The sequence below is a fragment of the Halichoeres trimaculatus genome, unplaced genomic scaffold (genome assembly GCF_033239565.1).
Source record: "Halichoeres trimaculatus isolate MK-OKI-2021-1 unplaced genomic scaffold, fHalTri1.1 fHalTri1_scaffold_6, whole genome shotgun sequence".
NCBI classification, from domain to species: Eukaryota; Metazoa; Chordata; class Actinopteri; order Labriformes; family Labridae; genus Halichoeres; species Halichoeres trimaculatus.
In genome coordinates this window covers 26851275-26922671 of record NW_027437184.1, presented here as the reverse complement: position 1 = coordinate 26922671, position 71397 = coordinate 26851275, and the positions used below count along the sequence as shown (strand labels likewise).

The following is a 71397-nucleotide window of genomic DNA, read 5'->3' as shown; positions in this document are numbered from 1 at the left end:
AGATAGCAGTTTTGAAATAAAGAACACTAAGGCCTCTGTTTTCTACACCATTTTTACTCATACTGTTGCAGGGTAACAGAGTACTCTCCACTTTTGAGTCAGAGTGATGTTGATGCAACCTTTGCCAAGGCCCTGCAGGTCTACAGCGATGTCGTCCCCCTGGACTTTAAACAAATCCACAGTGGCACCGCTGACATCATGATCAAGTTCAAGGGTCGAGGTATTTATCTGCTTTCAGTGTCTTTGAGAAAATATGTGAACTCTATTTAAACTGAATTTCTCTTCCTGTAACCAGAGCATGGTGATTTCGCTCCATTTGATGGACAGGGTGGAGTCTTGGCTCATGCATTCTCTCCTGGAGAGGGCATAGGAGGTGATGCCCATTTTGATGCAGATGAACAATGGTCTCTGACCTCATCAGGTACTCAGGTTTATGAGTGTGTTCAGGATGGGTGGCTGGGATTGGGATGGGGCCCCCTTTGCAATTGGAAATCTGATTGAAAACTGCTGGTTTAACCCTAAACTATCAACAGACACTGACACTTAAATTTGGAAGTTAAAGCAGATTAGTGGGAACAGAGATGTAGTTAAATGCTTGGCACAAGTTGATGCCCCTGGTTTTGACACCCCAGTTTCAAAGTTTAAACAGGCCCCTGCTGAGATCAAAAGGGAATTATGGCACTCATATTTTGGGGTCAAATGACTCAACAGTACAAAAGGATTTGAAATTGCTTTAACCCTCTGATGCATGAGTTATAAAAGCTTGTGTCAAAATCTTTTCCTTAAGTGCATTTATTGTTCTTGCATGAAAAAAAAAACCCTTGTCCAGTCATCGGTCATTTGATTCCCAACAGTCAGAAGAGGGGGCTGAGTGAAAAAAAAAAAGGATTCCTTGAAGAAATTTTTATATTTGAGTTGATATCGTGCAACAGCTGGTAAGGCTCTTTAGTGACTGCATCGTTGTTTGTCTGCAGGTAAGAATCTGCTCTTGGTGGCAGCACATGAGTTTGGTCATGCAATGGGATTATCCCACTCTAAAAAACAGAGTGCCCTGATGTATCCCAATTACCAGTATGTGAACACTGAGGACTACAGGCTGCCAGATGATGACAAAGAGGGAGTCCAGGCTCTCTACGGTGAGGGAAAAAAAACAAGTCGCAGATTTATGAAAAACAACTGCAACAACCTATTGATGCATTTTGTTTTTCTCTGTCTCCAAGGTGTCAGAGAGCAACCGACGGCCAAACCAGACCAACCAAATCCACAGCCCACCCCAAAACCTAAGCCAAAACCACAACCTGAACCTGAGCCTGAACCTGATCCTGAACCCACCCCAGAATCTGTACCAGACCGGTGCAGCAGGTACCTGCACTTTGATGCTGCGACCTCCATGGATGGATGGCTTTACTTCTTCCAAGACAAGTGAGACTACCATGCACTGTTTGCTTTTTAATTAACAACAGCACAGTAACAGTTCAACCAGAAAAGTTTGACCAAAAGATGAAAACTTTTTAAAAGACAACACACAGATTTTTTGTTTTGCTTATTTTTTTTTGTCAGATATTTTTGGAGGAGAAGCAGCTCTTGGGATGGCATTCATATGGAGAAGATTGAGTCTGTCTGGTCTGGAATAAAAAAGGTTGATGCTGCATATGAGTTTGGGGCAAGAGATGCTGTTTTTTTCTTTGAAGGTACTAAAACATTAAAAGTGATGACTTGCCATTACAGTTTTTTTTAGATTATGTTTAAGAAAAATCTAAAAAAAAAAACTAAAAAAAAACAATTATTAGATAAATGCTGAGAAGAGCAAAGGACGAAATGTAAATATAATACAGTACTGTACAGGGGGTTGTTGCCCTCTTGGGAGCCAAAACACAATGCTATAGGGCCCTCCTGGTTGGGCGTGCCAAAGCGCCCTCAAAAACATGCAGAACTTAGTGCCATTAGTGCTTTTTCTTCTTTTTGGCCCTATCCTTCAAAAAGTCTGTGCACACCACTGTTAAGATACACCTGTAAAACCAAATCAGAAAAATGCTTTGGATGTTTGGTAAATGGTGCCATCAGGTGCTATACCATCTCCATCTCTCAGTACCGTCTGCCAAAGATACAGTACAACAAATACGCAGATCATTACTGCAGATTGAATTTGATGACTCCTTGAAAGGAGTTTTGTTGAATGCAGATATTATTCTCAAGAGTCCTATTTTGTTAAATAGTTACCCTTATTATTCACCTACCCTTTTAGGTGATCATTACTGGGGGATCAACGGAAACCATGTCCTCCCAGGTTATCCCAAACCCATCAGTGACTTTGGCTTCCCTCAATATGTCAACAAGGTGGACGCTGCTGTCCACGTGCCATTCATCAGCAGAACTCTCTTCTTTGTGAGGGGCAAATACTGGAGGTGAGACATCCTAAGAGAGCTCTTATAAACCTGAGACCAGGAAAAGACAGACACCATGCACTGATTTATAACTCTCCATGTTGCACATTTAGCTACAATGAGAGGACAGGCAGTATGGATGGTGGGTACCCAAAATACATCTCCACAGAGTTTCCCGGCATTGGCGCCAGTGTGGATGCTGCTTTTATCAACAAAGGTGAGTAATACACACTTTAATCTCACAGCTGTAGGCCTTTGTGTTTCCTGCTCATTCACACACGTCTGTATTATTATTATTATTTATTTTTTGAGTAATTACATTAATGATTCTGTCATTACAGGTTACATTTACTTTTCATCTGGATTCACACAGACTGAGTACCAGTACAACCGCAGACGAGTGATCCGCACTCTGTTTAACAATGGATGGATGGACTGCGAATGAATACACAATGATCAAATACACATACATGAAAATAAACCCTCACACACAATATATATAATTTAACACAGCTAACATATTCAAATAGGCTAATCCTGAGTAGTTTTAGAGGGTCAGAAAAACTAATACTCTGCTGTAACTCGTCTGGTAATGAATAGTTTTCCCTGGGCATACATCAGTCCTTTGCAGTGAATCTTTTAGGTATTTTTCAAAAATGAACCTGTATGCTTTACCTTCAAAGACTGAGTGTGCAAAGACCACAGATTAAATAGAAGACGTCAAAGCAGGCACTGTGAGGTCAGGCAAGCTCTGACAGTTGTTTTTCCTTTTTTTTTTTTTTTTTTTTGGCATATATATTTTTCTTATCATTTTGAACAAAAGCTGGTTACTTTTTAATGTGCTTGTTGGCAGGTCACCTTGGTAGCTGTACTCTAAAGCAAACATTGATCTAGTCAAATATTAAACTGTAAATTGAAACACGGTTTACAAATAGACTCAATGTGCTCAAAAAGTCTTGAAACACATGGTTAAAACCAGTAAAAACTGTTATGAAAAAATTGTTGTACTTACATACAGTAAGACTCTCAGACTCTTCTGGAGTCAGAAGAAAGTGAGAAGCAAGCGACTGGTGGAAGAGGCTGAATTTTTCTTTTCCTTTTCTTTTCTTTTTTAAGTTGGACAATTGTTTTAATTAAATGCACAGCAGGTTTGTGAGTTGCTTTTCAAACATTTAGCTGAATGTATAATGCTGTAATAAATATAAACTATCTTTTAGAGTTGTCATTTTTATAGTATCTGATTTGTTGCCCTGTTATGAGTTCACTGTATAGCTGTGTGCTTTTAATGCCTGTCTTCTGAGAGAGAATATGTTCTTACTAACTTGGCAGGGGGTGACAATATAAAGGTGACACCTGGTAGACTCTTAACTTCATAAATAAATGTAAATTCACAATTTATTGTCATGTATCACTCTTTAAAATCCATAAAAATAAAAGATTGGTAATAAAACTTCAACAACCATAATGCCTAGCGGTCGCTGACGTCAGGGCGCACACCTCTTACTGTGATTGGCTGAAGTATTTATTTCTCCGCTGCACGAGTGAAGGTGAAGCGGCTGTAACAGTGTGAGTCACGGGCCTTTCTGCTGTCCAAAATGTCATCCAGTGGACTTTTAAACATGCAAGCTCAAATCTGTAAACGCCTGGTAAGTCAGGGAGTTTCAAAAGTCAATTGCAGTGATGTATTTTATTGTTATATTGCACGAGATGGCTCGTTTTAGCAACATTTCTGCTAGCTATCAACACAAGGCCCTGGTTATGTCAGATATCATTGTGTCTGTGAAGTCCTTGGTGTAAAGAGTCTGAGAACACCTGAGAACACCCACAGGTGTTCAAGATATAACACGAAGGACGCTCATATTACTGTGTTTTTCTGAACGGCGAAAAACAATGCATCCTTCTTCTTAGGTGGAGAGAACAATGACAACAACAGCTAGCTTGACACGCTTTATTTAGAGCCAAAATAAGGGACTCTCTTCATTTGTTGACATACTCGGATGTTCAGAATAAACTGACAGGTCAGCTGGCATGACAAGCTATATTAGACCAGGTCTGTGACTACCTGTCAGCAAAACTTTGGCTAGTTTCTGATGTGGCCTGTTCACTTACTGGAGTATTCACTGAATATTGACCCAGATTTTTGTTACAGGTTATAGACTTCATTCCCTTAAACTCAAATTGTGTTTTAAATTGTATCATAATGCATGTGTTTTGACATTCATGCAAATTCTTTGTTTCTTTGCACATTTTGTGGAAAAAAAAAAAAAAAAAAGTTATATAAACATATTGCTTAGAGCTTGGACGATATGTTTTTCCCGGTTCGATTCTTTTACAATTTTTGGGGTGCCTATTTCATTTAAATTGTGATTCTTAATTTGTTCTGATTTTTGCGATTTTTCATTTGCTTTTTAACATCAGACCATGTAAAAAAAGTTGAACATTGATGATGATGATGATGTCTTAGGACTTCCACAGACAATATCAGAAGCCATTTTTTCCCCAAAAAATGTACATCACATGTGAGTCAGTTTTTAAAATTTATTTAAAAAAGACTAAAATAAAGTACTTAAATTTGAAAAACTGTGAAAAATACATTTCTTCAAAGAAAAAAAAGTAAAACAAAAAGTCCTGATACTTTGATATATCACCCTAATACCCAGAAAAGAAATAAACTCCAACTGTTGACTGTAATGTTTGCATACATAGTGTTATATTTTACTAAGAGGAAGTTGTTGGAGAATTTTGGTTATACAGACTTAAACGCTCTACTTTGTGGGTTTGCTTTAAGAAGTATTGAACTTTCTCCTGGCGTACCCACAGGAAAAATATAAATGCCATAGCATTCTAATTTAAATCCTAGTATACAAATATTCTGCTTTAAAGGTAAAAGTCCAAGATTATCAGAGACTGAAGGCCAAATGTTCAAACTCTGTTTATTTATGTTAAGAAATCTGTAAACATAAATCAGGAGACATGTACACAGAGTTTTGGATTTACAAAGAAAACAACCTCTAGAGGCTTGTCAGGGGCAGAGGTTTGAGCAGACCTTGGTGTTTATGGCCCTCCCTTTCTTATGTAGTGACCGCATTGTTTCAGGTCTTGCCACACAGTGCAGTAAATTGCAAAGTTAACCCATACTGGAATTAAAAAGGACGTTTCCTTTCATAGAAACCCCTGAATAAATCCCAAATAGTCTATAATTACAGTTAAAACACTTTTTTAAAGGTAAGATAAATAGGTATACATTTTATTCACACCACAACTCACCACAGCATTTCTGATTTGAATTCTTCTGCTTTTCTAGACTCACAAATACCTCTCAAGAACGTACTCCTCTCGCCCTTCACTCAATGTAAGTTCAAAAGCTGATTTCTAACAAATGGATACCAGATAAATGACCCAAAAACCTGTATGATGCAGACTTGTGCTGCTTGCTTTTCAGGAAGTCGTTATCGTCAGTGCAGTCCGCACTCCAATGGGCTCTTTCAAAGGCAGCCTGGCAGCAGTTCCAGCCACTAAACTGGGCTCCATCGCCATCAAAGGAGCCATAGATAAAGCTGGTGTGTTCAGATGGTGCATTTAATTTTGAAGAGAGTTGAGCAATGTTGAGTTAATACCACTTGAAGTTCTCATTCTGTTTTGTTTTGCTGATCACTGTGTACACTGAGTGAGTTGACTGGTTGTCCCTGTGTCCAGGAATCGCTCCAGAGGAAGTCAAGGAAGTCTACATGGGGAATGTTCTTCAGGCAGGAGAAGGACAGGCACCCACCAGACAAGCCTTGCTAGGAGCAGGTAGGAAGGGGGGGGTTTCATTTTTGCTCATATCCTCAGTAATGAGGAGGTGAAACATAAAATGTTTAACAAATTGAAAATAAAGAAAGCACAAAACCAGGGATTTTAACTTTACACAAAAACTGAAAGTAGAAGTCATTTTATTTTTACTAAACTGAAGGAAAAAAGTATGGAAACAATTCTAGATCATCAGAGATTTTAGCATTTATGGGTCATGATTGTGTAATGCATTTGTCACACCAGTTGTAATGCAGAACAACAGCCAGAAAAAAATGTGTGATGCACCTTGTAGCTGTTTCATCCTTAAATTAAAAAAAAAAGGTTATTGCCAGTGGCTTTTAAAACTGTGAGTTTTGACCACAAACTGATGTCAGGAGGTAGAGTTGAGGTGGGCTTTGAGGCAGTTTCCTGCTGCAAGACTGAATTGAACAGATTGTGTTTGTTCATGCCTCCACAGTGATGTGATGCTTGTGTTTGTCCAGGGACCTTACCGTTTTTCTAGTCAACAAATTAACTAAAACTTGTTTCCTTCTGTTTTTTCATTCGACTTTGTCAAGCTAGCATTTTTGAAAAAATAATAAATAAAATCAAAATCCTACACTGAGAGTTAAAAACTCAAAGACGTTTAGTGTAGGGATGGGTACCTTTCACATTTGAAATGATACGGTACCAATTCCTGGTACTTGGCAGTCGGTACCTGTACTCAACGGTACCAATTTTCGGTACTTATGTATGTTTATGTGGCAAAAATATCAATTTGTTAAATAATAAAATATAAACTCTTTTTAATTTAACATATTTATTCTTCAGTATGTAACCTTGTAATGCCGTGTTCATGTCCAGCATGGAAAATCACTCTTTCTTCCACTCTCTCTCACAGTCACAAGGATGCATTTTGGTACCTTTATATAGTACCTTATGATTTTACATGAATTGGTACCCGGTACTTTTGAAAGAATTCAGTTGGTACCTATAAAAGTACCTAATTCGGTACCCATCCCTAGTTTAGTGTGTCACATTTTGAAACCTACAGCTCTGTTTTTTGTCCCTGGTTTTACTTTCAGGTTTGACACTCGGCACTCCGGCAACAACCATCAACAAAGTCTGTGCTTCAGGGATGAAGTCCATCATGATGGCAGCTCAGAGTCTGATGTGTGGTCACCAGGTAGCGTAAGCCTGCACTGCTGCCCCTCCGTTTGTCGTAGGATAAGGTTCGACTGTACTTAGTGCACGTTTTATAACAGGAATGTGAGTCCAAGAAAAGAAAGATAAAACTGTGTTATGACCACAAGCAGTCTTTGTTTGCAATAAGTATAATACACCCTTTAGATCTTGTAGAGTTTATCAGGGCTTTGGGTTCAGCAGACTGGGGTTGTCATTGTGGGTAAGTGTTTGGCTGTGTGTGTGTGTGTTTTCAGGATGTGATGGTAGCAGGAGGAATGGAGAGCATGTCCAATGTGCCCTATGTGATGACCAGAGATACACCGTCCTACGGAGGGGTGAAGATGGAGGACCTCATCGTGAAGGACGGACTCACTGACGTCTACAACAAATTCCACATGGTAACTTTCAAACACCTGATCATCATTTTCTTCTTTTACAGCTTTAGACATCATTTCTTGTACATCATACACGTCCCGGGGAAACCATCTTGTATTTGAAGCTGAATGACCAAAACTTGACACATAAATGTTAAAGCGTGGTATCAGCATACAGCCTCTAAATATTCTTGTAATTTTATTGGTTTCGTGTTTAACCTCTTCTGCTGCTGTCTCTAACAGGGAAACTGTGCAGAAAACACAGCAAAGAACTCCAGCATCACCCGAGAGGAGCAGGACGCGTACGCCATCAGCTCGTACACCCGCAGTAAAGCAGCGTACGACGCTGGTATTCTGGCAAAAGAGATCGTACCAGTGAGCATTCCTCAGAGAGGTACAGATCACTATTTTTAGCTCAGTGACAAAGCTTATGTCCTTTATTTTATGTACTCAGAGCAGAGTATCTGATGATAAGTTTCTTTTCAGGCAAACCTGATGTGGTCGTGTCCGAGGATGAGGAGTGGAGGAGAGTTGACTTCAGCAAAGTTCCCAAACTGAGGGCGGTGTTCCAGAAAGAAAATGGTAATCATCAAGTTGATTTAACTTTCTTTCTTTTTTTAATTCAGCTTTTTAAGTCAAACATTAAAGGAAGGGTCTGCAGGAGTTTTCATTACTCTTTAGTAAACACAAGTTCAAACTGGGCTCCTACTCCTTGGCTCAGTGCCAGCGGCAGCACACACCCACAGCCCTCAACTGTGACTACATGAACACACTCACTAGTCCAGCAGCCCCCTGCAGCATCGCATTTCTACATGGGAGAAACTCGAGAGCTGTGCACCTGACTTGGCGTGTTAGCACAGGCTAATCACACATTGACACATAGCTGGTTAGCAGAAAGCTAACTGTCGTTGCTCTCCGTCCTCTTTGTGCTGCTCTCCATGTTCCACATAGTGGGTGAAAGTCAAGCCAAGCTTCACCCTCGTTTAGAAAAAAGCTTTAACTGTTTGGTGTTTCACTTTTGTTGTGTTTTTCTTACTCCGTGCTACGTCCACTATTGAAGCTGTTTTAGCTTCCTTCACTCTCGAATCAACACAAAGTCACTTGCGCACTGGGCGTGCTGTGATTGGCTAATGTAACCCCGCATACTCTCTGCCCAGAAACATCCCAGTACAACCAAAGGGTTGAGGTAGGCATAGACACTGACACGCATGTATAGAGACTCATTGAATGCCCAAAATGTAGCAACAACCCATAGTGTAACTGCTGAGCCCCAAAATGAAATTTGACCTACTTATACTGCTTGAATTCTTCAGTTGCTATATAACTTGTTGTGATCACTCGTTAACTTTTCAGCTCTGGCACCCTCTGTGTTCTGTAAAAGTTAATCTGTAAATCAAGGGAGAAATAGTATATTAAATCTTGTTTGAATTTTCTTGCATACTGATTCCTGATTTGTGTCCAGGTACGGTTACAGCAGCTAACGCCAGCACCCTGAATGATGGAGCAGCAGCTCTTGTTCTGATGACAGCTGACGCTGCAAAGAGACTCAACGTCACTCCACTGGCCCGAGTTGTGTGTAAGCTTCGCACACATGCATGCATGCACACACATAAATTTAATTTATTGCAGGTCTTAAAGATGAAACCTCAACATTATTTAGCTACGTTCTTTTACGACGTAATTGTCAGAGTGGTTGGTATGGCAGTTTAGGAATGCCAGATTTAAGTTTAAAAGAAAAAAAGTCAGAAGTTGTTTAACCTCTTTAACCTATCATCAAGGTTAGAATATGTTTGATAATGTGAAATTGATCTTTATTCTATTAATCTTGCTCTTTATGTCTAGAGATACAAAGAAGTTAAATTCACAATGACAGAAGGCGTGTATAAAATGATGCTAAAATATGAAGTGTCGGTTTGTGAAAGGAATGATGTAATGTTTTTTTATGAAATTTCAGAATAAATATTATGTGGTCTTTTTGTTTTGTAGCTTTCGCTGATGCTGCAGTTGCTCCCATCGATTTCCCCATCGCTCCTGCGTTTGCTGTCCCAAAGGTCAGTTTGAGGATTTAACCTGGGGCAAAATCAGAGTTAAAGTTTAAGATCAGAATTCTTCCATTTTTGATCTGATCCATTATATCAGAAAAATAATGGATCTGGAGGGTTAGGGTTTCAAACAATGCAAACAGCGACATCTAGTGGCATGTCTGACTTATAACAGACTTGGGGAAAAAAAACAAAGCTTAGTTGAGGCAAGACAGTTGGTTTCTCAGAAAGACCACATGATTGCAACCAATGAGGCATTATCACAGCCTGTTCACATGACTTTTTGTTGTAGTTTAGTGTCACTGCACACACGTGGTCGTTCATTGAAAGTAAGCACACAAACACCAACGATTAGGGCCCGAGACTGGGACCAAAATGGTCGCATATGCGACCTTTTTTCAGCGTGTGCAAGTAAAAATTTCATCCGGTTGCACTTGTGCAAGTGCAAATGTTTTGATACTCTATCAATCACGGGCACTGTATGAGACATTGAGGATTGAATTCTCCCTCCCTTTCACTGGCTCAGTCTGTCTTGTCCACCTGAACTCTGAATGTTTGTTGTTAGTATTTGCTTTTATTCAAGAGGCATTTTTATTGTCTTCTTTTAAAAATACATAAAAGAAATAACCTGTTTTGTCAGCCAGAGCTTGTTGTAGACAAAAAAAAACAACTGCGTATGTGTGTGTCTGTTAGGTCCTGGATGCAGCAGGCCTGAAGAAAGAGGACATCGACATGTGGGAGATCAATGAGGCCTTTAGCGTGGTGGTCCTTGCAAACATCAAGATGCTGGGCATTGACCCTGCCAAAGTCAACATGAACGGAGGAGCTGTGTCTCTGGGACATCCCATCGGGTAAGATGAGAGGCAGAGTGGGACTAAAACATCATTGTTTTTTTTCTCTAGGGGTCTATGATGGGATCTGAAATAAAGGGGGGAGGCAAAAAGGGACACAGAACAATAAGGTTTTTTTTCTGTTGTGTGTGTACTTTAGTTATCTCTAGGATTATATGTTTATGGGGTTAATTTATTTAACCAGTAGACATGATAGGATATACAGATTTATAAAGCATTTGTAGATCATAAAGAAACACACTTTTCTTCAAAACTAAGAACACTGTTCATAGTTTCTACAGAGGGCATGTACGAAATGTCACTGTGGTGGAATGAATGGGTATCCGTGTTTATCTAGCGATTACTCTCATCTTCTGACCACTCAAGGCACTTCAACTTAACATTACATAACACGTCATATTAACCACTCAGGACATTCACCCATTCACCCTCTGATAGTAAAAGCAGCTTTGTAAAGCACCCACCAATATTAGGTAATTCCTGTCACACGCCCCCGGCACTCAGCTAGGGCAGTGTCTGGTAAGGTGTCTCGAAGCAGCGCAGGACAATCTCAACATCTCAAGACAGAGATTATGTTTTAAGCTCTTAATTTAATGCCCAAATACCCTTCAGAGTCTGCTTAGATCTGGTTTGTTGGTAAAAGAAATAAAAGTCTCTTGATATTTTTTAGTGCAGTTAAGTTAACAGACCTCAATTTCTGCCTGCACTGCTGAAAGCACGTGTATCATACTTACAGTTTTAACAGTTTTACTCTACTTTACAAATTAGACACAAATCAGACATAAACAGTGAACAGCAGTTTATCAGATGTGAAATCAAAACATCTATGTCTGAAATGAACATTTTCTTATAAGCTTTTGCTTAATGTATTCCTCTGCTTTGTAAATCAGGTCCATGTAGATATTAAGAAATCTGGTCTGTATCCACTGATCCCTGACTCTTTGGCAAACTGCAGAGACCTGTGTTGAGTCCATTTTTCCCCCATTTAAACTGATTTTTATCTTTTTTTTAGTCCTGTTTCTCATATTGCAGCCATTCTGTGTCATTACATTTAAATTTAAAGGTAAAACTCATTAAATTATCATCACCAATTATTAACAATTGAACACACTTCCATTGCTTTCTATCTGAGATTTAACAGATTATAGTTTCTGTATTTTTGTTTCGAGGAATATTTTTGGACATGTTCGCCTTTCAATGAGAAAAGCAGCTGAAGAGACACAGGAAGTGTGGGGAGTGGTGAGCAAGGGAAGACATGCAGCAGATGGGGCAGGAGTTAAACCTGTGCCACAAAACCTCAACCCTCTCTGAATGTTGCGTGTTCTCAAGCCACTACGCTGAAAGTGCTGGAGTAGATTATAGCTTCAAGAAGTATCTAAAATTAACACAAATTAAAAGTGAAGCCGATTGAGTATTACAGCGAGGAAAACAAGTATTTTCTACCAGACATTGGTTTTAACTCAATTAATTCACACATGAAAAGAAATCACAACGTTCAGGTACATAAATAATGATAATGTGGAAGTACTATAACACAGGAAAAAAGTATTCAACACACCATGGAAAGGCTGTATACTTTGGAAAGGAAATGCACCATACCACCTGAAATCTGTCGGTTATTATTACTTGAACTTCCAATTAGTGCAAACCAACATCAGCTGGGCTAGAGCTAATTGGTGGTCCTATAAAAAAGGTTGTTTTTTCACCAAGCAGTTACATATGACACACCTCACAATGAGTAAAGGCAAAGAGCTCTCTAAAGACATTCACAACCTGATTGTTGCTCAGCAACAGAATGGAACTGGTTACAGACTTATATCAAAGCACCTGAATATTCCAGTCAGCAGCATTGCGGCCATTATTCGCAAGTGGAAGAAGCACCACCTTACCATCAACATGCCATGCACAGGAGATCCTTGGAAGATTTCTAAACACGGAGTCGGAAAGATAGTCAGAAGAAGACTCAACGAGCCAAGGACCACCCTGAAAGTGCTCCAGAAAGACTATGAGGCAGCAGGTACGATTGTTACAGAGAAAACGATAGACAATGCACTCCACTGCCATGGCCTCTATGGACGCTCAGCCCGCAAGACTCCATTCTTCAAGAAAAGGCATGTTGAAGCTGGTTTAAAGTTTGCTAAACAGCATCTTGACAAGCCTGTAGAATACTGGGGGAATATTGTCTGGTCAGATGAGACCAAAATTGAACTTTTGGGCTGTCATACTACATACCATGTTTGGAGGAGAAATGGCACTGCACATCACCCAAAAAAAACACTACACCAACCGTGAAGTTTGGAGGTGGAAGCATCATGGCATGGGGTTGTTTCTCATCTCATGGTGTTGGCAAACTTCATATTATTAACGGAGCAATGAATGGAGCCATGTATGGGGAAATCGATAGCAAGTTCATCTTCTCTAAAATAGGACAAAGTATTCTACAATCTATTAAGTTGTGAAATTGATCTGATATGCAGAGTTAGATTATTCCAGTCCAACAGGGCCCTACATATGCTGTGGATTTTAGCTAAGACTAACTGAAACCCCATCTCTCTCCCCTCTCCTCAGGATGTCTGGAGCGAGGATTGTGGGTCACATGGTGCACAACCTGAAGTCGGGACAGTATGGTCTGGCAGGCATCTGTAACGGAGGAGGCGGAGCATCATCCATCCTCATCCAGAAACTGTAGAGAATGTGAACGTTTCTCCTCCTGATACACTCTCTGATCGTCTGTTAGCTGTTGGCTCTGAATGATTAAGACCTCTGCCCTCTTTTTACTGTAAAGAACATATCTGTTACATCTTTAATGCCAGTGGCCTTATACAAACAGCAGAGCAAGACTCAACGTCATCACACCAGTGTCTAAAACACTCCTTTGTTTGAAACATGTAAAGGTAAAATTAATATTTAACTCTGATTTGAAGTGGTTAAATAAATAGTTTTTATCAAAGCACTCTTTGTGAGGTGTGACTTTTTCTTAGTGAGTCTGACCTGAGACCTGACTTAATATTTACTCAATCATATCATACTCTGTGTACTCAATATTTTTATTTGATGGAGTAAAAAGGATCAAACTTTACAATTAAAATTTAGTGTCTTACCAAATGAATGCAGAGTTTAGCGGCTGGTTTAACTATTTCTATTTTCTGTCGAGGTCAAAAACAACAACAAAAATAAAATCAACTTATACAGTTGATGAAAATAAATGTTTTTATCATGACATGAAAGTGTGACAGTTAAAAAACACATACATAGATAAAAGACCAGATTAAAGTTAAGAAACAGCCCTGACATTTAGAGTGCTTGTTTTCATTCTGAGACAGTCCAAGACAAAGACCATCAGGAAATACTGGTGGAAAATCCTCACTCTATCAGAATGACGGATCTGAAGTGTTAATTTTTCACGCAACAAGCATTTACTGAACTGACCATTGATTCCGGGTACTGTACACTGTGAAAGATCTGTAACAGGCCATAAAAGAAAAACCTGTCATATTTATTTTTACACCGCAGTTTTTATCATGTTCATTAATTTCCTGGCATCACATTTTAACATAAAACATTATGTAGGGGAAGAGTTTAGATTTGATTTAAACAAATTTTAAACTTTTGTTCCTTCAGGTAAATGGTTTGGACAGACCACATGTAAAGCTTGTAGTCTTTCAGACCGTTCAAAGCGCTTTTACACCACAAGTCAAATGCACACGTTCATACACATTATTATGACGATGGCATAAGCTACCAGGAGGTGAATAAAGCTTTTAATATGTGTGCACAAAACAGAAAACAATATGTATAAAATGTGATATACCTTGCCATAATATATGATGTTTTAGTGTCAAATATACAATATATACAAACCAAGAAACACAAGAAAAAATTTGGAGAAAAGTTTCAAGACAAAAAAAATACAAAGATATCGACACAAACAGACACTAGGATTGAGATGACTAAGTTTCTTCTTTTTCTAGATCAATGGATCCCAACCTTTTCCGACACAGGGCCCACTTTTAAGTCTCAAAAATGACCCCAGAGGCCATATAAACTGTTCTCAGAGCCCTTTTTTATTGAAAATCAAAAGAGATGAAAGAATATTTGAACATTTTCAATATAGAACAGAATAGAATAGAACTTTATTTTCACTGTAACAAGTACAGCAGAATTGAAATCACAGCAGCAATCAAGAAAACAAAAGTAAGAAAGTGTATAGAAAGTGTAAAAAGCTCCATAAGAAAATAGATGCTGACAGCTTGTTCATCATTGTCCAGTTCAGCCAGTCTCCACCTCCACAGGGTCCAGGACTGAGCTTCTTCAGCAGTCTGTTCAGTCTCTGTCTCCTGGATCCTGTCTGCTCACAGCAGGTGAAGCTCTTCCAACATGGCCTTGGTGTCTGATGTCAGCTCTGTTAGCCATGTCTGTGAATAGCATGATGCTACTCTGCCCTCTGGTATTCCCTCTGTTGTTGGGTTAGCACAGTTAGCTCGTCCATCTTATTGGAGATAGATCTTACGTTCCCAATAACAATGGATGGAAGGACAGGTCCATGTTGTCACTTCTTAGCTCACACCTGAGAACCAGCACATCGTCCTCCCCTCCTTGTCCTCACCTTGTGGGAAGACATCAGTCCTTGCACCAGTTAATAGCTGAGTTCACATGTAAACAATGCAGCCATGGTTACATGTATGATCTCCAGACAAACACAGGAGAAAAAGTAGTAAAAATATCGCTGAAGACAAAACCAGTTTGGTGTCCATGACCAACAAATGAGCCATACAAAGTAATGATCCACTCCAAATACAAAGATTACGAAAAAGAGACGAAAAAAATTACAAGAAATTGACAAAGAAGAGAGAGATGCTGCAAAAGGCAGCCATAGCCAACAGGGCGGCGTCTAGCAATTGTTTTTTTTTGTAAATTTTCAATATTTTTTTCTCAATATAGTGGTAAAAATCACTAAGTTTTAACTCTTAAACATTATTTCATATGTTTTTATCTGACCCCCCTCCCCCCCCACCCCACACACACACACACAGACACACACACACACACACACACACACACACACACACACACACACACACACATATACACTAACGGGAAAAGAAAGAAAAAGAAGAAGAAGAAGAAACATTTTATTTTGATTTATCATTTTAATGATCGTGCGGCCCACTTGCACACCTTTGTGGCCTATCAAGGGGCAGGAGACCACAGTCTGGGAATCACTTTTTTAAGATCTAGCAAAACCTTCACTTTGGGGTTGAAAACATTTAATTATGTATTCTACATTAGTTTTTTTTGTTTGTTTGTTTGTTTGTTTGTTTTTTGTTTGTTTGTTTTTTTTGTACTGTATACATATACATCAGCCATAACATTAAAACCACCTCCCTGATACAGTTGAGATCTGAGGCTATGCAGGCCTGCACACCTGACACCTATGTTTCAGAGCCACCATTAAGTTTTTCAGCAGTCTAAGCTCCAGCAGCTCTTTCATTGGAGCACACCGTACAGGCCAGGCTTTACTCCTCATGGCATCAACATATCAGTGAGCTTTGGCTGTCCATGATCCTGTTACTTTTTTTTTTTTTTTTCCATTTTTGGTTTGTACAGACCTCTGCAGGCCAGGAACACCTTACAAGAGCTGCAGCTCATCCTTGTCAAATCACACCCTCACTCTCACCTGCTTTTTCCTGCTTCAACACACCAACTTTAAGAAGAAAATGCTCACTTGATGCCCAACACAACCTTTCCTCTGACAGGTGGCACCATAAAGATTTACCTGTTAATGGTCTCAGTGGTCTTTGGGTTGATCAGTCCATCTGTCTGAGGGAGCAGCTGAGTCTGCTGATATTTGCAAGATTTATTCTGGATTGTCTTGCTCCCTGTCTGTGTTTCTTTTATTAACCATTGGATCAATACAATGATGCAAACCTTTGTTCAAGTCATAAAAGTTATGCATAAAAATGTGAACTCAGTGTGTTAGATAATGCATTCAGTTAAACTTTCTTTTAGTGGGACATGCTGTCCTCTGCTCTCTGTCAGGACACTTTTCATTCTTTCCTCCCCCCTGCCAGTTGACCCTCTCAAACAGAGAGTTAAAATTTAACTCGGTCCTTTGGTCATGATATTTTGAAGCCCACTTGCTCATTTGTGTAGATGTTACTGATTAAACTCAGCAGACTCTGGGGACAACAACAAGATGTACAAAGTCTAGTCTCATATACTTTCCACTCCAGATCTTTTTCACGCTCTCAGGCTGAGTGACAGAGAGTGGTATGTCAAACAAGCAGGGAGCACACGTCACCTAATTTTTATTCTCCCTCTACATCACACAGGGGGAGCAGCAGGTCATGTTTATGAGCTCCAAGGAGTTAGCTTTTATCGTAAGGAAAAGTTTGTTTCCTTGTTTCTGTAGAAAACATTTATGGGATGTTGAAAAAGGAAGGAGGAACATCCTGCATGAGTTTTATTAGTGAAGTTTACCTGCAAGTTTGTACGCAGTGTACTGAAGTTAACATCTCACTCGTGCAGGAGTTTGCTCTTCAACTTTTTCACCAATGTTCTGCACAAATTTTGTGTGAAATCAGAGTGAAGACAAGTTTTTATTCATGGAATAAACACCAAAAATCATGTACATGTAACCTCAAACATGTGTGTTCATTTTTATAGTTTTATTTTTCACAAGTGCTTTTCATGAAACACACAATGCACATAAATCACACTATTTAAGCACATAGGTGAGGTGGTTATATAACACAAAATCTCAAATCAAAAGGTATTAGTGAGCCAGTTCACCTTTCTGTTAGCCAGAAAATAATGATGTTGGGTTTGGCCTCCATCGATACTGCTATTTGCTTGTGTCAAGTGCTGTGTAAACATAATGGCTCTCAACAGGCCAGCTTGTACGCATGACGGAGAAGGTGTGGTCATGGCTGATGATTACATGGAGGAATGAGGAGAACAGGATACGGACACACAGACAGAGAGAGGAGAGCAGAAGAGGGAGCAGAGTGGACTACGGAGCGCTGAAGGATTTTATTCACACCTGATTGGGAAAATAACAGAGACAGCGCCTGACTTGGTGAGCTCTTTTGGTTATAAAACACTGCTTTATTTTATTTATTCTGTGCTTTATCCAAGAGGTGTCAACCATGTTACCCCACATTTATGTTTCTTTCTAAGATTAAAACAACACTGCTTCCTTTTTCAGGTGTAAAATTCTCCCTCCTCGGCCAGTGTAACCTCTTTCATTATGAATACTAACCAGGTAAATTAAGTTTCACACACAAAAATTACTTCTGTCATTTTTTTGTTTTCTTTTGATGATTCTGCAGTTTCTGTACAGGATTTTCATACTTCAGTATCTGTCTCGTACCTACAGGCACCTGACCACGTCTATGACAACATGGGGTTTCAGTCTGATGGACTGAGACCCCCTCCATACAACCAAAAGCATGGTGTGTACCCGCACATCCCTCAGGACACCCCCAGCTATGTCTCCGTCACTCCTAAACCCGTCATCAACACACACCAGACTGTAACACCTGTAACACCTGCAACACCGCAGAGGATGGGACAAAAGAAAGGTACAGTAATGTTTGATTTGCTTTTTGTGGAGAAAAATGTGGGTAAATATTGACTCTGAGACAATCAAAAGAGAAACACCTGAATACAGAACAATGTTCCATAAAATACTTCCTTGTCAGATCTAAGACTGTTTCTCTTTTTTACAGTTAGATATATATTGGGTACTTGCTTTGCAAAAGAGGCATTTATGTTAGTAAACAGTTAAAGGAAGTTATCCTGTTCTTCTATTATGACCCCTAACTTCTCATTTTGTTATTTCACATCTTTTCCTAATCCGTCTTTCAATCTTTTCACATGGGACCCCTGTTCAGAAACACATCTCAAGAGGGATAGAAGTAACTCAAGTTTGGTCCATCAATCAGTTAAAATGCTTGAAGAATTCAGAACGCCATCCTGTCACTCAACAAAGTTCCTCTGTCCCTGATATTTGCATGTGTCACAGATGTAAATCCTCATGGGCCTGTCATTTGAATTCTATTTTTCAAACTTGACATAACTTGGATAAGTTCAATCAATGACTCTTTTTTTGTCTGGTCCTGCAGGTGGAAAGAAGTGTCCCTGGAAAACTATGATGTGTGCAACTCTGTGTGTGCTGGCTATCCTGGGAGTGGTCGCTCTTTTGCTCTGGTACTTCTGTAAGTTCATGTGTGGAACTAAAAGCTCCTGTGATGATTTTTTTTCTGGCAGGTTGTGAAACAGATTAAAGTTGATGGTGAGGCCTTTATATACGAGCTACAAAAGCAAATACAAAAACCATTCACAACAATATTGCTGGTCACTGTTTTCCGTTTTATTTTTTTATTTTTCTGAAGTGTTAACTGTGTAATAACTTTTTTCATGGGTTGGTGTGATTCTCAGTGTATTACCAGTGTTTGCTGGGGAGGTCGTGCAGTAATGGAGGGAAGTGCCTGAGCCTGTCTCAGTGGTGTGATGGTGTTCAGGACTGTCCTAAGGGAGAGGATGAGTCTCGATGCTGTAAGACATTAGAATAAAACTCTAAATGTTTCACACAAATGAACAGTGATCTGCAGCTGGCTTAATGCTTTCTACCTCTCATACAGTCCGCCTTAATGGAAGAAACTCCATGCTGGAAAGTTTCTCCCGAGACAGCCATAAGTGGATGCCTGTGTGTGCTGAAAACTGGGATGACAGCCATGGGCGATCTGTGTGTGAGCAGATGGGATACAGAAGGTGATTCATTTTTTTTCTTTGGCCGATTATTATTTTACCAGGGAGATGGAGCAGTCTTGGTTAAAGTAGAAAGATGATAACAAAAAAAAAAAAAAAAAAAAAAACAGTTGACAGGAAAACATCAAATTCAGACCTTGGGAGTTTCAGATGACATGATGAAATGGTAAAAAATACTTAAGGGATTTTTTAATCTAAACTATACAGAAAAAGTTAAAAAATATTAGCAAAATTACCCTTATGTATATATAAATATATGAAAGAAATAAAGGAAAATAATTCTTTATTAAAATAAAAATTTACAACATTCAAACTTTCAAAATGTATTGTCACATACTGTAACTGTAAACATAAATTAGATAATTTTTCAACAAGTAAAAAGTACAAACAAATGTACACAGGCAGAACAAAGGTGAACACATTTATACAATTTTTTGTCTCACTTTTTTTTTTAGGCTAAATTATTTTCCTTTTGAGCCAAAGCAAAAGTTAAGAACTAAGACTTTTTCTTCTGGTCTTCCCCACAGGCAGGATTATGTGTCCTTCACAGAGACCAGTGCAGGATCTTTGGCCTCTGGGGGATACGTGAAGCTGAAGTCTGAAAGTGAACAGAGCTCACGTATTCAGTCCAAGCTCACCTACAGGTAACGCCAGCAGACCTGGAACGACCAGGATGTGATTAAAATCTGTGATGTGCAGTTTCACTGTGTTACTTTTTAAAAGGATATGATGTTTGATAGATAACCAAATAACGTAGTTTGCATAAGACAACATGTTTTCTATTTCAGCCAACTCAGTGTTTACACTGTACCTGTGCTTGTAACATGTCCTCTCTTGATCAAAAATCAACTACAGAAAAAGGAAGTGCTCTTCTTTTTCAAAACAGTCCACTTTGTCCTCGCTTTTCAGACCTTTTTCAGCAGCTTTTCAAATACTTTTTCTGGACATTGACAATTTGGAAAGATGGATGGTGTGTCTTCACTTCAGTGAAAGTGAAGTCAATATAACCTATCTCACATTCTCTAACATCTAGGGCTCATGATGTCTAAGTTTTTGCAATAAAAATCAGCTGGTGGAGCCAATGAATGTGGAACAGCATTCATTCTGACAAAAAAACCTCAATTTAATCAATTAAAACATAACAGATCCATCGGTTCATAGTATTTGCCAGAAGAACAATTGTTTGTGTCAGTTGGAAGTATAACTGCAGCACACAAAACAATTACTACACAAATACTAAATGGTAAAGATTTATTTTAAACTTAGAGCTCAGCTTTATAGCTAGTGTCAACTTTAAAAGCTGTTAAAAATCTATTTTGTCATATGGAAATATTAAATATTTCATTGCCTTTTTCCATTTGCAGCAAAAGCTGCTCAACCAGAGTCGTCAGTCTTCAATGTATTGGTAAGTCACTGCACAAAAATCCTCTGGAGACTTGTCCTCAGATAAATCTGTTGCTTTATTATCTTACGCTTCTTTCATGAAGGAATGAAAATGAAAAGTGAAGGATGTTTCATTATTTCCCCTCATCCCCAGAGTGTGGTAAATCCTTAAAAGGCCCCAGCTCTCGCGTGGTTGGTGGTACTGAGGCAGTGGTTGGGGCGTGGCCATGGCAGGTCAGTCTCCAGGTTTATCCTCATCAACACATCTGTGGAGGCTCCATCATCAGTCCTGACTGGATCCTCTCTGCTGCTCACTGCTTCCAGGGGTGAGTCTGGACACCTTCATGCTAGTCATCACTATGAATATTGTTATTCTGATGCTCATTCAGGACAGAACCTGAAACTTTTGTTCTCTGTGTTATTTTCCCTTTGTAGGCATAACTCCGTTGCCTTACGGTGGCGTGTGCTCTATGGTGATGTTAGCCTGAAGAGACTGAGCTATACCGCCTCCAGTGCAGTCAGTAAAATCATCAGCCATGAAAAATTTGATCCTACAACTAATGACAATGACATCGCTCTACTAAAGCTCACCAGGCCTTTGAAGTTTTCAAGTAAGTTCTTTTTAGTGAAGTTTTTTTTTTCATTAGTTACGTTCAGCACCGCTTTAATGATACTGTAAACAAACACTGTATGTGCTTGTGTGTGTGTGTGTGTGTGTGTGTGTGTGTGTGTGTGTGTGTGTGTGTGTGTGTAGGTAGAGTAAAGCCAGTGTGTCTGCCAAATGTTGGTGTAGACCTCTCTGCAGAACGTCAGGCCTGGATAACAGGATGGGGAGCTTTACGATCATCTGGTGAGCTTAATCCGTTTCATCTTTATTCAAATAATGAACAGGGCCCATATGCGCTTTCATTCATTGAACAAATGGGACCATTATGCCTGAAATACACCAGATACGTCTGCAGCGCGACTCTGCTGTGTTTGTCAACTTACACCAGCTGCTTGTTCAGTCCGACAAGCAGCACGACTGACAGACAGCTGGAGTCACGAGAACAAAGAGTTCCCACGCTTCCCTCTCCATTGATAAGCCTCTCTTCAGTCATGTTGGGCTGTAAAACCTCAAACCTGTTCACTCCTGGTCTGACGCCACACATTATGTCTGTTTCATCTTAGTCAAGCTAAATACGAACTGATTTTGACATGGTCTATTTTATTTTGAAAGTCAGTGGGTGTTTTTAGGTAGTTTCCGATCACAACTTCCTGTCTCGCTCGATCTTCCCTACGCTAAATTATGTGTTACAGTGCTGCATCTGTCAAAACTAGGATAGCTGAATATTACCTGCAACATGACAGAGCAGCCACACAGACATACTGCAAAAAAAACAGATCCTGTGTAAGTTCACACATTGGTTTGAATGAAACCAATTTGATCTGTTTGCCATAATGGAACGGAGACGCAGATATATCCAGTGTAGTTTAGCCGTTAGTCCTAACGTCTTAAGGAACGGCTTGTTTGGCTGCAGCATTCACTGCAAGCGCGACTCCAAAAAATCAGCCAGTTAATTACACCATGAAAGTAAGGCAGGTGCAGATTATGTCATACTTCAGGGGAACTTCCTGGCAAACCTCATCAAACAAATTCAAACTATCATGCCTACCACTTATAAACAACAATAAACCTGGCAAGTGGTAACAGTGTGACTGAGAGAAGATCAAGAAAGACATTTTTCAGAAAAAATTGACATTTTATTTCAAGAATATACAAATCACTATTATTGAGTCAATCAGACAAAAAACAAAGAGATAGGGAAAGTTTTGCAATCCTGAATAGAGTGAATCCTTATGGTGTTCCTGAATACATAGTAGAAAACACCCAAAACCTTTTTGACTCCTTCAAATCAATAATTCAAGATCAAAACTGGTAAAACTGATGGCAGCAAGCCTTGTCAGTTTGAGACTTCAAGTGCCTCCCTCATCTCATCTGTTAACAGAAAAATGTCTCCTAAATCTAAATTTCCTGTATGGGTCCACGTCGCCACCTTTTCAAGGGATTGTCCACTGTCTTTGCATATTTTGTCTTGCGGTAACGCATTGCATGATGTCTGACTTTAAACAGACAAACAGGCTCTGTAATCCTGCTGTTAGCACTTGTGGGGTCTACCTCAATTAAATATAATACTGCTTATGGAGTTTTATTTTATTTTATTTTTTTCCTCAAACAATCTATTTCCCTTGCTCATGGCTGGACATGCATACAGGCCCAGGCCTTTAATTTGAAGGTGTGTTACAATTTTTAGAATAATATAAAGCAGACACAGGGTCTACTTATCAGATCAATGTCCACTTATCAGACATTTTCCAACTATACCCTGACCATATTGTAAAGTAAAAAGTACTTTTCAGCAAAAAACAGATTTTTAGTTATGTTTTATTTGAAGAAGGAACTTTAAAGAGGGGGTATTAAACAAGGATATGAAGCAACAATGCTGTGTGTTTAAACTTAACATGCAGATTTTTTTAAACAGCTGCAATGAGGTCATTGCATAAGGACCCCCTAACTGGTTCATGACACATTGGAGAACTGGACCTAAAACACCAAGGACAACCAATAGCCCTCCCTCCAACAGGCAGGCTGGCCAATCAAAAGAAAGGGGGTTTGTGGTGTAGGAAGTTTCAAAGAGGCAGCAGCTAAAATGAAGCATTTCAGTACAGAGGCTGAAATAGGGAAATGATTTTCTTTTTAGCTGTAAATCATTTAAAGATACTTCAGTGATACCTTAAGGACAGTAAAAAAAAAAAAGCCAGTAAAAAAGAACAATACCCCCTCTTTAATAACTCAACCTCACACCCAAATGCCAAAAACACCTGTAAAAGACACACTCAAATTGAATTACATGCTATTCTTCAACCTTCTGATGCACATTAAAAAGCTTGGTCACTCTGACATTGTAACCTCAGCGGTCAAACTTATTGTAACTGTTTATCACTGTTTAGTCACAAATAGCAGCTTGGTGTGTATAGCATTTTTAAGCGTGTCCAGTGATACACAGAAAAAAGTCAAAGTCAAAGAAAGTCAAACTTCCTTAGTGTGGTAAATTAAGGGGCCAAAACAAAGTTCAGAACCTCTCTTTTCACTCCTGCCTGTAGATGATTTATGTGAAACTTCAAGGTCACCTGTTATACAAAGTACCACAAAGAAAATGGCAGCTTTCTATGCTTCACTGAGCAACCCTGGCTTAACAATCATTGTTTTTTTGTTTTTTCAGGACCGGGCCCTGACATACTCAATCAGGCCCAGGTGACCATTTACAGCAGAGAGACCTGCAACCAACCACGAGTGTTAGACGGAGAGGTCACAGAAACCATGATCTGTGCTGGGAAACTGGAGGGAGGAGTTGATACGTGTCAGGTTAGTCTGAGATCATCCTGGGTCACAGTCACTCTCACACCGAAGTCTGATATTAATGATCTGTTTGCTGCAGGGTGACAGCGGAGGACCCCTGGTGGTGAAGGAGGGAGATGTATGGTGGCTGGCAGGGGACACCAGCTGGGGGATTGGATGCGCTCTGAGGAACAAGCCAGGGGTCTACGGCAATGTTACCTACTTTCTAGACTGGGTGTACACACATATGAAGGTATAGTCTGTCAGTGTGGTAGACATGCTCTAGATACATGCTTTATTTTCTTTACAAGCCACTGATTGTTTACCGGAAGTGAACTTAGTCATTTGTTTCCAAAATATGGGAGCGTCTGAGACCTGTGATAAGAGACTAAGAGCAGGAAAGTCCCACTGCCAGAAAATCTAAACACAAGGACGATACTTCCTCATTTGATTTATTGCCTCTGTAAACATTTGCCTGATTAATTTATGATCTTTATCACCAATTTTAAAACTTCTTTATTACTGTGTGTTATTCATTTTGACCACAAAGTAGAGTATAATTCATGATGAGGCTTTCTTCTAAGTCACTCTAACAGCAACCTGTCAACCAGCCTCTAGTCTACTTTGAAAAAAGAGTCCTCCCCCCTCTTTCCTTTAGTCCTTTAGTTGTGAGCCTGGTTCTCCCTTTGTAAACTGTTCTCCTTGTCTCTTTCTAAGACTGCAGTCAAGCTGATAGAGCTTTGCAGGGGACTGAACATCACACAGACATCAGGATTTGAGTCTAGATTTTAAATGAGTTAAATTATGTTTAAATTATGTTGATTGTGTAAGTGGCTGTTAAGAGCCAAGCTTTTGTGACAGTTCTCCTTGCAGTTTCCCAACAAAGAGACCAAGCTGTACCTCACACTACCACACTTTCAAAGAAAAACAGGCTTCCTCTTTGAGATGAAAAGACTTTGGGAATAGGTGCTTTAAAAAGTAAGACATGAAGAGCTCTGAGGTCTTACATATATGTGCAGGAAAAAAAAGCTAATTATGCAACTTTTAATCGTCGTCAGTCCCCTTGTAAATGTAATAGCAGGTATATAGGTAAATATATATATAGATAAACACAGATACACACATTCCTACTTTCATATTTACCCCAAAAATGAAAGTTCAGAGTGGAGGAAAGGGCGCAGGGTTAGGGGAACCAACAACATGCAGTTGTGTTTCCTAAAAGGTGTCAGTGGAAGTTTTTTTTTTTTTTTTTTTTTTTAAATTCATAATGGCTCAATCCAAGATATTTAAAAATAAAATTTTTCGTACCCTATTGGTATATTGTTTTTATACTTTCCAAGCAACTCAGTTGTCATTTTTATCTTCAAATATTTTGAAAAAATATGTTTTTCTGGGCTTGCCAATTCAATGTGGCTCACATCAGGTCTGATACAATATTGTTTTACCAAAGATGAAAGTCAAACACCCTGTTTGGATTGCTTGGACACTATCATGGACTTTCTGGACATTCAAACAGAAGCATATGATGAAGAACAGACAAATAAAGAAAAAAAAACTTTCATCCCTGATAATGACAGATCTATGACAGCTACACATTTAATATGAAAGCAAACAAGTGATAAAGAGCTGTGACAGTTTATGACGCTAATATCCGGCTATCATTAGAGGGATAATCTGAGATTTCAAAAGCAAAGTTGTAAAATAAAATCCTCATTCTTATTTTACGTAATGTTACTCTTCTACCCTTGTGGCTTTAAGTTCGTTCTCATGAATTTGTGACTTGGTTCTTGTATTTCTCCAGCTTTAAACTTCCAATCTCAATGTTCTTCACATCATTGATTTGGCCTAATCTGCCATAACATTTTATAGAATAGAATAGAATAGAATAGAATAGAATAGAATAGAATAGAATAGAATAGAATTACTTTATTGATCCTAAACTGAGAAATTGTTTGGTTTCATGTACACAATCTGCGTGTCCTGGTTCAGAGTTTAAAGAGTGCATTTCTTTTCTTTTTCTGTCTCCACAGAATGATTGACAGATCGTCCAGGACACCTGAAGACAATCTTTTTTTCTAATAATCAGCCATTTTTACTGTATAACAGACTTTGCACTTTAAATCTGAAGCTCTGAAGTAATTGATCAAACTGATTTTAGGCAATACAAAAGCAGAAAATATGCACAAAAATACGAGTTGTATCCTACAGTTTTTATATGTCTCTGTATGGTTAAACTTTTTTTAATATAACCCTAGTTATTTATTTGTTGGATTTTAAAACATTTTGCACAAAGAGATTATTTTTGGACCCTTTTGTCTACCTTTCTCTGATGTGATACCGGATGAAGAAGAAAGCATTTTAACACAGTGCAGACTCCTGCAGATTTTCTCTTTGCAAGGTACAACATCACTTTACTTCCTACATCCACCCGTTTCCGCAATATTGACTGATCAAACTCCACCTGCTCAGGAAGAATGTAAAATGTTATTTAAAGCTCAGGAGATGATAAGTGAGGTTGTAAACTTCCAGAGTAAAAAGCTGTCACGTTCAGTCATGACCTGATGCTGTTTATCTCACGTGAGGGCACATTTACAGCTTAATGACACCAACATGCCTCTTTTGATGATTACAACCAAAACACTGGTTTGTAGGTTACTGTGTTTTTGATAATAAACAGTACAACATGTGAAAGTCTGAGCTATCTGTGTCTGTGAGTGGTGTGTGATCTAAGGAGGAAGGAGTTTGCTAATTTCAAAGGTGAGTCTTTTATAATGTCCTCAATATGTTGTGACACAGAGTCAATTTATGATGTGCTCTGTGTGTGCTGTTGAGATGGAAGGAAATTCATGTCTTGCATGTAAAAAGAAAACCTGACTGGTACTCTGTGGAGCTCTCTGTAGTGAGGCTTCCTCTTCCTTATGCATCATTCTATCACCCTGGTTTGTTTGTCCTGGTTGTTCAAAGGAAAAAGAGCAAACGTCATCAAGATACAGACTTCTGGAGAATTGTTTTGTTGACAAAATCCATAAACCTTTTATAACCCTGACGTCAGCCTCATTTACTGTAACACAATGCTGTGCAGTAGTTTTATTTCTTACAAGCGGCAGTAAAAAGAAAAAGAACACACTCTGTTCCTTGTTCCCTCTGTTTGGAACCCTGTTTAATGTCTTGTATCATTTCCAGAGAAGTGTTTTTGAGTGTGGTTAACTTTTAACGATTGAAATTATTCTCGGAGATGTTTATGATCGACTCGAGAGAGTCTCGGATCAAACACGGAAATTAAGATTACGAGTATGTACAGGCGGAAATGATGATGCAGAAATGAGAACTAAAGAAAGAAATCATGACAAATGTAAGTATGTTAAACACAAAAATTATTTTAGATTATTATTTACAATTGTATTAGACTGCTTGAGGGTTATTTGTTCTCTTACTGCGTCATATATATTTTGTCTTACCTTTCAAAGACTGGATTTACTGAATGAATGGAGCTAAACGCTGCTTCTGCAGTCAAGATGCGTGCACATCTTTGTGATGACGTAGACGATAATACCTCTACATAACATAATGCAGCAAAAACATTTTGACATACTGCATTTAAGAATTTTATGACAAAATGTGTCAGATTATCACAAACACTAGCGTCATAATATAATGATTTATAAATTTATTACATTATTACATTTGGGGCATTATTATATTATTATAGGACGTGCTGGTTCTCAGGTGTGAGCTAAGAAGTGACGACATGGATCTGTCCTTCTATCCATCGTTATTGGAAATGTAAGATCTATCTCCAATAAGATGATGAGCTAGCCGTGCTAACCGAGCAACAGAGGGATACCAGAGGGCAGATTAGCATCATGCTATTCACAGACATGGCTAATGGAGCTAACATCAGACACAAACGCCACATTGGAAGAGCTTCACCTGCTGTGAGCAGACAGTATACAGGAGACAGAGATGGAGCATGACTGAAGAAGCTCAGTCCTGGACCCTGTGGAGGTGGAGGCTGGCTGAACTGGAGAATGATGAACAAGCTGTCAGCATCTATTTTCTTATGGGCTTTTTTGCACTTTCTATACACTTTCTTACTTTTGTTTTCTTGATTGCTGCTGTGACTTCAATTTCATTATACTTTTTACAATGACAATAAAGTTCTATTCTATTCTATTCTATTCTATTCTATTCTATTCTATTCTATTCTATTCTATTCTTATTACATAATGCGGTGCTGCAAAAACCAGAACATACTTTGCCAAAATCCATTAAATGATCAGTATTTGCACCAGCCCCATATGATCATGACATCAGCCTTTGTTGGCAGAGTTCATCTTATGAATGTTACAGAACCACTCAAACATTTCTTGATACAAATAAGTGGAGCATACAGAGGTTACAAACAGATGTGCTAAGTGTAGTTTCATGGGGAATGTGCAGGTGAATCAAATCCCAAACAGTCCATGAGCCAGTAACAGGCATGGATTGCTCTTTGCTTTATTGACCACTAGATGTCCTACTGGAGCACTGTGTGTCATTGAAGCCTCAGGTAGTGAAACATGTTTTAAAGGAGCTGTTGAGAAAGTTTCTTCTGACATGCAGAAGCCTTGATACACACTGGGCTCCAGGAGAATCTGCTGTGACTGCCAGTTCAGTATGATTTGAGTTTCAAATACAGGCTGTTTGTCAAAAATATAAACATTATGTCAGGTTATTTCATCAAAAATTACACCACGGGTGGACCATCAGATGTGCTGTTTCCCAGCTCACAGTCACAGCTGTGACAGTTTCAGCACAGTGTTGACTCACATTTCTACACCTCTAACTTGACTAGATGGGAGGCCTCCATCATCAGCTTCTCAGGAATCCTCACCAAGAGGAGGACAGGATGAAGATAAGGTGAGTTATGAAATAAATGACACCATTATTCTGAATGTAAGTGTTTACTCAGATGAACGGATGAACAAGGAGTATTTCTTACTGGAGCAGGCAGAAAAAAGACAGACTGCTCGGTCAACAGGTTCTCAGTGAAGTCCACATCATTCTTCAAATCTGGAAAGTGATCTGTCTCAATTCCCACCTGGACAAACACGCAAGCACAAACAATTTAGACTGATGACTGTTGCCATGTCCATTAAACACTCACTTCAAGTACTGACCATGAGATACACAGCTCCTGAAGGCATCACGAGGCTGAGGCCGGGGACCAGGGATAGCTGGTGGAAACACAGCTCTGAGTTGGACTGAGGAGAAAAAAGAGAAACCGTTCAGTCAGTCTGACGTTAGTGTTAGTCAAAGATAATGAAACGTACAAACTCCTCCTCCTCTTCCTCCCCTCAGACTGTTTACCAAATAAAAACTTTTCAGATATTCTTTGATAATATGTCCCTGAAATGGCTCCGATATTATTTTGATGTTGACAGAAAGTTAAAGAAATAGAAAAGCAGATTAGATGTGTTTAAAAACTACATCTCTTGTTCACCTGGAGAAAGCTGATGGTCCTATAGTAGCAGCTCTGAGGTGTGTTATTGAGGATACTCTCCAGGGCTCCCTGGACCATGCTGCAGGCTCCAAGAATATGCTGACTCAGTTTCACCAGACCCTGCCTGATCTGTAGAGGAAACATGTAGAAGTTTAATAATCAAGACCTTGTAAAGTCAATTCACAATGAACCAGATGTACCTCAGGTCTAAATATGTTGTTTCTGTCATTAATGAGGATCAATCCCATTCTCCAACAGGGGCCAGCCAGCGTTTTGACGAGCCCACTCTGCTCTGCTCACACACAGTCACACAGTCACACAGTCACACAGTCACACTGTAATGTTTTCTATCCAACATTAGGTGGTGATATCGTACCATGGTGAAAATGCTGCAGCTTGGTAGAAAAAAAAGTTTGGGGAGTTGTTCACATGATGAATCTTCTGTAATCAGATCATACAACACAGATGGTAACAATACAATCACCCTCCACTTCATTAAGTTCACCTGTTCAGCTGCTAGCAAACACAAATATCTAATCAACCAATCACATGGCAAAGACTGTGAATGTGGAATAGCTGTTGGTGCCAGACGGACTGGTCTGAGTGGACTTGAAATACCGAGGTGAAACTGAAACAAACACACACAGACTGAGCAGACAGAGCATCCTCTTACCACCCAGGGATGAACTTCTCTGACTCCGGCCAGTGCTCCTGGTCATAGTGAAAGAAACCTGCTGGGGTCTCCATCGTCACGCCTTTAGGGACGCGTTTTCCGTTCAATGTGCAGTCGTGATCAATCAAGGGTGAAGTTCTTTATGAGGGTGGGACCTTGTTAGTGCAGGTAGGAGTTTCACCCAAAAAGGTTAAACAGTTTTCGACCGCCGTAAGTTGAGGCAGCATTGTGCTGTAGGAGGGTGAACAAACATTTGGTATCTGTATTAGACAAGTAAAACGTTTGGTATGTAAAATAAATAGACTGACCATTGAAAAAGCAAGTGAAACGTTTCATTAATCAAAAGCCAACAGGAGCGCCTCGATTGTTATACAGGTGTAGCACCTCAGTGCCTTAAAGCATTGGCTGGGCCTCTTCAATAGTTGTAAAATAAAACTTCTGAAATTATGAAATTGTGAATTTTGAGATGTCAAATTTATGAGATTCAAAGAGGTGTGTGTGTGCGTGTGTTTTTTTCATAACTGTTAACTTTAAGTCACAAAAAGATCAAATATAAAAAATGTCAAAAAAGTTCAAACAAGAGACAAAAGGCATACATATTAAAAAAGGAAAGAATACCTGAGATTAAAAAAGGAGTGCAATAGGCCTACAAATAATGAAAAAATAGATGAAAAGTGAAGACAAGACAAAACTTAATTATAAACCCTTCCAAAAAAGAAAAAAAGATATCAGTCAAGGTTTTGAGATAAAAAAAAAAAGCAATTACAAGAAATAAAAGTCAAAATTCAAGACATGAAAAGAAAAAAAGTCAGCTTTTTGATAAAAGTCCACATCATGAGACAGATGTCGATTCTGTGATGAAAAAGGAGTCCTCCAATTCATCAAGTTTTTACCATCAAAACCATCCATGGATTGATCTTCGTGCTTGCAAAATCATTTAAGGATACTTTTTAATATTTTCTGAATGTCTGCCTTCGGTCTGTTCTGATAAATACACACTGAATCTTAACAGCAAATCTCTGTTAATATTCATTTCGTACCAATCGCTCCACCGGCTGTTTGCCCTCTATTCTATGTAAACAGTTCAAAATGATCTGGCTTAAATTTGTGGATTTCCTTTCACCTGACTCTAAACCCACCTCCATTTAGTTCTGCCTCTCTTGCTGAACTTGGTAAGTGATTGCTAGATTAGCAGATGTTTTTACCATGTCTTTAAAGGGTAAAACGATGCAAAGAGGCAGTGTACAGTAACGGCTCAGGCTGTAACCGCGCTTTACGATTTAGAAATACCAGTATTTAAAATACACTTCCAAGTAAAGATGTCATTAAACTCACCTCTTCTCTCCAAATGTTGATATATTTTCATGTCGTCTTCTTCATCTCACCATTATCTCATAACTAATAAGAAAGGTCCGCTCCATACTGCCCCCGCACGGTCGGGATGGGTTTCGTTCATCCCGAGTTGACCAAAAGGGAGACGCTTATCTCTTTCGGTATTTGAGTTGCCCGATCAAACTTTCCACTCACTTAAGTTTCAGTTTGTATTTTCTTGAATAATAATTAATGATTTGATGCATTTCTACATCAAGTCGTGTTTGTGCTGGATGCGCAAGCGTATGTAAACCACCGGAGTGGACGTGTGTTTAAAAAATCAATTATTTGAAAAAGAAATGAAATATTTTTTTCAATTAACTCGAGCATGCATCGGAGTATTGATGATTTGGGCTTTTATAAAACTTTTTAATATTTTAAAAATATTAATAAATATATTATTATTGTTTTAACGTCAGGGACGCACAGGTTGCGTCTTGATTTGATTGGTGCAGATGAATTCTAGAATACAGTAATTCCATCAGGGTATAAAATCACGCTGAACGTTCCTTCCGCCTTTTTCACCAAGGCACTTGGAGAGGTATGTCGCACTTTTTCATGCTGAAGCTTGACTAGCTTAAACTTAACTCAATAAAATGCGATTTTAGTCGGAATAAGCTTCATATTGTGTGTTTCATGAATGTTTTTTTGTATTTCATGTGAGGAACTGTGACTTTCTTAAAATGTTTGACAAAGGTGAAGTGATCTGTTGTGTTAAAACGGATCTTTGATCATAATTAGTATGAAAGGGATGCTAAATTTTATTTCCTAGTGTAATACTCAGTATAAAATTAAAGTAAATAGACTGTTTTGTAGCTTTAAGCTGTGAAAGTTTCAGCTGTGGACATTTTTCGCATCGAATTTATACTTGGAAGCAAAAACAACGCTATCTTTCAGATTTGTGTCGATAGAAAGTAACATTTTGTGTTCACATTGCTAGAGTAAACTCGGTGTTGGGTTGTCTTTCGCTTTTTTATTGCATTCATATGAATTTAAGAGGTATAAGTGACTTCAAACAGGACGATTTCTGCTCCGTCGCAAGGCCGGTGCTATGGCAACCCAAGCTAGTTTCTGATGTGTTTACACATTTTTCGGCTAACATTTAGGTTATTACTTGCTGCAGCACAGTGCTGAACATAGATTGAGGACAGAATATTAGTGTAGAGTACCTTAATGGGCCACAGAGATGACTTCACTACCGTTAAATATGTCTGTCCTAGTAATATTTTCAGCCGAGGTGTCCGCAGCATACCATACATCAACAGCTCACACACGGCTGCATTTTTAATAACACATGTCGGGTTTTAGCTAGCAGTGACTAGTTCTGTTTTGCTGTTGACAAATTAAATAAATAAATATTGAATTATTATGCTGTTCACTATAAAAATATCAGGATGGATAGAGGATTTTGTTTTTTTCTGAAACATTCTGCGTTTTTACTTTAATTAAGCAAACGTGTCAGTAGTTATCTATAGTTCATAAGATTAAAATGCTGTTTTTTATTTTCTAAAATGAATGTTTGTATTATATTGTGCTGAACACTGCTGGTCTATGTTTCGTACCTTTAAGCTGTGGTAGTTTCAGCTGTGGACATTTTTCGCATCGAATTTATACTTAAAGGTTGAGCAAAAACGAGGCTATCCTTCAGATTTGTGTCGATAGAAAGTAACATTTTGTGTTCATATTGCTAGAGTAAACTCGGTGTTGGTTTGTCTTTCGCTTTTTTACTGCACTCATATTAATTTAAGAGGTACAAGTGACTTCAAACAGGACAATTTCTGCTCCGTCGCGAGGCCGGTGCTATGACAACCCAAGCTAGTTTCTGAAGTGTTTACACATTTTTCGGCTAACATTTAGGTTATTACTTGCTGCAGCACAGTGCTGAACATAGATTGAGGACAGAATATTAGTGTAGAGTACCTCAATGGGCCACAGAGATAACTTTACTACCGTTAAATATGTCTGTCCTAGTAATATTTTCAGCCGAGGTGTCCGCAGCATATCATACATCAACAGCTCACACACGGCTGCATTTTTAACTAGAGAAGTTGCATTTCCTTGCAGCAAATGCGTTGAAATGCTGAAGCTAAAAAAAGTTCGAATTAAAGTGGAAAAAGCTGAAAATGTAAAATAAAGGAAAGAAAAATGGTAAGGAAAATGAGGTTGATACAATGAGTGGATTAAGAAAGTGGATACAGTGGAAATGTAAATCAGCCTTTAAAAGTTAAAAAAATAAATAAATCAGAAAAAGAGAAACCGAACAGTGAAATCTCAAAAATGTAGAAGAAAGCAGAAATCTATGATTAATGTGTAAATGGGATGAAGAAAATAGGAGCAGTTTAATGTGTGAACAGAGTCTCGAGTCATAGTCTGCAAAAGGTAGAAACAGTTGAAGTTGAAGGACTTGCAGGGGATCAGAAGATTATTTCAGTCTCTGTTTTTGATGGTGAAATGTGTTAAATAAAGTTTAATCATTTAAAAAGTTTAAAAAAAGGGTCAAGATGTGAACCAGAGCTGACAATGTGGAATGGAGAGAAGAAGTAGGAGAAATAGGGGAAAAAACAGTACAGAGATTTATGCAGCACTAGTAATAGAAGAAAAAGTAGCAGTTTATGAATTATAAGGGGTGGGAAAAAGATGTATGAATAGTGGAGCATGTAGATTAAGTCAAAGGGGGAGGTATGGTATTATAAGTAACTGAAGTACATGTGTGTCTTTGTTCCTGGATGTTTTGATTACTTAGTATAAACAGCTGTGTGTGATGAAAGGTTGTCATGTTTGAATCCTCTGTCCCCTTGTCTCTTTTTATGATGGTAAAATATTTGTGTGTGTGTGTGTGAGTTAATCATTCAAAAGTAAAGAGGGTAGAGATGTGAAGCCTACAGCATTTTGTGATATAAGTAGAAGAAGATGCAGTAAAAAGGAGCTGTGGATCCATACAGGGGTGAGAAGATGTATGAAGGACTTTAGAAATGGTGCCGAAGTCTTTAAAATGCCCAAACAGTGCAAACTTGTGTGTCCTGTGTGTGTGTGGTAGACTGTATCTGCATGTCCTGTGACACCCAGCAGAGATCAGCTGTTGCCATGGTGATCACTACTTAAATCATAACGAGTAACAGATGTTAAGAACCCTACTCCTTCAACAGAAAGCTCTGGGATTTCTGCTGGGACGCCCTCTGAATCTTCTGTCACAGTTTAGTAACAGAGTGACATTTGTAAAAAGCGAGCACATCCTATGAAAGCCAAAGCTTTGGGGAACATGTCAGTACAATTTTTGTACAGATAGACGTAGAAGAGAGAGGACGGTGGCAGTTTCAAAAAGGGCCTCGAAATGGTTCTGACCAGAAATGTTCGATCAAAGTCCCATTGTATTACATAGGAGCAAAAGCTGAGTTAGGTCGACAGTTGGCTGCATACTGTCCAAATGGTACAATCTTTTGCTTAAATATCACCTTTGTTAGAAGCAGGAGGACTCAGGGAACAGGCTGATGCCTTTTTTGTTTGATTTGAGTCAAGTTTGAGAATTTTATGGCAGGTTAATTGGCAGTTTTTTTCAGTAGCAGCAGCTGCTTCTCCCACTCAATTTGAAAACATTCCGCCCTCTGAGAGCAGGAGAAGAGGTGAAAAGAGTGAAAAGTTTGTGTCGCTTGGACAGTGAAATCTCAAAAACAGTTGAAGATATTAAAAAAGTTATTACAGATATCAGTAGTGGAAAGATCAGTGAACATTTTAAAGCAAAAATGAAGTCTGTAAGTGGAAGTAAGCTGAAGTTAGAGCTTGTTGAAGTTGAAGCAGATTTTAGTCAGAGGAGCTGAAATTTCCCATCTGTTTAACATAGAGAAATTTTTTTGGAAAAAGCTGAATAAATCAAAAAGTTTAATAGTTAGAAAAGTGAAAAGATATAGCACACATGTCCTGAACAAGCTGAATAGTTTAAAAGTTGAACGGTGAAAATCGGACAAAATTTGAAGGCTGTGAAAAGAACCAAAAAACGTACGGAAGAATAAGAAGAAGAAGAAGAACCTGGAACTAGAGAAGTTGCATTTCCTTGCAGCAAATGCGTTGAAATGCTGAAGCTGGAAAAGTTTGAATTAAAGTTGAAAAAGCTGAAAATGTAAAATAAAGGAAAGAAAAAATGGTAAGGGAAATGAGGCACAGACAATGAGTGGATAAAGAAAGTGGATACAGTGGAAATTTAAATCAGCCTATAAAAGTTAAAATAAATAGATAAAGAGACAGAAACCAAACATTGAAATCTTAAAAATGTAGAAGAAAGCAGAAATCTATGACTAATGTGTTAATGGGATGAAGAGAATAGAACCAGTTTAATGTGTGAACAGAGTCTCTAGTCAAAGTCTGCAAAAGGTAGAAGGAGTTGAAGTTGAAGAAGTTGCAGGGGATCAGAAGATTATTTCAGTCTCTGTTTTTGATGGTTAAATGTTTTAAATAAAGTTGAATCATTTAAAAGTTAAAAAAAGGGGTTATGATGTGAACCAGAGCTGAAAATGTGGAATGGAGAGAAGAAGTAGAAGAAATAGGGGAAAAACAGTACAGAGATTAATGCAGCACTAGTAAGAAGAAAGGAAGGAAGAAGAAGAAAAAGTAGCAGTTTGTCAATTATAAGTTGTGGGAAAAAGCTGTATAAATAGTGGAGCATGTAGATTAAGTCAAAGGGGGAGGTATGGTATTATAAGTAACTGAAGTACATGTGTGTCTTTGTTCCTGGATGTTTTGATTATTTAGTATAAACAGCTGTGTGTGATGAAAGGTTGTCATGTTTGAATCTTCTGCTGCCTTTTCACTGTTTTGGATGGTAAAATGTTTGTGTGTGTGTGTGTGTGTGTGTGTGTGTGTGTGTGTGTGTGTGTGTGTGTGTGTGTTGGTCTGTGTGTGTTGGTCTGTGTGTGTTTGGGTTGGCTGTATGTGTTCGTGTAAGACAGTTTGGGTTGGCTGTTTAGGCATTATAAAGAAACATGTGTGTTTCTCTGTCCTTCAAAGACCTAATCAGTGATTACCCACAGCTGTGTGGTTACCATGGTGATCATCATGATGTCATAATGAGTGTGAAATGGCAGTTGAACTTTGGAACTCCTTTGTATCCACTGATCTTAAGCTGGATTTTTGGGCTAGACATAGGTCCGAACAAACTGCATTTACCCTGAAACCCTAAGGGCTAGAAGAAAAACAAAAACATTGTGAGAATCTGGAGACTCTGATGAACAAGATGATATGCTTTACAAGATGATAGGATTAAAACTGACCGCAGGAGGGTGATGTATAAAAGTAGTTAGGAATGAAGTTGATGAGAAATATTGGTCAGACTTTAACATTACTTCAGATTACAGGGTTGTGACGGTTTCTCTCACACTGAGGCGTTTTTTGGCAAAACTGTACATTTTTTTGCTAAAATACTCCCTTTGTAAGAAGCAGGAGCCTTCAGTGAACCATTTAATGTACTTTTTATTTTTCTGCTGTGAAGATTTTGGAAGTTATGACAATTGGATCGAGATTAGCACAACCTTACTGCAGCAGCCTCTCTCACTCTATTTGAAAACATTCCGCAGTCTAGCAGCTTCAAATTTAGGGCAAAGTGGGAAAAGTTTATGTTGCTTGAAGAGTGAAATCTCAAAAACAGTAAAAGCTGTTGAAGAGCAGATAAAAACCTGAAGAGTGGAAAGATAGCTGAACATTTTAAAGTTTAATTGAAGTCTGTAAGTGGAAGTAAGCTGAAGTTAGAGCTTGTTAAAGTTGAAGGAGATTTAAAGGAAGGAGCTGACATTTCCCATCTGTTTAACATAGAGAAATTTTTTTGGAAAAAGCTGAATAAATCAAAAAGTTTAATAGTTAGAAAAGTGAAAAGATATAGCACACATGTCCTAAACAAGCTGAATAGTTTAAAAGTTGAACGGTGAAAATCGGACAAAATTTGAAGGCTGTGAAAAGAGCCAAAAAACGTACGGAAGAATAAGAAGAAGAAGAAGAAGAAGAAGAAGAACCTGGAATAACTAGAGAAGTTGCATTTCCTTTCAGCAAATGCGTTGAAATGCTGAAGCTGGAAAAGTTTGCATAAAAGTGGAAAAAGCTGAAAATGTAAAATAAAGGAGTGGATTAAGAACGTGGATACAGTGGAAATGTAAATCAGCCTTTAAAAGTTAAAATAAATAAATACAAAGAGAGAGAAACCAAACAGTGAAATCTCAAAAATGTAGAAGACAGCAGAAATCTATGACTAATGTGTTAATGGGATGAAGAGAATAGGACCAGTTTAATGTGTGAACAGAGTTTCAAGTCAAAGTCTGCAAACAGTAGAAGCAGTTGAAGTTGAAGGACTTGCAGGGGATCAGAAGATTATTTCAGTCTCTGTTTTTGATGGTAAAATGTTTTAAATAAAGTTTAATCATTTAAAAGTTAAAAAAAAGGGGTTATGATGTGAACCAGAGCTGAAAATGTGGAATGGAGAGAAGAAGTAGAAGAAATAGGGGAAAAACAGTACAGAGATTAATGCAGCACTAGTAAGAAGAAAGGAAGGAAGAAGAAGAAAAAACAGCAGTTTGTCAATTATAAGTTGTGGGACAAAGCTGTATAAATAGTGGAGCATGTAGATTAAGTCAAAGGGGGAGGTATGGTATTATAAGTAACTGAAGTACATGTGTGTCTTTGTTCCTGGATGTTTTGATTACTCAGTATAAACAGCTGTGTGTGATGAAAGGTTGTCATGTTTGAATCTTCTGCTGCCTTTTCACTGTTTTGGATGGTAAAATGTTTGTGTGTCTGTGTGTGTGTGTGTGTGTGTGTGTGTGTGTGTGTGTGTGTGTGTGTGTGTGTGTGTATGTGTGTGTGTGTTGGTCTGTGTGTGTTTGGGTTGGCTGTATGTGTTCGTGTAAGACAGTTTGGGTTGGCTGTTTAGGCATTATAAAGAAATATATGTGTTTCTCTGTCCTTCAAAGACTAATCAGTGAATATCCACAGCTGTGTGGTTACCATGGTGATCTTGCTGATGTCATAATGAGTGTGAAATGGCAGTTGAACTTTGGAACTCCTTTGTATCCACTGATCTTAAGCTGGATTTTTGGGCTAGACATAGGTCCGAACAAACTGCATTTATGCTGAAACCCTAAGGGCTAGAAGAAAAACAAAAACATTGTGAGAATCTGGAGACTCTGATGAACAAGATGATATGCTTTACAAGATGATAGGATTAAAACTGACCGCAGGAGGGTGATGTATAAAAGTTGTTAGGAATCAAGTTGATGAGAAATATTGGTCAGATTTTAACATTACTTCAGATTACAGGGATGTGACGGTTTCTCTCACACTGAGGCGTTTTTTGGCAAAACTGTACATTTTTTTTGCTAAAATACTCCCTTTGTAAGAAGCAGGAGCCTTCAGTGAACCATTTAATGTACTTTTTATTTTTCTGCTGTGAAGATTTTGGAAGTTATGACAATTCGATCGAGATTCGCACAACCTTACTGCAGCAGCCTCTTTCACTCTATTTGAAAACATTCCGCAGTCTAGCAGCCTCGATTTTAGGGCAAAGTGGGAAAAGTTTATGTTGCTTGAAGAGTGAAATCTCAAAAACAGTAAAAGCTGTTTAAGAGCAGATAAAAACCTGAAGAGAGGAAAGATAGCTGAACATTTTAAAGTTTAATTGAAGTCTGTAAGTGGAAGTAAGCTGAAGTTAGAGCTTGTTGAAGTTGAAGGAGATTTAAAGGAAGGAGCTGACATTTCCCATCTGTTTAAAATAGAGAATTTTTTTTGGAAAAAGCTGAATAAATCAAAAAGTTTAATAGTTAGAAAAGTGAAAAGATATAGCACACATGTCCTAAACAAGCTGAATAGTTTAAAAGTTGAACGGTGAAAATCGGACAAAATTTGAAGGCTGTGAAAAGAGCCAAAAAACGTACGGAAGAATAAGAAGAAGAAGAAGAAGAAGAAGAACCTGGAATAATAAAGTAGGATAACAATATGTTGAAATGCTGAATCAGCATTTCAACATAATAAAGTAGGATAACAATATGTTGAAATGCTGAATCAGCATTTCAACATAATAACTAGAGAAGTTGCATTTCCTTGCAGCAAATGCGTTGAAATGCTGAAGCTGGAAAAGTTTGCATAAAAGTGGAAAAAGCTGAAAATGTAAAATAAAGGAGTGGATTTAGAACGTGGATACAGTGGAAATGTAAATCAGCCTTTAAAAGTTAAAATAAATAAATACAAAGAGAGAGAAACCAAACAGTGAAATCTCAAAAATGTAGAAGACAGCAGAAATCTATGACTAATGTGTTAATGGGATGAAGAGAATAGGACCAGTTTAATGTGTGAACAGAGTCTCAAGTCAAAGTCTGCAAAAGGTAGAAGCAGTTGAAGTTGAAGGAGTTGCAGGGGATCAGAAGATTATTTCAGTCTCTGTTTTTGATGGTAAAATGTTTTAAATAAAGTTTAATCATTTAAAAGTTAAAAAAAGGGGTTATGATGTGAACCAGAGCTGAAAATGTGGAATGGAGAGAAGAAGTAGAAGAAATAGGGGAAAAACAGTACAGAGATTAATGCAGCACTAGTAAGAAGAAAGGAAGGAAGAAGAAGAAAAACCAGCAGTTTGTCAATTATAAGTTGTGGGACAAAGCTGTATAAATAGTGGAGCATGTAGATTAAGTCAAAGGGGGAGGTATGGTATTATAAGTAACTGAAGTACATGTGTGTCTTTGTTCCTGGATGTTTTGATTACTCAGTATAAACAGCTGTGTGTGATGAAAGGTTGTCATGTTTGAATCTTCTGCTGCCTTTTGACGGTTTTGGATGGTAAAATGTTTGTGTGTGTGTGTGTGTGTGTGTGTGTGTGTGTGTGTGTGTGTGTGTGTGTGTGTGTGTGTGTGTGTATGTGTGTGTGTGTTGGTCTGTGTGTGTTTGGGTTGGCTGTATGTGTTCGTGTAAGACAGTTTGGGTTGGCTGTTTAGGCATTATAAAGAAATATATGTGTTTCTCTGTCCTTCAAAGACTAATCAGTGATTATCCACAGCTGTGTGGTTACCATGGTGATCTTGCTGATGTCATAATGAGTGTGAAATGGCAGTTGAACTTTGGAACTCCTTTGTATCCACTGATCTTAAGCTGGATTTTTGGGCTAGACATAGGTCCGAACAAACTGCATTTACCCTGAAACCCTAAGGGCTAGAAGAAAAACAAAAACATTGTGAGAATCTGGAGACTCTGATGAACAAGATGATATGCTTTACAAGATGATAGGATTAAAACTGACCGCAGGAGGGTGATGTATAAAAGTTGTTAGGAATCAAGTTGATGAGAAATATTGGTCAGATTTTAACATTACTTCAGATTACAGGGATGTGACGGTTTCTCTCACACTGAGGCGTTTTTTGGCAAAACTGTACATTTTTTTTGCTAAAATACTCCCTTTGTAAGAAGCAGGAGCCTTCAGTGAACCATTTAATGTACTTTTTATTTTTCTGCTGTGAAGATTTTGGAAGTTATGACAATTCGATCGAGATTCGCACAACCTTACTGCAGCAGCCTCTCTCACTCTATTTGAAAACATTCCGCAGTCTAGCAGCCTCGATTTTAGGGCAAAGTGGGAAAAGTTTATGTTGCTTGAAGAGTGAAATCTGAAAAACAGTTAAAGCTGTTTAAGAGCAGATAAAAACCTGAAGAGAGGAAAGATAGCTGAACATTTTAAAGTTTAATTGAAGTCTGTAAGTGGAAGTAAGCTGAAGTTAGAGCTTGTTGAAGTTGAAGGAGATTTAAAGGAAGGAGCTGACATTTCCCATCTGTTTAAAATAGAGAAATTTTTTTGGAAAAAGCTGAATAAATCAAAAAGTTTAATAGTTAGAAAAGTGAAAAGATATAGCACACATGTCCTAAACAAGCTGAATAGTTTAAAAGTTGAACGGTGAAAATCGGACAAAATTTGAAGGCTGTGAAAAGAGCCAAAAAACGTACGGAAGAATAAGAAGAAGAAGAAGAACCTGGAACTAGAGAAGTTGCATTTCCTTGCAGCAAATGCGTTGAAATGCTGAAGCTGGAAAAGTTTGCATAAAAGTGGAAAAAGCTGAAAATGTAAAATAAAGGAGTGGATTAAGAACGTGGATACAGTGGAAATGTAAATCAGCCTTTAAAAGTTAAAATAAATAAATACAAAGAGAGAGAAACCAAACAGTGAAATCTCAAAAATGTAGAAGACAGCAGAAATCTATGACTAATGTGTTAATGGGATGAAGAGAATAGGACCAGTTTAATGTGTGAACAGAGTCTCTCGTCAAAGTCTGCAAAAGGTAGAAGCAGTTGAAGTTGAAGGAGTTGCAGGGGATCAGAATATTATTGCAGTCTCTGTTTTTGATGGTAAAATGTTTTAAATAAAGTTTAATCATTTAAAAGTTAAAAAGGGGGTTATGATGTGAACTAGAGCTGAAAATGTGGAATGGAGAGAAGAAGTAGAAGAAATAGGGGAAAAAACAGTACAGAGATTAATGAAGCACTAGTAAGAAGAAAGGAAGAAAGAAGAAGAAAAAGTAGCAGTTTGACAATTATTAGGTGTGGGACAAAGCTGTATAAATAGTGGAGCATGTAGATTAAGTCAAAGGGGGAGGTATGGTATTATAAGTAACTGAAGTACATGTGTGTCTTTGTTCCTGGATGTTTTGATTACTTAGTATAAACAGCTGTGTGTGATGAAAGGGTTGTCATGTTTGAATCTTCTGCTGCCTTGTCACTGTTTTGGATGGTTAAATGTTTGTGTGTGTGTGTGTGTGTGTGTGTGTGTGTGTGTGTGTGTGTGTGTGTGTGTGTGTGTGTGTGTGTGTGTGTGTGTGTGTGTCTGTGTGTGTGTGTCTGTGTCTGTGTCTGTGTCTGTGTTGGTGTGTGTGTATTTGTGTGTATGTGTTTGGGTTGGCTGTATGCGTTCGTGTAAGACAGTTTGGGTTGGCTGTCCAGGCATAATAAAGAAACATATGTGTTGCTCTGTCCTTCAAAGACCTAATCAGTGATTACCCACAGCTGTGTGGTTACCATGGTGATCATCATGATGTCATAATGAGTGTGACATGGCAGTTGAACTTTGGAACTCCTTTGTATCCACTGATCTTAAGCTGGATTTTTGGGCTAGACATAGGTCCGAACAAACTGCATTTACCCTGAAACCCTAAGGGCTAGAAGAAAAACAAAAACATTGTGAGAATCTGGAGACTCTGATGAACAAGATGCTGTTCTTCCCAGAACTGTGGGATTAAAACTGACCGCAGGAGGGTGATGTATAAAAGTAGTTAGGAATCAAGTTGATGAGAAATATTGGTCAGATTTTAACATTACTTCAGATTACAGGGATGTGACGGTTTCTCTCACACTGAGGCGTTTTTTGGCAAAACTGTACATTTTTTTGCTAAAATACTCCCTTTGTAAGAAGCAGGAGCCTTCAGGGAACGTCGTGATGTAGTTTTTATTTACCTGCTGTGAAGATTTTGGAAGTTATGACAATTCGATCGAGATTCGCACAACCTTACTGCAGCAGCCTCTTTCACTCTATTTGAAAACATTCCGCAGTCTAGCAGCCTCGATTTTAGGGCAAAGTGGGAAAAGTTTATGTTGCTTGAAGAGTGAAATCTCAAAAACAGTAAAAGCTGTTTAAGAGCAGATAAAAACCTGAAGAGAGGAAAGATAGCTGAACATTTTAAAGTTTAATTGAAGTCTGTAAGTGGAAGTAAGCTGAAGTTAGAGCTTGTTGAAGTTGAAGGAGATTTAAAGGAAGGAGCTGACATTTCCCATCTGTTTAAAATAGAGAAATTTTTTTGGAAAAAGCTGAATAAATCAAAAAGTTTAATAGTTAGAAAAGTGAAAAGATATAGCACACATGTCCTAAACAAGCTGAATAGTTTAAAAGTTGAACGGTGAAAATCGGATAAAATTTGAAGGCTGTGAAAAGAGCCAAAAAACGTACGGAAGAATAAGAAGAAGAAGAAGAAGAAGAAGAACCTGGAATAATAAAGTAGGATAACAATATGTTGAAATGCTGAATCAGCATTTCAACATAATAATAAAGTAGGATAACAATATGTTGAAATGCTGAATCAGCATTTCAACATAATAAAGTAGGATAACAATATGTTGAAATGCTGAATCAGCATTTCAACATAATAACACATGTCGGGTTTTAGCTAGCAGTGACTAGTTCTGTTTTGCTGTTGACAAATTAATTAAATAAATATTGAATTATTATGCTGTTCACTTTAAAAATATCAGGATGGATAGAGGATTTTGTTTTTTTCTGAAACATTCTGCGTTTTTTACTTTTACTGAGCAGACGTGTGTCAGCAGTAATCTGTAGTTTGAAAGATAACAATGCTGTTTTTTTATTTTCTAAAATGGAATTTCTATTATATTGTGCTGACCACTGTTTGCCTGTAAACAGTTAAAGCAAAGCCTCCTTAAAGCCTTTATCATTTCGATCAATACAAATATGTTGATATGTCTTTGCGACTGTTTCTGTAATACTGACATGACTTGATTCTGTTGTTTGAAAAAAGATTTGAAAATCATGCTTTGGTCTGGTGTCAAAGTACAGTGTAAGATTTTGGTGTTATTATAACCCTGACTACCATTTGAACATAGTTCATTAGTCAGAACTCAAAATACATGGTCTTTAACGTTGTAGCTTCCTTATAATGATTCATTTCACATAAACAATCATTTTGTAAACAGTAAATAAATATAGAGATAAATAACATTTAAGAAAAACATTAAATAAAAGAAATTTGAATTTGTTTTGGAATTAAACAAATATTGTGATTAATTTATGATTCAGAACACTGAAGCGAGAGAAAAACAAACTAATTCAAAACCACTACTGGGAGGAGAGAGGAGCACAGAAAGAGGAGAGGAGAAGAGAGAGGCAGGAGAGGCTTGAGGAGAAGGATCAAAAGTATGGAGAGACCAAGACAGGAGCAGAAGAAGGGAGAGAGAAAGGTAAGTATGGCCAGGCTGAGGAGGAGAGAGATGAGACAGAGCCAGGAGCAAGAGGAGAGGGAGAGACGGATGATGGAGGAGACACCAAGCCAGGAGGAGAGGAGCCCCAGACGGGAGCAGGAGGAGGGAGAGAGAAAGGTAAGTATGGCCAGGCTGAGGCAGGACAGGGCAGAAACAGAGAGACAGGAGAAGGAGGGGAGGAGAAGGGAGAGAAGACTGACACTTGAGATGGAAAGTCAAAGACAGGAAGAAGAGCAGAGACTGAGACTGGAGGAGGAGGAGAGGGAGAGAGCAGAAAGGGAGGTACCGGTAAGTAAGGCCAGGATGACAAAGAGAGAGGGGAGACAGAGACAGCAGCTGGAGGAGAGGGATAGACTTAAGGAGAGGGAGAGGCTGAAAAAAGAGCAGGAGGAAAAAGACAAACAGGTAAGTATGGAGGAAAGAAGGAGAGAGGAGGAGGAGAGACTCAGACTGGAGGACCAGAGATTCGAGCAGGACAGACTGAGAATTCTAGAAATTCTAAAAATTGAGAAGGTGGAAAGAGAGAGGGAGATAAGGATGGAGAGCAGGAGGAGACAAATTGAGAGAAGACAGAGACAGATGGAGGAGGAGAGGAAAAGGATGAGACTGAAGCTGGAGGAGAGACTGAGAATGCTGCGAAAGGAAGAAGAGGAGGAGAGACTAAAACTGGACCAGGAGTTAAAAGAGAGACAGGCAAGTATGGAGAAAAGGAGAGAAGAAAGAGAAAGAATACTGAGACAGTTGGAGGAGGAGAGACTCAGACTGCTGGAGGAGGAGCCAAGAGGTCTGACCGAGGAGGAGTTAAGACAGGTGATACTTGACATAAGAAGGGAAAAGAACCTGTATGTAAGAAACCAACGGAGACTGCTGTGGGAGGAGAGACTGAGGCGGGCAGAGGAGGAGAACAGACTGAGACTGAGACTGGAGAAGGAGAGGCGGAAAGGAGAGCAGGAGGAAAGTGACACACAGGTAAGTATGGAGAGAAGGAGAAGACGAAGAGAGAGACGAGTGAGGCAAGAGGAGGAGGACAGACTCAGACTTGAGAAAGAGAAGAGACTCAAAGTGATGGAGGAAGAGGAGAGACTTAAAGTGGAGCAGGAGGAAAAAGATAGACAGGTAGGTATGGAAAGAAGGAGAAGAAGGGAAGAGAGAAGACTAAGACAGGCGAAGGAGAAGAGACTTAGACTTGAGGAGAAGAAGGAGGAGACACTAAGACTGGAGGAGGATAGACACAGATTTGAGGAGGAGGAAAGACTGAGACAGGAGACGGTGCAGAGCCTGAGACAGAAGGAGGAGGAGAAACTTAAAATGGAGCAGGAGGAAAAAGAGAGACAGGTAGGTATGGAGAGAAGGAGAAGACGAAGGGAAAGAAGACTGAGACTGGAGGAGGAGGAGAGACTCAGACTGCAGAGGGAGGAGATACTAAAGATGCAGGAGGAGGAGAAGAGACTCAAACAAGAGCAGGAGGTAAGTGACAGACAAGTAAGTATGGAGAGAAGGAGAACACAGGATGAGAGAAGACTGAGACAGGAGGAAGAAGAGGAAGAGAAAAGACATAGACTGGAGGAGGTGCAGACACTAAGACAGAAGGAGGAGGAGACACTGAGACTGAAGGAGGACGAAGAGAGACTGAAACAAGAGCAGGAAAAGAAATTCAGATTTGAGGAGGAGCAGAGATTGAGACAGGAGGAGGAAGAGAAGGGACTGAGACTGGAGGAGGAGCCAAAACTGAGACAGGAGGAGGACGTGGAGAGACTAAGACTTGAAGAAAAGGAGAAACTGAGACTGGAGGAGTTGCAGAGACTGAGAGAAAAAGAGGAGAAGAAACTTAGACTAGATGGGAAAGAGGAGGGACTGATACAGGAGGAAGAGGAGAGACTGAGACTGGAGGAGGTCCAGAGACTGAGACAAAAGAGAGAGGAGAAACTAAGACTGGATGGGAAAGAGGAGAGACTCGTACAGGAGGAGGAGCAGAGACTGAGACAGGAGGAGGAAAAAGAGAGACTGAGACTTGAAGAAGAGGAGAAACTTAGACTAGAGGAAGAGGAGAGACTCGTTCAGGAGGAGGAACAGAGACTGAGACAGGAGGAGGAAAAAGAGAGACTGAGACTTGAAGAAGAGGAGAAACTTAGACTAGAGGAAGAGGAGAGACTCGTTCAGGAGGAGGAACAGAGACTGAGACAGGAGGAGGAAAAAGAGAGACTGAGACTTGAAGAAGAGGAGAAACTGAGACTAGAGGAAGTGGAGAGATTCATACAGGAGGAGGAACAGACACTGAGACAGAAGGAGGAAGAGGAAAGACTGAGACTTGAAGAAGAGGAGAAACTTAGACTGGAGGAAGTGGAGAGACTCGTTCAGGAGGAGGAACAGAGACTGAGACAGGAGGAGGAAAAAGAGAGACTGAGACTTGAAGAAGAGGAGAAACTGGGACTAGAGGAAGTGGAGAGATTCATACAGGAGGAGGAAAAGGAGAGACTGAGACTTGAAGAAGAGGAGAAACTGAGACTGGAGGAAGTGGAGTGATTCATACAGGAGGAGGAGCAGAGACTGAGACATCAAGAAGGTAGACTTGAGGAGGATAAGAGGAAGAGACAGATCAAGGAAGTTGTTGAAAGACAAGAGATGTTGGAGAACAGAAGGAGGAGACAGGAGGAAAAACAGGAGGAGGATGAGAAATTGAGACTGGAGGAGGAGGAGTTAGAAAGACTGCTACAGGATGCAGAGCAGAGCTGGAGACAGCAGGCCAAACCAAAACAGTACCGACATGAAAAAATGAAACAGGAGCAGGAGGAGGTGAGACGTAGACAAGAGGAGGACAGATTGAGGGTGAAGAAAGAGAAGAAAGTCAGATATGAGGAGGATACACTTAGGCTGGAGGAGGAGAAGCAGACATTGAGACTAGAGGAGAAGAAATTGGGACTGGAGGAAGAGAAAAGGGGACAAAAGGAAAAAGAGATGGAAGTAACACTGGAGGAGGAGAAGGAGAGACTGAAGGAGGAGAAGAAGAAAGAGAGAATGGAGAAGGAAAGATCAAGATCTTTAGAGGAGGAGGAGAGATTGAGAGTCGAGAAGAGGAAGAAACAGATAAAGGAAGTTGTTGAAAGACAAGAGATGTTGGAGAACAGAAGGAGGAGACAGGAGGAAAAACAGGAGGAGGATGAGAAATTGAGACTGGAGGAGGAGGAGTTAGAAAGACTGCTACAGGATGCAGAGCAGAGCTGGAGACAGCAGGCCAAACCAAAACAGGACAGACATGACAAAGTGAAACAGGAGCAGGAGGAGGTGAGACATAGACAAGAGGAGGAGAAGAGACTGACACTCGAAGAAGATGAGATGCTGAGCCTGGAGGAAGTGGAGAGACTGATACAGGAGGAGGAGGAGGAGCACAAACTGATACAAGAGGAGAAGAAGAGACTGAAACTGGAGAAGGACAGACAGTCTAGTATAGAGAAGAGCATGAGACAGAAAGACAGACAAAGACAAGAGGAAGAGGAAAACATGAGACGGAAGCAGGAGGAGGACAAGAGACTCAGACAGGAAGAAGAGGAACGAAAAAAACAAGAGCAGGAGGAAAAAGAAAGGCAGCTTGGTATGGAAAAAAGGAGAAGGAAGAGGGAGAGCAGACTGAGACAGGAGGAGGAGCAGAGAGTCTGCCTAGAGGAGAGACAAAGGCAAGAGAAGGAGGACAGACTTAGACTGAAGGAGGAGAATGATGGACTGGGACTTGAGGAGGAGAAGGAAAGACTAAGACAGAAGGAGGCAAAGACAAAAGTGAGACTGAAGGAGGAGGATAGACTGAGACTAGAGGAGGAGGAGAAGAAAGTTAGACAGGAGGAGGAGAAAAAGAGACTAAGACTGAAAGAGGAGGAGAAAAAAGTAAGACTAGAGGAGGAGAAAAAGAGACTGAAGGAGGAGGAGAAGAAAGTCAGACTGGAGGAGGAGAAAAAGAGACTGAGACAGAAGGAGGAGGAGAAGAAAGTGAGACTGGAGGAGGAGAAAAGACTGAGACTGGAGGAGGAGGAAGAGGACAGACAGGAGATGATGGAGAGCAGAAGGAGGAGAAGGGAGAGGAGAATGAGGGAGGAGCAGGAGGAGAACCAAAGTGTGGTGGAGCAGAAGTCTGAAGGAGGGGCATACTCTGGAGAAGAGGAGGAAGAGGAAAAGAAAAGCCACCAACCTCTTCAAAGTAAAAGTCTTTTCTCCAAACTTAAAGTGCGCTTCCTGGAGCACCAGAGAAACCAGGTCCTCAAAGCCATCGCCAAGAGTGAGAAGAAGGAGGCCAAGATCCAGGCCGAGGGTAAGAAAACCAACTTTCAAACTTTGTTTTTTACCATCTCTGATGAAAAATGATTTGATATGATTTTATCAAAAATCTGCCAAATTCAAGTGACGTAAGAAACAGTCTCTAAGCTTCACTCCAAACTGACCTTGAATATTCTGTTTCTTTTAGAATATGAAGACCCTGTCAACAAGGAGATCAGGACGTGGAGGCAACAGTGGAAAAGGAGGAAGCTGCAAAAGAAGCAGGAAGCTTTGGAGGAGAAGATCAGAAAGAAGACAGGGTAAGGATTCCAGGAAAATCCAGCCGAGGAGAAAAGGTAAGGATTTGGTAAGTATTTAAATTTATTTTTAGTACATACATTTAAATCAAAAGAATAACAAAATGAAATTTTACAATTAAACCATTTTATTTAAAATGAAAATTTAAATAAAACAATTACAAAAAAAGTAAAAGAAAAAAAAATCCCCATAAGTGTAATTTTTTGTTTTGAAATAAAAATAAAGTCATTTGTCCTCCAATGAGGGGGGTGGTGGCAGGGGATAGGTTCTAGGTTAGACCACACACCAAATACAGCATTCTTTTTGAATTAAAAAAAAAAAAAAATATATATATATATATATATATATATATATATATATATATATATATATATATATATATATATATATATATATATATTTCAGTGAACAAATATTTGATAAATTAGCACAAGGGTTATTTTTTCATAAAACAGTAGGTGTTACATGTAAAAAAAAAAAAATGATTTTCTAAATGATAAGTTAACCTTAAATTTTAAAATTAAAACAAATTTTAATTTTTAAAACAATGTAATTATAATAATTAATAATCTAATTAATAATTTTAATTTACAATTTAAAAACAAAAATAACCAAAAAAACATACACAAAAATAGTGCCAAAGTAGTTATTTTAATGTAGAATAAAGTTACTCATGCTCTTAAATTAAAAGACAATTATCAAATGTATCCAACATTACAGTTTCACTAATAATAAATAAATCTTATGTAAAGTAAAAATAAAAAAAATGAAAAAAAAAGTAAAAGAATAAAAAATTACTCAGTCCGTGTTTGTAAAAGAAAACCTCTTTAGTTAAATGGACTCAAAAAATATGTATATTGTTGTCAAAGTACTTTTCTTTATCTGAATAATAAATAGTTTGACTAGACATAAATGTTTTCTAAGATAGTTATTTTAATGTAGAATAAAGTTATTTGTCCTCCGATGAGGGGGGGTGGTGGCAGGGTATAGGTAACAGAAAAATTAAAAAAAAATTATCTTGTGTATCCAACATAATGATAATCAGTTTCACCTATAACAAAAAAATCTTATTTAACATTGAAACAATTGTTTTTATTTTTTAATTCCACAGGGTTGATAAAAAAGAACGACTCTAGTTTAATGAACACAAAAAAATATTTTGTTGTCAAATTAATTTCCTTTATCTGAATTAGGAATAGTTTGACTAGACCTTAATATCTTCTGAAATAGTTCTTCAAATTTAGAATAAAAAAGTTATTTTTTCTCCGATTGGGGTGGTGGTGGCTGGGTTGAGGTTTTAGTTTGGATCACACATCAAATATAGCATTCTTTATTAATTTAAAAAGAAAAAAAACCTTTCAGTGAAAAAATATTTAACAAATAAGCACTGAGCTTATTTTTCCTTAAGTAAAAGGTGTTTCATTAGTTTTTAAAAAATTTCAAATGATAATTAAACCTTTAATTATTATATTAATAAAGATTTGTGTTTCTAAAATCTTATATTAATTTTAATGATTTAAATAATTGAACCAAAATTTGTACACAAAAAAGTGAGACTATCACTAAAATAGTAATTTTTAATGTAGAATAAAGTTATTTGTCCTCCAATGAGGGGGGGTGGTGGCAAGGGATAGGTTCTAGGTTAGACCACACACCAAATACAGCATTCTTTTTGAATTAAAAAATATATATATATATATATATATATATATATATATATATATATATATATATATATATATATATATATATCTATATATTTCAGTGAACAAATATTTGATAAATTAGCACAAGGGTTATTTTTTCATAAAACAATAGGTGTTACATTGGGAAAAAAAAAATAGATTTTCTAAATTTTAAGTTAACCTTAAATTTTAAAATTAAAACAAATTTTAATTTTTAAAACAATGTAATTATAATAATTAATAATCTAATTAATAATTTTAATTTACAATTTAAAAACAAAAATAACCAAAAAAACATACACAAAAATAGTGCCAAAGTAGTTATTTTAATGTAGAATAAAGTTACTCATGCTCTTAAATTAAAAGACAATTATCAAATGTATCCAACATTACAGTTTCACTAATAATAAATAAATCTTATTTAAAGTAAAAATAAAAAAATGAAAAAAAATGTAAAAAAAAATCAAAAATTACTCAGTCCGTGTTTGTAAAAGAAAACCTCTTTAGTTTAATGAACTCAAAAAATATGTATATTGTTGTCAAAGTACTTTTCTTTATCTGAATAATAAATAGTTTGACTAGACCTAAATATTTTATAAAATAGTTATTTTAATGTAGAATAAAGTTATTTGTCCTCCGATGAGGGGGGGTGGTGGCAGGGTATAGGTAACAGAAAAATTAAAAGAAAATTATCTTGTGTATCCAACATAATAATAATCAGTTTCACCTATAAAAAAAAAATCTTATTTAACATTGAAACAATTGTTTTTATTTTTTAATTCCACAGGGTTGATAAAAAAGAACGACTCTAGTTTAATGAACACAAAAAAATATTTTGTTGTCAAATTAATTTCCTTTATCTGAATTAGGAATAGTTTGACTAGACCTTAATATCTTCTGAAATAGTTCTTCAAATTTAGAATAAAAAAGTTATTTTTTCTCCGATTGGGGTGGTGGTGGCTGGGTTGAGGTTTTAGTTTGGATCACACATCAAATATAGCATTCTTTATTAATTTAAAAAGAAAAAAAACCTTTTAGTGAAAAAATATTTAACAAATAAGCACTGAGCTTATTTTTCCTTAAGTAAAAGGTGTTTCATTAGTTTAAAAAAAATTTCAAATGATAATTTAACCTTTAATTATTATATTAATAAAGATTTGTATTTCTAAAATCTTAAATTAATTTTAATGATTTAAATAATTGAACCAAAATTTGTACACAAAAAAGTGAGACTATCACTAAAATAGTAATTTTTTATGTAGAATAAAGTTATTTGTCCTCCGATGAGGGGGGTTGGTGGCAGGGCATAGGTAACAGAAAAATTAAAAGACAATTATCACGTGTGTCCAACATAATGATAAGTTTCACTTATAAGTAAATCTTGTTTTAAATAGAAAAATAGAGTTTAAACAAGTGTTATTCAAAATATATTCCAAAGTCAAGTTAGTGAAAAAACAAATCTTCTCTAGTTTCAAAACACAGAAAAAAGATATATTGTCAATTAATGTCCTTTATCTACATTAAGAATTGGTGTACTAGACCTAAATATTTTCTGAAATAGACCTTTAATGTAGAATAAAGTTATTTGTCCTCCAATGAGGGGGGGTGGTGGCAGGGGATAGGTTCTAGGTTAGACCACACACCAAATACAGCATTCTTTTTGAATTAAAAAAAAAAAAAAATATATATATATATATATATATATATAAATATATATATATATATATATATATATATATATATATATATATATATATATATATATATATATATATATATATATATATATATATATTTCAGTGAACAAATATTTGATAAATTAGCACAAGGGTTATTTTTTCATAAAACAGTAGGTGTTACATGTAAAAAAAAAAAAAGGTTTTCTAAATGATAAGTTAACCTTAAATTTTAAAATTAAAACAAATTTTAATTTTTAAAACAATGTAATTATAATAATTAATAATCTAATTAATAATTTTAATTTACAATTTAAAAACAAAAATAACCAAAAAAACATACACAAAAATAGTGCCAAAGTAGTTATTTTAATGTAGAATAAAGTTACTCATGCTCTTAAATTAAAAGACAATTATCAAATGTATCCAACATTACAGTTTCACTAATAATAAATAAATCTTATTTAAAGTAAAAATAAAAAAATGAAAAAAAATGTAAAAAAAAATCAAAAATTACTCAGTCCGTGTTTGTAAAAGAAAACCTCTTTAGTTTAATGAACTCAAAAAATATGTATATTGTTGTCAAAGTACTTTTCTTTATCTGAATAATAAATAGTTTGACTAGACCTAAATATTTTATAAAATAGTTATTTTAATGTAGAATAAAGTTATTTGTCCTCCAATGAGGGGGGGTGGTGGCAGGGTATAGGTAACAGAAAAATTAAAAGAAAATTATCTTGTGTATCCAACATAATAATAATCAGTTTCACCTATAAAAAAAAAATCTTATTTAACATTGAAACAATTGTTTTTATTTTTTAATTCCACAGGGTTGATAAAAAAGAACGACTCTAGTTTAATGAACACAAAAAAATATTTTGTTGTCAAATTAATTTCCTTTATCTGAATTAGGAATAGTTTGACTAGACCTTAATATCTTCTGAAATAGTTCTTCAAATTTAGAATAAAAAAGTTATTTTTTCTCCGATTGGGGTGGTGGTGGCTGGGTTGAGGTTTTAGTTTGGATCACACATCAAATATAGCATTCTTTATTAATTTAAAAAGAAAAAAAACCTTTTAGTGAAAAAATATTTAACAAATAAGCACTGAGCTTAGTTTTTCCTTAAGTAAAAGGTGTTTCATTAGTTTAAAAAAAATTCCAAATGATACTTTAACCTTTAATTATTAAATTAATAAAAAATTGTATTTCTAAAATCTTAAATTAATTTTAATGATTTAAATAATTGAACCAAAATTTGTACACAAAAAAGTGAGACTATCACTGAAATAGTAATTTTTTATGTAGAATAAAGTTATTTGTCCTCCGATGAGGGGGGGTGGTGGCAGGGCATAGCTAACAGAAAAATTAAAAGACAATTATCACGTGTGTCCAACATAACGATATTGCATATTTTAAAATAGTGTAAAAGATTCTGACCAGCTTAAATCACACAAGGTTTATTTGAAGCAGTGTTAAAACAAACATTGCTTTAAAAGATAGACTGATTAATAATAATAAAAATTCAAACTAATAGTTTAAACAATACGGAATTCAATTTTTCAAACAATGATAAAGATCTAAACTTAACAAGTATACGAAAATAGTTAGACAATCTCTTAAATATATATATTTTTAAATGTAATGTAGAATAAAGTTATTTGTCCTCCGATGAGGGGGGGTGGTGGCGGGCCAAAAATGAACAACAACACAGAAAAACTGTTAAAAGAAAGCTGCAGTTTGTGCTGTGAGACACACACGATCAAATAGAATAGAACTTTATTTGTCATTGCGACAAGTACAAAGAAATCGCAAATGACGCGAATAAATTAAAACACAACATAAATGAAGAGAAAAAATACAATCTACTTTTACATGATCCTTAGTAGTGAAAGATTTTTTTTAATTTAATCGACTTTCTCTTCAATATCAGTCTTATTAGTAGTTCTAAATAAATACTGATTGTCATTAACTAATGTGATAAAATGTCGTTTTATTGATTATTATTAATTATTTGTCCTCTGATTCGGGGGGCTTTAATTAGGACAAACAACAAAAACGAGAAGCATCAAAAAGAAGTGTGTGATTTAACACACTCTAATATGATATAGGGTGGTGATAGAATCATGGCTCGAGAGTCAATGCTGCAATAAATGTAAGTATGACATACAACGTGTTGTTTGGATCAGTGCATATATATGCTACTGATGCTCCCTACTGCTGCTGCCACACCGGATGCGAATTCGCGCGCGAACGCCGAGACTGGATGCTGGACTGTTTTGAGAAGCTGAGGGGCGACGCGCTGACGCACATTACTGTCATGTGATGGCTGAGATAACTGTGATTGCTGCTCTCTACCTGCTCTGGATATCCCGGATGAATCGCCAGGCCAAACGTCAACGCTTTTGGGTTCACCCGATCATGCAGAGACACCTGCAGCATGGTGAGTTTCACCACCTCCTGCAGGAACTCCATTTGGATGATGGCCCCTTTCAGCGGTACTTCAGGCTGACCAGGGCTCAGTTCAATGTCCTGTTGGCGAGGGTTGGCGCCAGGGTCTCGAGGATGGACACCAACTACAGACGGGCTATTCTTGCTGCTGAGCATCTGTCCATCTGTCTCCGCTGAGTGGCATTTCATTCTTGTGTCAAAATCTGTTTAAATTATCTTATGGAAATAACTCCTGTGTCATTATTAACGCCGACATATTGTCTTTTCAGTGGAACATTACAGCAAAAGTTTTGTAATTCTTTTTCAACGTACAGGCTTTGTTTACTCTTGTGAAATTATTGTTTTATTCTCAACTGTTTCAACATACCAGCAAACTCAGGGTGCCGCTGAGGACTATCTGCTGTCTGATTGATCGACACACGATCCCAGCATGCTCGGGTAGAAACGTTGTAATAGTGCATGCGTGAGGCAAAAGGCATTTCAGCAGCCGTTTAGAGAGAATTGTGTAATTGTGAAAATACTCAAATTACATGGTTAAAACTTTGAATGAAAGCCATATTTGAGTTGTGACAGGGTAAAGTTTGGGCAAAAATTTGGGTGCATGTTACATTTAAGAAACTGCAGTATTACATGTAATATAGGCCTAGATCGATTTGATTATTGCAGTGTATTATAATAATAGTAATTATTATTGTTATTATTGCTTTAATTGCTATTCAACATAAATACAGGAATACTTTCACCTGTTCCTATCAATAATAAAGTACAATTAAATGCAGATTCTGCAGTCACCAACATTCACTTCAGTTCAGCTAAATTTCATGTTTTCATCTGTTTTGCAGTTTCCTGGCCACTGGGGACTCTTTCAGGACCATTGCCAACACTTTCCATGTTGGGGCCTCACCCGTCCCCATCATCGTGTCAGACGTGGCCTCTGCAATTTGGGATGTCCTCGTGGAGGGATACATGGCTGTGCCTACTGCAGAGGATTGTCGGTCTGTTGCAGAGGAGTTCCAGGAGCGGTGGAAATTTCCTCTGTGCTGCGGTGCTGTTGATGGCAAACATGTTGTCCTGAAAGCTCTACTGAACTGGCTAACTCAGCCTTTGGTCATGCACTCTGACGGCACCCTCCAACTGCCTGCTGACTGGCTGTTACCAGGAGCTGACCACAGGGGACCATAGCCTCATGTGTTCGTCGGGGACGAGGCTTTTCCACCCAGGAAAAACCTCATGAGGCCATTTCCTGGGCGCACACTTCCCAGAGATCGGCGGGTTTACAATTACCGTCTGTCCCGGGCATGCCTGGTGGTGGAGAACACCTTTGAGATCCCAGTGGCGGATGTACTGGCGTTCCATGGAGCTCCAGCCCAACTTTGTAGAAAGGTGTGTCAAGGTCACCTGTGTCCTGCACAACTTCTTGCAGAAGACCACCCCAGCATCTGTGATGAGAGGCCTCCTAGATGGTGATGTGGAGCCCCTGCCAGGTCTGGGAAGAGTGGCTGCGAACAACTCCACCAAGAGAGCCTACAGGGTTTGGGAGACCTTTGCAGCCTACTTCTCTGCAGAGGCAGCAGTCCCGTGGCCAGACAACATCCAGTGTGAAAGCACTCACAAAAAACGGCTCTTTTAAGAGCCACCTACACATTACTACAGAGCAAATGTCCTGCAACATGTGTTTAATGTTTTACATTTATATTAAAGACTTGTGCACAGCTGAAGCCTACAGAATACAGTACACGTTGTTCCTGCTGTGCAAGAAATGTATGAAACCAGAGAACTGCTTGTGTAGAAAAGAGAAGACAAAATATTGCTGGGTTTTAAATACATACATATATATATATATATATATATATATATATATATATATATATATATATATATATATATATATATATATATATATATATATATATATATATGTGTGTGTGTGTGTGTGTGTGTGTGTGTGTGTGTGTGTAATTGACCCTTGAGGCACCCCATACCTAATTTCATGTGTTCTGGAGGAACATGTATCCACACTTACAAAGAAACATTGGTCTGTGAGACAGGAGTGAAACCAGTTAAAAACAGTAGCAGAGAGGCCCACCAGGCTTCTCAGTCTATTCAATAAAATGTGGTGATCTTCTGTATCAAAAGCAGCACTTAAATCCAGTAGTACCAAGACTGTGAGTTTTTGTGAGTCAGCATCACACCTGAAGTCATTTAAAATCTTTAAAAGGGCTGTCTCTGTCCTGTGGTTTGTTCTAAAACCAGACTGATATTTCTCTAAAATATTGTTTGTATTTAAAAAACAATTAAGTGATTAAAAACCAATTTTTCTAAGATCTTACTTAAAAATAGTCAGTTGGATACAAAACAGTAGTTATTGAAAATGTAAAGGTCTAAATTGCTCTTCTTCAGAAGGGGCCTCACCACCGCCGTTTTAAAGGAGGAGGGGAAAACACCCGTCTGAGGGAGGGATTTACAACATTTAAAATCTGTTCTTCAAAGAAACCATAAAATGTCTTTAAAAGTGATGCAGGAATTGGATCTAAAAGGCAGGTTGTGGGCTTTACGTGGGGTAAAACTCAACCAAGTGTCCTTGCATCAACCAGGGCAAAACTCTCCAGTGTTTCCTTGGATAAAAGCAACTGTCCAGATGTATTATAAGTCACATTTTGATGTGTTAAAAGACCAGACCTAACCTTTAGATTTACTTTTTATGGTTTCAGTTAAAAGTGGAGCCACAGAATCCAGTGTTGTTTTGTGTTGACAATAAAATCACAAGGTGCGAGTAATATTTCAGCAGGAGTGCTCTTTAAAATCGCAATAAAATTTGCAACCGCCCCGGAAGTGAGGTAGCGTTTCCTCGCCGTTCTCACCGGGGCCTCCTGATGATTAAAACTGGTGATGATAAAATACACACAATAGTGGTCAGACACAGCCAGGTCAACAACAGAGGACACAGCAGTGGAAAGGCCATGGGTTATGACCAGGTCCAGGGTGTGTGCTCTGTTTGTGAGTCGGCTGTGTTACATTTGTGTATATATATATTAGGGCTGTCATTTTAACGCGTTAATTAGATTAATTAATTACACCGCAATTTAACGCGTCATAAAAATTAACGCAGATTAATCTAGATCCCAAACCCGCGAGGCGTTCAAAGACGCACTTATTTTCGAGTGTCTAGCATTTACAAACCGTTTGTCCTACATGAAAAAAGTGGTGTTCTCATCAGATTCTCAAATTTCCGATGGTACCTGAATGTATCACACCTAGCAACATGCTTTGAACCAGGGGGAAAGGAGAGCGCTGTTAAGAGGACTGCTGTCCACATCTCGTTTATTCACACGTCCTTTTTGAAAATCTACAGAAAATCAACCTACTGCATCAAACAAGCCCTGAATGATCGAAAAAGGTCTTGTATTTAAATCTAAAGGATTCTTTGAAAATTTCCTCCCATCTTTCTGGCGTCATGTTTCAGCTTGGGGCTGCTCTGCACCAATGAGCAACAGTTTGTGTGTTCAGAGCATGTTAAACTGATAATACTTCACTTTTCTTTGATCCAAGACTTGAAAAAGTGTTTTGTACATAGTTCCTCACAGTTTTTAGCCTTTAGCCCTGGTTCTCCTGACCTCATAGAAGTATAGAAGTTCATATTGCAATTGAGAGACGAAGAGCTGGCTCGAGAACAACAAACAGGAGCATGTCCACAACTCAATGCGAACTGGTGGTGCGCTTGTGGACAGTGTTCGCCTATGGCAACAGAAGAGGAATGTGTTTGTGATAACGATGGATAGCGATGGATGAAAATATAGCCGAAATGAGCGATTTTGCAGTGATTATGTCCTACGCTGAAGCTCCCTTGCTGTGGCCCCCGCTAAGTGCGGCTAAAATCAGTTGGATCTAAATAACTTCTGACGGACTCCGAGCTGCACGATGTTTGTCTGAGTGAGTATATGAGCATGCACACACCTATAAATAAGGTCCAGGTGTCAAAAAAACGGAGTTGTCCTCTAAAGGCGCTCGCCACTTAGTGTATCAGTCTGCGCGCAGCGTGCCAGATATAAACAAACGTAGGTAGTCGGCCAAGACGAAGAGACACGATGAGCCTTATTTAGTGGTGTTTTTGTGTGAAAGCAATTCTCTAAATAAAGCGTGAATGCAGACCGATAGAGTTTTTCGGTGGGAGTTTGTTTATTTGTGTTTCTGGTCAAGTAAAATATGGCCCCGGGTGTTTGGTGCAAGCGCTCTGGGCTTCTGCTGCACAAAAACACTGCTGTAGGGGTCATTTCTGCCCTAAACCTTGTCATAGGACCCAACTTGTTCCATCCCAGAGTATCACTTTAATGCCCTGACAGTGGCAATAAGCTTTAATTTTGTATTTACATTTTGTAAATTTGATTTGCACTAAATATGTGATTTAACTATTACTGTATAACAAGTACTGATTTAGTGTTTGCATGACAGATGTTATGGCACTTTCACGATGCGATTAATTATGATTAATCAGGGAAATCATGTGATTAATTACGATTAAAAGTTTTAATCGTTGCCCAGCCCTAATATATATATATATATATATATATATATATATATATATATATATATATATATATATATATATATATATATATATGCTGCGCTCGTTCACGCTGCTCGTTCTGTGTGGTCACCGGTTGCCAACTACTCTGGGAAGACCTGGCTGTTTTGTTGGGGTAAAACTAATGATCATCTGACCCGGTGTACTGAGGATTTTATCCTGCCACTGGCTGAGTCGCTGCACTCTTCATGTTGGTGGCTCAGGGGAAGTTTCCACTTCTCCTCTGGACTACCGGCAACTGGAAGTTGTGTGTGCTAGCTTGCTGGTTAGCCGCTCCTCTCCTGGTGATTGACTTCAACGAGGTAAGCTGCAAATTGTCTCGTGTTTGGTCAGTTTATCAGGTTGATGGTCCCTGGCTGTAGCGTGTTATCATGGCTCGTTTATCTCTGTCCCCAACGAAACGCCGGGTTAACTCTGAGGTGGCACGGGTTTTTCACTGCCTGTGTTCGTGTGTGTGTGATAAGAAAGCTATATCGCTGACTCGGTCAGAAACTGACTTTATAAAACTGGCAGTTAAAATCTGTAGTGGAAGTTGTCGCCTGTCTCTCTTCTGCGTTCTGGTTGTTTTGACCGCTCAGCACTGTTTTTCGTTGCCTCGTCATCTGATGTACCAAATGGTGCACGGCTGCCTGAGCATCTAGAATATGGTGCCAAAGAAGACACAATCACTGGAGGACATTGAGGACATTAAAAAAACACTTGATTTCCTTCGTGAGGAAATTTCTTCTGTCAGGCTGCAGCAGAAAAGCATCCCTGAGCTAGTGGAGGAAGTTAAATTTCTGCAAATCCAGATACAGAGAAGGACAACTGGCTTGTGTTCCTGGAGACCAGGGTCGCTAATTTGAAGCACCTGTGTTTTGGGTTTTCCCAGAATTAGCTCAGAACGTAAGGTCCGGACCTGGAATTTGGAGCCAAATTTTGACTTTCAGGTTTATGCTGAAATTGCATGAAATATGTGTCCCCCGTGGAAGCCCATGCCATGCCAGGTGAGAAAAATGCATCCTGAATCAAGTCTGAGGGCTAAAACCTCTGTTTCGGGTTTTACCACATTGAGCTCAGAATGTAAGGTCTGGACCTGAAATTTGGAGCCAAAATTCAAATTTTCAGTTCAGCTGAAATTGCATGAAATATGTGTCCCCCGTGGAAGCCCATGCCATCCCAGGTGAGAAAAATGCATCCTGAATAAAGGCTGAAGGCTAAAACCTCTGTTTCGGGTTTTACCACATTGTTCTCAGAACGTAAGGTTGGGACCTGAAATTTGGAGCCAAAATTCAAATTTTCAGTTTGGCTGAAATTGCATGAAATATGTGTCCCCCGTGGAAGCCCATGCCATCCCAGGTGAGAAAAATGAATCCTGAATCAAGTCTGAGGGCTAAAACCTCTGTTTCGGGTTTTACCACACTGAGCTCAGAACTTAAGGGCCGGACCTGAAATTTGGAGCCAAAATTGAAATTTTCAGTTTGGCTGAAATTGCATGAAATATGTGTCCCCCGTGGATGCCCATGCCATCCCAGGTGAGAAAAATGCATCCTGAATCAAGTCTGAGCGCTAAAACCTCTGTTTCGGGTTTTACCACATTGAGCTCTGAAAGTAAGGTCTGGACCTGAAATTTGGAGCCAAAATTCAAAATTTTCAGTTTGGCTGAAATTGCATGAAATATGTGTCCCCTGTGGAAGCCCATGCCATCCCAGGTGAGAAAAATGCAGCCTGAATCAAGTCTGAGGGCTAAAACCTCTGTTTCGGGTTTTACCACATTGAGCTCAGAACGTAAGGGCCCGACCTGAAATTTGGAGCCAAAATTTAAATTTTCAGTTTGGCTGAAATTGCATGAAATATGTGTCCCCCGTGGAAGCCTATGCCATCCCAGGTGAGAAAAATGAATCCTGAATCAAGTCTGAGGGCTAAAACCTCTGTTTCGGGTTTTACCACATTGAGCTCAGAACTTAAGGGCCGGACCTGAAATTTGGAGCCAAAATTGAAATTTTCAGTTTGGCTGAAATTGCATGAAATATGTGTCCCCCGTGGATGCCCATGCCATCCCAGGTGAGAAAAATGCATCCTGAATCAAGTCTGAGCGCTAAAACCTCTGTTTCGGGTTGTACCACATTGAGCTCTGAAAGTAAGGTCTGGACCTGAAATTTGGAGCCAAAATTCAAATTTTCAGTTTGGCTGAAATTGCATGAAATATGTGTCCCCTCTGGATGCCCATGCCATCCCAGGAGAGAAATGCAGCATGAATGAAGTCTGAGTGCTTAAACCTCTGTTTCGGGTTTTACCACATTGAGCGCAGAACGTAAGGGCCGGACCTGAAATTTGGAGCCAAAATTCAAATTTTCAGTCTGGCTGAAATTGCATGTAATATGTGTCCCCCGTGGAAGCCTATGCCATCCCAGGTGAGAAAAATGCAGCCTAAATGAAGTCTGAGGGCTGAAACCTCTGTTTCGGGTTTTACCACATTGAGCTCAGACATAAGGGCCGGACCTGAAATTTGGAGCCACAATTCAAATTTTCAGTTTGGCTGAAAAAAGATAAAATATGTGTCCCCCTTGGAAGCCCATGCCATCCCAGGTGAGAAAAATGCAGCATGAATGAAGTCTGAGTGCTAAAACCTCTGTTTCGGGTTTTACCACATTGAGCTCAGAACGTAAGGGCCGGACCTGAAATTTGGAGCCAAAATTCAAATTTTCAGTTTGGCTGAAATTGCATGAAATATGTGTCCCCCGTGGAAGCCTATGCCATCCCAGGTGAGAAAAATGCAGCCTGAATGAAGTCTGAGGGCTAAAACCTCTGTTTCGGGTTTTACCACATTGAGCTCAGAACGTAAGGGCCGGGCCTGAAATTTGGAGCCAAAATTCAAATTTTCAGTTTGGCTGAAAAAAGATAAAATATGTGTCCCCCGTGGAAGCCCATGCCATCCCAGGTGAGAAAAATGCAGCATGAATGAAGTCTGAGTGCTAAAACCTCTGTTTCGGGTTTTACCACATTGAGCTCAGAACGTAAGGGCCGGACCTGAAATTTGGAGCCAAAATTCAAATTTTCAGTTTGGCTGAAATTGCATGAAATATGTGTCCCCCGTGGAAGCCTATGCCATCCCAGGTGAGAAAAATGCAGCCTGAATGAAGTCTGAGGGCTAAATCCTCTGTTTCGGGTTTTACCACATTGAGCTCAGAACATAAGGGCCGGACCTGAAATTTGGAGCCAAAATTCAAATTTTCAGTTTGGCTGAAAAAAGATGAAATATGTGTCCCCAGTGGAAGCCCATGCCATCCCAGGTGAGAAAAATGCAGCATGAATGAAGTCTGAGTGCTAAAACCTCTGTTTCGGGTTTTACCACATTGAGCTCAGAACGTAAGGGCCGGACCTGAAATTTGGAGCCAAAATTCAAATTTTCAGTTTGGCTGAAAAAGATAAAATATGTGTCCCCCGTGGAAGCCCATGCCATCCCAGGTGAGAAAAATGCAGCATGAATGAAGTCTGAGGGCTAAAACCTCTGTTTCAGGTTTTACCACATTGAGCTCAGAACGTAAGGGCCGGACCTGAAATTTGGAGCCAAAATTCAAATTTTCAGTTTGGCTGAAAAAAGATGAAATATGTGTCCCCCGTGGAAGCCCATGCCATCCCAGGTGAGAAAAATGCAGCCTGAATGAAGTCTGAGGGCTAAAACCTCTGTTTCGGGTTTTACCACATTGAGTTCGGAACGTAAGGGCCGGACCTGCAATTTGGAGCCAAAATTCAAATTTTCAGTTTGGCTGAAATTGCATGAAATATGTGTCCCCTGTGGAAGCCTATGCCATCCCAGGTGAGAAAAATGCAGCCTGAATCAAGTCTGAGGGCTAAAACCTCTGTTTCGGGTTTTACCACATTGAGCTCAGAACGTAAGGGCCGGACCTGCAATTTGGAGCCAAAATTCAAATTTTCAGTTTGGCTGAAATTGCATGAAATATGTGTCCCCTGTGGAAGCCTATGCCATCCCAGGTGAGAAAAATGCAGCATGAATGAAGTCTGAGGGCTAAATCCTCCGTTTCGGGTTTTACCACATTGAGCTCAGAACGTAAGGGCCGGACCTGAAATTTGGAGCCAAAATTCAAATTTTCAGTTTGCCTGAAATTGCATGAAATATGTGTCCCCCGTGGAAGCCTATGCCATCCCAGGTGAGAAAAATGCAGCCTGAATGAAGTCTGAGGGCTTAAACCTCTGTTTCAGGTTTTACCACATTGAGCTCAGAACGTAAGGGCCGGACCTGAAATTTGGAGCCAAAATTCATATTTTCAGTTTGGCTGAAATTGCATGAAATATGTGTACCCCGTGGAAGCCTATGCCATCCCAGGTGAGAAAAATGCAGCCTGAATGAAGTCTGAGTGCTAAAACCTCTGTTTCGGGTTTTACCACATTGAGCTCAGAACGTAAGGGCCGGACCTGAAATTTTGAGCCAAAATTCAAATTTTCAGTTTGGCTGAAATTGCATGAAATATGTGTCCCCCGTGGAAGCCTATGCCATCCCAGGTGAGAAAAATGCAGCCTGAATGAAGTCTGAGGGCTAAAACCTCTGTTTCGGGTTTTACCACATTGAGCTCAGAACGTAAGGGCCGGACCTGAAATTTGGAGCCAAAATTCAAATTTTCAGTTTGGCTGAAATTGCATGAAATATGTGTCCCCTGTGGAAGCCTATGCCATCCCAGGTGAGAAAAATGCAGCATGAATGAAGTCTGAGGGCTAAATCCTCCGTTTCGGGTTTTACCACATTGAGCTCAGATCGTAAGGGCCGGACCTGAAATTTGGAGCCAAAATTCAAATTTTCAGTTTGGCTGAAATTGCATGAAATATGTGTCCCCCGTGGAAGCCCATGCCATCCCAGGTGAGAAAAATGCAGCCTGAATGAAGTCTGAGGGCTAAAACCTCTGTTTCGGGTTTTACCACATTGAGCTCAGAACGTAAGGGCCGGACCTGAAATTTGGAGCCAAAATTCAAATTTTCAGTTTGGCTGAAATTGCATGAAATATGTGTCCCCCGTGGAAGCCTATGCCATCCCAGGTGAGAAAAATGCAGCCTGAATGAAGTCTGAGGGCTAAAACCTCTGTTTCGGGTTTTACCACATTGAGCTCAGAACGTAAGGGCCGGACCTGAAATTTGGAGCCAAAATTCAAATTTTCAGTTTGGCTGAAAAAAGATGAAATATGTGTCCCCCGTGGAAGCCCATGCCATCCCAGGTGAGAAAAATGCAGCATGAAAGAAGTCTGAGGGCTAAAACCTCTGTTTCGGGTTTTACCACATTGAGCTCAGAACGTAAGGGCCGGACCTGAAATTTGGAGCCAAAATTCAAATTTTCAGTTTGGCTGAAATTGCATGAAATATGTGTCCCCCGTGGAAGCCTATGCCATCCCAGGTGAGAAAAATGCAGCCTAAATGAAGTCTGAGGGCTGAAACCTCTGTTTCGGGTTTTACCACATTGAGCTCAGACATAAGGGCCGGACCTGAAATTTGGAGCCAAAATTCAAATTTTCAGTTTGGCTGAAAAAAGATGAAATATGTGTCCCCAGTGGAAGCCCATGCCATCCCAGGTGAGAAAAATGCAGCATGAATGAAGTCTGAGTGCTAAAACCTCTGTTTCGGGTTTTACCACATTGAGCTCAGAACGTAAGGGCCGGACCTGAAATTTGGAGCCAAAATTCAAATTTTCAGTTTGGCTGAAAAAGATAAAATATGTGTCCCCCGTGGAAGCCCATGCCATCCCAGGTGAGAAAAATGCAGCATGAATGAAGTCTGAGGGCTAAAACCTCTGTTTCAGGTTTTACCACATTGAGCTCAGAACGTAAGGGCCGGACCTGAAATTTGGAGCCAAAATTCAAATTTTCAGTTTGGCTGAAAAAAGATGAAATATGTGTCCCCCGTGGAAGCCCATGCCATCCCAGGTGAGAAAAATGCAGCCTGAATGAAGTCTGAGGGCTAAAACCTCTGTTTCGGGTTTTACCACATTGAGTTCGGAACGTAAGGGCCGGACCTGAAATTTGGAGCCAAAATTCAAATTTTCAGTTTGGCTGAAATTGCATGAAATATGTGTCCCCCGTGGAAGCCTATGCCATCCCAGGTGAGAAAAATGCAGCCTGAATGAAGTCTGAGGGCTAAAACCTCTGTTTCGGGTTTTACCACATTGAGCTCAGAACGTAAGGGCCGGACCTGAAATTTGGAGCCAAAATTCAAATTTTCAGTTTGGCTGAAAAAAGATGAAATATGTGTCCCCCGTGGAAGCCCATGCCATCCCAGGTGAGAAAAATGCAGCATGAAAGAAGTCTGAGGGCTAAAACCTCTGTTTCGGGTTTTACCACATTGAGCTCAGAACGTAAGGGCCGGACCTGAAATTTGGAGCCAAAATTCAAATTTTCAGTTTGGCTGAAATTGCATGAAATATGTGTCCCCCGTGGAAGCCTATGCCATCCCAGGTGAGAAAAATGCAGCCTGAATGAAGTCTGAGGGCTAAATCCTCTGTTTCGGGTTTTACCACATTGAGCTCAGAACATAAGGGCCGGACCTGAAATTTGGAGCCAAAATTCAAATTTTCAGTTTGGCTGAAAAAAGATGAAATATGTGTCCCCAGTGGAAGCCCATGCCATCCCAGGTGAGAAAAATGCAGCATGAATGAAGTCTGAGTGCTAAAACCTCTGTTTCGGGTTTTACCACATTGAGCTCAGAACGTAAGGGCCGGACCTGAAATTTGGAGCCAAAATTCAAATTTTCAGTTTGGCTGAAAAAGATAAAATATGTGTCCCCCGTGGAAGCCCATGCCATCCCAGGTGAGAAAAATGCAGCATGAATGAAGTCTGAGGGCTAAAACCTCTGTTTCAGGTTTTACCACATTGAGCTCATAACGTAAGGGCCGGACCTGAAATTTGGAGCCAAAATTCAAATTTTCAGTTTGGCTGAAAAAAGATGAAATATGTGTCCCCTGTGGAAGCCCATGCCATCCCAGGTGAGAAAAATGCAGCCTGAATGAAGTCTGAGGGCTAAAACCTCTGTTTCGGGTTTTACCACATTGAGCTCAGAACGTAAGGGCCGGACCTGCAATTTGGAGCCAAAATTCAAATTTTCAGTTTGGCTGAAATTGCATGAAATATGTGTCCCCTGTGGAAGCCTATGCCATCCCAGGTGAGAAAAATGCAGCCTGAATCAAGTCTGAGGGCTAAAACCTCTGTTTCGGGTTTTACCACATTGAGCTCAGAACGTAAGGGCCGGACCTGCAATTTGGAGCCAAAATTCAAATTTTCACTTTGGCTGAAATTGCATGAAATATGTGTCCCCTGTGGAAGCCTATGCCATCCCAGGTGAGAAAAATGCAGCATGAATGAAGTCTGAGGGCTAAATCCTCCGTTTCGGGTTTTACCACATTGAGCTCAGAACGTAAGGGCCGGACCTGAAATTTGGAGCCAAAATTCAAATTTTCAGTTTGGCTGAAATTGCATGAAATATGTGTCCCCTGTGGAAGCCTATGCCATCCCAGGTGAAAAAAATACAGCCTGAATGAAGTCTGAGGGCTTAAACCTCTGTTTCAGGTTTTACCACATTGAGCTCAGAACGTAAGGGCCGGACCTGAAATTTGGAGCCAAAATTCATATTTTCAGTTTGGCTGAAATTGCATGAAATATGTGTACCCCGTGGAAGCCTATGCCATCCCAGGTGAGAAAAATGCAGCCTGAATGAAGTCTGAGGGCTAAAACCTCTGTTTCGGGTTTTACCACATTGAGCTCAGAACGTAAGGGCCGGACCTGAAATTTTGAGCCAAAATTCAAATTTTCAGTTTGGCTGAAATTGCATGAAATATGTGTCCCCCGTGGAAGCCTATGCCATCCCAGGTGAGAAAAATGCAGCCTGAATGAAGTCTGAGGGCTAAAACCTCTGTTTCGGGTTTTACCACATTGAGCTCAGAACGTAAGGGCCGGACCTGAAATTTGGAGCCAAAATTCATATTTTCAGTTTGGCTGAAATTGCATGAAATATGTGTACCCCGTGGAAGCCTATGCCATCCCAGGTGAGAAAAATGCAGCCTGAATGAAGTCTGAGGGCTAAATCCTCTGTTTCGGGTTTTACCACATTGAGCTCAGAACATAAGGGCCGGACCTGAAATTTGGAGCCAAAATTCATATTTTCAGTTTGGCTGAAAAAAGAATAAATATGTGTCCCCCGTGGAAGCCCATGCCATCCCAGGTGAGAAAAATGCAGCATGAATGAAGTCTGAGTGCTAAAACCTCTGTTTCGGGTTTTACCACATTGAGCTCAGAACCTAAGGGCCGGACCTGAAATTTGGAGCCAAAATTCAAATTTTCAGTTTGGCTGAAAAAAGATAAAATATGTGTCCCCCGTGGAAGCCCATGCCATCCCAGGTGAGAAAAATGCAGCATGAATGAAGTCTGAGGGCTAAAACCTCTGTTTCAGGTTTTACCACATTGAGCTCAGAACGTAAGGGCTGGACCTGAAATTTGGAGCCAAAATTCAAATTTTCAGTTTGGCTGAAATTGCATGAAATATGTGTCCCCCGTGGAAGCCCATGCCATCCCAGGTGAGAAAAATGCAGCATGAATGAAGTCTGAGGGCTAAAACCTCTGTATCAGGTTTTACCACATTGAGCTCAGAACGTAAGGGCCGGACCTGAAATTTGGAGCCAAAATTCACATTTTCAGTTTGGCTGAAATTGCATGAAATATGTGTCCCCCGTGGAAGCCCATGCCATCCCAGGTGAGAAAAATGCAGCATGAATGAAGTCTGAGTGCTAAAACCTCTGTTTCGGGTTTTACCACATTGAGCTCAGAACGTAAGGGCCGGACCTGAAATTTGGAGCCAAAATTCAAATTTTCAGTTTGGCTGAAAAAAGATAAAATATGTGTCCCCCGTGGAAGCCCATGCCATCCCAGGTGAGAAAAATGCAGCATGAATGAAGTCTGAGGGCTAAAACCTCTGTTTCAGGTTTTACCACATTGAGCTCAGAACGTAAGGGCTGGACCTGAAATTTGGAGCCAAAATTCAAATTTTCAGTTTGGCTGAAATTGCATGAAATATGTGTACCCCGTGGAAGCCTATGCCATCCCAGGTGAGAAAAATGCAGCCTGAATGAAGTCTGAGGGCTAAAACCTCTGTTTCGGGTTTTACCACATTGAGCTCAGAACGTAAGGGCCGGACCTGAAATTTGGAGCCAAAATTCAAATTTTCAGTTTGGCTGAAATTGCATGAAATATGTGTCCCCCGTGGAAGCCCATGCCATCCCAGGTGAGAAAAATGCAGCATGAATGAAGTCTGAGGGCTAAAACCTCTGTATCAGGTTTTACCACATTGAGCTCAGAACGTAAGGGCCGGACCTGAAATTTGGAGCCAAAATTCAAATTTTCAGTTTGGCTGAAATTGCATGAAATATGTGTCCCCCGTGGAAGCCCATGCCATCCCAGGTGAGAAAAATGCAGCATGAATGAAGTCTGAGGGCTAAAACCTCTGTTTCGGGTTTTACCACATTGAGCTCAGAACGTAAGGGCCGGACCTGAAATTTGGAGCCAAAATTCAAATTTTCAGTTTGGCTGAAAAAAGATAAAATATGTGTCCCCCGTGGAAGCCCATGCCATCCCAGGTGAGAAAAATGCAGCATGAATGAAGTCTGAGGGCTAAAACCTCTGTTTCAGGTTTTACCACATTGAGCTCAGAACGTAAGGGCTGGACCTGAAATTTGGAGCCAAAATTCAAATTTTCAGTTTGGCTGAAATTGCATGAAATATGTGTACCCCGTGGAAGCCTATGCCATCCCAGGTGAGAAAAATGCAGCCTGAATGAAGTCTGAGGGCTAAAACCTCTGTTTCGGGTTTTACCACATTGAGCTCAGAACGTAAGGGCCGGACCTGAAATTTGGAGCCAAAATTCAAATTTTCAGTTTGGCTGAAATTGCATGAAATATGTGTCCCCCGTGGAAGCCTTTGCCATCCCAGGTGAGAAAAATGCAGCCTGAATGAAGTCTGAGGGCTAAAACCTCTGTTTCGGGTTTTACCACATTGAGCTCAGAACGTAAGGGCCTGAAATTTGGAGCCTAAATTCAAATTTTCAGTTTGGCTGAAAATAGATGAAATAAGTGTCCCCCGTGGAAGCCCATGCCATCCCAGGTGAGAAAAATGCAGCATGAATGAAGTCTGAGTGCTAAAACCTCTGTTTCGGGTTTTACCACATTGAGCTCAGAACGTAAGGGCCGGACCTGAAATTTGGAGCCAAAATTCAAATTTTCAGTTTGGCTGAAAAAAGATAAAATATGTGTCCCCCGTGGAAGCCCATGCCATCCCAGGTGAGAAAAATGCAGCCTGAATGAAGTCTGAGGGCTAAAACCTCTGTTTCGGGTTTTACCACATTGAGCTCAGAACGTAAGGGCCGGACCTGAAATTTGGAGCCAAAATTCAAATTTTCAGTTTGGCTGAAAAAAGATAAAATATGTGTCCCCCGTGGAAGCCCATGCCATCCCAGGTGAGAAAAATGCAGCATGAATGAAGTCTGAGTGCTAAAACCTCTGTTTCAGGTTTCACCACATTGAGCTCAGAACGTAAGGGCCGGACCTGAAATTTGGAGCCAAAATTCAAATTTTCAGTTTGGCTGAAATTGCATGAAATATGTGTCCCCCGTGGAAGCCTATGCCATCCCAGGTGAGAAAAATGCAGCCTGAATGAAGTCTGGGGGCTAAAACCTCTGTTTCGGGTTTTACCACATTGAGCTCAGAACGTAAGGGCCGGACCTGAAATTTGGAGCCAAAATTAAATTTTCAGTTTGGCTGAAATTGCATGAAATATGTGTCCCCCGTGGAAGCCGATGCCATCCCAGGTGAGAAAAATGCAGCATGAATGAAGTCTGAGTGCTAAAACCTCTGTTTCGGGTTTTACCACATTGAGCTCAGAACGTAAGGGCCGGGCCTGAAATTTGGAGCCAAAATTCAAATTTTCAGTTTGGCTGAAATTGCATGAAATATGTGTCCCCCGTGGAAGCCTATGCCATCCCAGGTGAGAAAAATGCAGCCTGAATGAAGTCTGAGTGCTAAAACCTCTGTTTCGGGTTTCACCACATTGAGCTCAGAACGTAAGGGCCGGAACTGAAATTTGGAGCCAAAATTCAAATTTTCAGTTTGGCTGAAAAAAGATGAAATATGTGTCCCCCGTGGAAGCCCATGCCATCCCAGGTGAGAAAAATGCAGCATGAAAGAAGTCTGAGGGCTAAATCCTCTGTTTCAGGTTTTACCACATTGAGTTCAGAACGTAAGGGCCGGACCTGCAATTTGGAGCCAAAATTCAAATTTTCAGTTTGGCTGAAATTGCATGAAATATGTGTCCCCGTGGAAGCCTATGCCATCCCAGGTGAGAAAAATGCAGCCTGAATGAAGTCTGAGGGCTAAAACCTCTGTTTCGGGTTTTACCACATTGAGCTCAGAACGTAAGGGCCGGGCCTGAAATTTGGAGCCTAAATTCAATTTTTCAGTTTGGCTGAAATTGCATGAAATATGTGTCCCCCGTGGAAGCCTATGCCATCCCAGGTGAGAAAAATGCAGCCTGAATGAAGTCTGAGGGCTAAAACCTCTGTTTCGGGTTTTACCACATTGAGCTCAGAACATAAGGGCCGGACCTGAAATTTGGAGCCAAAATTCATATTTTCAGTTTGGCTGAAAAAAGATGAAATATGTGTCCCCAGTGGAAGCCCATGCCATCCCAGGTGAGAAAAATGCAGCATGAATGAAGTCTGAGTGCTAAAACCTCTGTTTCGGGTTTTACCACATTGAGCTCAGAAC

At 39.1% G+C, this 71397-nt stretch overlaps 4 protein-coding genes across 4 annotated transcripts in view; 3 read left to right on the top strand and 1 right to left on the bottom strand.

Annotated features, from left to right (window-relative positions):
* LOC141791829 (uncharacterized) overlaps positions 1-2858 on the top strand; it is a 12604-nt gene extending 9746 nt beyond the window's left edge. Inside the window, 8 exon segments of the mRNA XM_074672487.1 lie at positions 72-220; positions 296-421; positions 975-1136; positions 1251-1422; positions 1561-1691; positions 2246-2405; positions 2498-2601; positions 2726-2858. Coding sequence (XP_074528588.1) covers positions 72-220; positions 296-421; positions 975-1136; positions 1251-1422; positions 1561-1691; positions 2246-2405; positions 2498-2601; positions 2726-2829 — 1108 coding nt within the window. The 3' untranslated portion in view covers positions 2830-2858.
* A 1026-nt stretch (positions 2859-3884) lies between these two features.
* acat1 (acetyl-CoA acetyltransferase 1) lies at positions 3885-13560 on the top strand. Its single transcript, XM_074671642.1, has 12 exons — positions 3885-4030; positions 5689-5736; positions 5827-5944; positions 6081-6176; positions 7241-7341; positions 7595-7738; positions 7958-8108; positions 8201-8296; positions 9177-9290; positions 9701-9765; positions 10450-10607; positions 13176-13560. Exons 1-12 carry the CDS (start codon positions 3980-3982, stop codon positions 13294-13296), a joined length of 1263 nt encoding a protein of 420 aa, XP_074527743.1. The 5' UTR covers positions 3885-3979; the 3' UTR covers positions 13297-13560.
* A 4419-nt stretch (positions 13561-17979) lies between these two features.
* tmprss2 (transmembrane serine protease 2) lies at positions 17980-26379 on the top strand (the record flags this gene model as incomplete). The annotated part of the gene is made up of 12 exons (XM_074672486.1): positions 17980-18190; positions 18734-18826; positions 19050-19166; positions 19253-19382; positions 19907-20023; positions 20744-20784; positions 20917-21088; positions 21198-21373; positions 21517-21612; positions 24026-24168; positions 24242-24394; positions 26172-26379. Coding segments are annotated over 12 exons (1458 nt in total), but the record flags the coding sequence as incomplete, so codon positions are not given.
* A 360-nt stretch (positions 26380-26739) lies between these two features.
* LOC141791193 (tyrosine aminotransferase-like) lies at positions 26740-31702 on the bottom strand. Its single transcript, XM_074671457.1, has 6 exons — positions 31632-31702; positions 30297-30527; positions 30000-30064; positions 29624-29752; positions 29301-29384; positions 26740-29221 (listed from the first exon to the last, which is right to left on the bottom strand). The coding sequence occupies exons 2-6, from the start codon at positions 30340-30342 to the stop codon at positions 29066-29068; spliced, it is 480 nt and encodes a 159-aa protein (XP_074527558.1). The 5' UTR covers positions 30343-30527; positions 31632-31702; the 3' UTR covers positions 26740-29065.
* Positions 31703-71397: the final 39695 nt, after the last annotated feature.

Excerpts from the sequence above, each read along its gene's own strand:
- acat1 (XM_074671642.1), top strand. The coding sequence starts at position 3,980 with ATGTCATCCAGTGGACTTTTAAACATGCAAGCTCAAATCTGTAAACGC. Across the intron at positions 5,737-5,826 it reads CCTCTCGCCCTTCACTCAAT|GAAGTCGTTATCGTCAGTGC; the intron begins GTAAGTTCAAAA and ends CTTGCTTTTCAG. Across the intron at positions 10,608-13,175 it reads TCTCTGGGACATCCCATCGG|GATGTCTGGAGCGAGGATTG; the intron begins GTAAGATGAGAG and ends CCCTCTCCTCAG.
- LOC141791193 (XM_074671457.1), bottom strand. The coding sequence starts at position 30,342 with ATGACCAGGAGCACTGGCCGGAGTCAGAGAAGTTCATCCCTGGGTG. Across the intron at positions 29,753-29,999 it reads GCTGCAGCATTTTCACCATG|ATCAGGCAGGGTCTGGTGAA; the intron begins GTACGATATCAC and ends TTTCCTCTACAG. Across the intron at positions 29,222-29,300 it reads CAGGAGCTGTGTATCTCATG|GTGGGAATTGAGACAGATCA; the intron begins GTCAGTACTTGA and ends GTGTTTGTCCAG.